General features: G+C 42.1%; 1 protein-coding gene across 1 annotated transcript; it reads right to left on the bottom strand.

Annotated features, from left to right (window-relative positions):
* Positions 1-14279: 14279 nt before the first annotated feature.
* Positions 14280-60804, bottom strand: C1H12orf75 (chromosome 1 C12orf75 homolog). The gene is made up of 6 exons (XM_065938413.1): positions 60528-60804; positions 43828-43852; positions 23521-23556; positions 22638-22717; positions 21610-21647; positions 14280-15140 (listed from the first exon to the last, which is right to left on the bottom strand). The coding sequence occupies exons 1-5, from the start codon at positions 60571-60573 to the stop codon at positions 21643-21645; spliced, it is 192 nt and encodes a 63-aa protein (XP_065794485.1). The 5' UTR covers positions 60574-60804; the 3' UTR covers positions 14280-15140; positions 21610-21642.
* Between the last annotated feature and the right edge of the window lie 11285 nt (positions 60805-72089).

Here is a 72089-nt window from a genome sequence, read left to right as displayed (position 1 = left end):
ATTAGAACTAACCTTCCGCATCTTAAACATGAGATCCCTGGGATTAACATGACCAGGTATTTTTAAATATTATAAAGCTATAATAATTAAAACAGCTTGGTACGTTCGGGCGTTGTATTAGCTTACTAGGGTTGCTATAACAAAGTACCACAAACTGGAGAAATGTATTGTCTCACAGTCCTGGTGGCTAGAAGTCCACATTCAAAGTGTTGGCAGGGCCACGCTCCCTGTAAAACCTTTTGGGGAAGGACCTCACCTCTTCCTGGTTCACAGATACTCTTTGGCATTCCTTGGCTTATAGGTACATCACCCAGGTGGTTCCTCTTTCTCATATGACTGCCTTCCCTCTGTGCATCTCTGTGTCCAAATGTCCGCTTTGTATAAGGACAGAAATTCTGCTGGATTAGTTCAGTTCAGTACATTTCAGCTGCTCAATCGTGTCCAACTCTTTGCAACCCCATGGATTGCAGTATGCCAGGCTTCCCTGTCCTTCACCAACTCCCAGAGCTTGCTCAAACTCAAGTCCATAGAGTTGGTGATGCCTTCCAACCATCTCATCCTCTGTCGTCCTCTTCTCCTCCTGCCCCCAATCCCTCCCATCATCAGGGTCTTTTCCAATGAGTCAGCTCTTTGCATCAGTTAGCCAAAGTATTGGAGTTCCAGCTTCAACATCAGTCCTTCCAATGAACACCCAGGACTCATCTCCTTTAGGATGAACTGGTTGGTTCTCCTTGCAGTCCAAGGGACTCTCAAGAGTCTTCTCCAACACCACAATTCAAAAGCATCAATTCTTCAGTGCTCAGCTTTCTTTATAGTCCAACTCTCACACCCATACATGACCACTGGAAAAATCATAGCCTTGACTAGACAGACCTTTGTTGGCAAAGTAATGTCTCTGCTTTTTAATATGCTGTCTATATTGGTCATAACTTTCTTTCCAAGGAGTAAGCGTCTTTTAATTTCATGGCTACAATCACCATCTGCAGTGATTTTGGAGCCCAGAAAAATAAAGTCAGCCACTGTTTCCACTGTTTCCCCATTTGCCATAAAGTGATGAGACCGGATGCCATGATAATAGTTTTCTGAATGTTGAGCTTTAAGCCAACTTTTTCACTCTCCTCCTTCACTTTCATCAAGAGGCTCTTTAGCTCTTCTTCACTTTCTGCCTTACGGGTGGTATCATCTGCATATCTGAGGTTATTAATATTTCTCCTGGCAATCTTCATTCCAGCTTGTGCTTCCTCCAGCCCAGCGTTTCTCATGTTGTATCTAGTTGTATAAACAACTAAGTTTTATTAATGCTTTGCACCTTGTACCTCATCACTTCCCAGCTCATGTTTCTAGTCCCTGGAGAGAACTCCCTGTCCTTGGCTTCTACAAAATGCCCCATTATCCCTCCAAATAAATTCATTTTTACACCTGGCTTAAGTTGGTTTCTATAGGTTGTAACCATTTCAGAGGCTGACGGCCTCCTAACTGAGCCTTTCTTCTCACAATGAGAAATTTATATGTCCGTCAGTTAAAAAAGTAAAAATTTAAAAAAAAAACTCTCCTCTCTGTCACACTGCCTCCTTCCCAATTCCATCTGGCTTCTCGCCTCCACCTGGAAGTATGCTGTTTGAAGTCAATTGGTTCCTTCTGCCGTCTTCCGCCTTTCTGGGCCTCCCAGGGGAAGTGATCAGTGCGAGCAGGAGCTGTCCTCTGAGGCCCACGAGGCGGTCTGCAAAGCCAGCTAAGAACGCAAGAATTTGAAAACCAGACATCAAAGTATTTGGATGGGGTCCAGCGTTTCCTGCCTCTCCGCGACCTCTTCCCAAAGAGAATCAAACTCTTAAGGAGGAGGGGGGAAATCACCTCACTTAGACCTCTAATTCCCCAAATTGCTATTGGACTCCTTCCTACAGAAGGGGACTCCTGGCACCCAAAGCCGGGGCTCTGGGACAACCTAGAGGGATCGGGTGGGGAGGGAAGTGGGGTAGGGATTCAGGATGGAGGGGATACATGTACACCTATGGCCAATTCATGTTGATGTGTGGCAAAAACCATCACAATATTATAATTATCCTCCAATTAAAATAAATAAATTATTAGGAAAAAAAAAAAAAGAAAGGTGCTCCTGAGAAGCTGACTTACTAAAATATTTTTCTGAAAATTGGTGAGATGGAGGGCATCCTTAAAGCTAGACAAAGCGTACTAATGCCTGAGGCTTTCTCTCCTTGAGGTTTCCTCTTTCATTGTTCAGTTTTGCTTTTCAAATAGAAGCAATAGCTCCCATATCCTGAGCATTTGCATGTGTAAGACTCACATAATTATATTCTTGAACTCTCTCCAAGGCCCCATAAGGTAGGTTCTCTCATTTCCACCCCCCCCCAAGGGATTGCAATAGTCACAGATTCTTTTTTTTTAATTAATTGATTGATTTTTAATTGGAGGATGATTGCTTTAAAATGCTGTATCAACTTTTGCCATATATCAACATAGGTTCTCTTATTATCCCCATTTTACATATGAGAAAACTGAGGCTCAAGGAGGTAAAATCAATTGCCCAAGTCCACACATTTAGGAAGTAACTGCGCGCAGATTTGAACCCAGGATTAGTCTGGCTCAACTCTGTGCTCTCAACCACTACTCCAAGAATCCTAAGCCAGAATGTCTGAAAGTGGACCAGGGATAAGACATAGAGAGTGGCAGGCAGAATGCGGAGCCAGAGGGCCCCCATCAGAAGACACCGCTTGGCAGTAACGGCCAGTCCTAGCCCTGTGGGAAAGTGGCCAGTGTGATCAGATTTTCCATTTTCCGAAAGACTCTTGAAATCTGGATTTTATATGAAATCTCCCAACTTTTATGGGAACTGATTCAAATATCTTTAGAAAAACATGATGCAGTCTGAAAATTGGCATCTACACTGCAGGAACCCTTATCCCCTACTCTTCATGCTTCCTGTTGGGGGAAGTTTAGCAAGACTACCCCCAACACCCGCCTCATTCTTCCCCTCTGATTGGTGAGTTTCCAGGAGGGAACTGGGCTTGCTCACCTAGTCTCCATCCTCCAAGGAGCCAGCCTGATCTGTGGAAAATCTTCAAAGAAAGGCTGGGGGAAAGTCCGTCTATTCAAGGATTTGTTGTTGTTTAGTCACTAAGTCACATCCGACTCTTTTGTGACCCCATGGGGCACTCAGAAAGTGAGCAGAAAGTCCTGTTCTCCAAACTGCTTTTGTGGTGTTTTCCTTTCCTGTGTCTGCCATAATGAAGTACCATAGACTGGTACTTACAACAATAGAAATGTACTCTCTCAGAGTCCTGGAGGCCAGAAGTCCAAAATCAAGGGGTCAGCAGGGCCATACTTCCTCTGAAGTTTTCAGGGAAGGCTCTTTTCTTGCCCGTTCCAGCTTCTGGTGCCTCCTGGCAATCCTTGGGCTTCCGTGACTCACAACTGCATCACTTCCATCTCTGCCTCTGTCTTCACATGACATGCTCCCTCTTTGTGCATCTGTTTTACCTTCTTATAAGGCATGAGACATACTGGATTCAGGGTTCATTTAACCTGGCATGGCCTTATCTAGACTAATTACATCTGCAAAAACCCTATTTCCAAATCAGGTCACATTCTGAGGTGGAGTGAGCATGGATTTTGGAAGAGGATGTTACGCAACAGAATTTTTATTATTATTTATTTATTTGGCTACACCAGGTCTTAGTTGCAGCATGTGAGATCATTGATCTTTGTTGCAGCATGCAGGATCTTTGGTTGAGGCAAGCAAATTCAGTTGCAGCACATGGGATCCCATTCCCTTACCAGGGATCGAACCCGGGGCCCCTACATTGACAGCACAACGTCTTAGCCACTGGACCATCAGGGAAATCCCCAGAATTTTTTTAAGAGTGATATTTTCATCTCCATCTGTCTGATTCCTCTGTTTATCTCTACACTGGTTCCTGTTGGGAGAGTTTATCTCCTAGAAGTTCAACAGTTAATGCTGCCTGTTTGCAACCTCTAAATCATACTGGAATGAGATCATTTCTCTTCTGCATACTTTTTTCTTCTTCCCTGGCATTTCCTCTTCTCTCTCCTTTTGCTTTTTAACTACTCTTTGGTAAGTTAAGCCCCTGACAAATGTTGCCATGCTATCGTGGAAAGGCTTTGAGATTCTACAAGCCTGGACTCAAGTCCCACCTTAGGGCCTGACTCCTCACAGATGTGCAGTTACTGTGTGAATGGAATGCGCCACTAGAGAGGCTCAGACCGAGGCAAGTGCGCGGCTCTGCTGTATCTCGGCTTCCTCATCAGAAACACAGAAGTGATCTTAAACATCACAGAGAAACCCTGTGTTCCAGGAAAGAGACATTTCACCATGAAATAAATGGTTCTGCCAGAGAAGAATCAAGGAAACAGCAACATTCTTTGGTGAAGATTTCTGAGAGTAAAGAGAGCTCATAGTACTCACCATAATAAGTCAGCGGCCCTAGAGACCTTCCAGGCTGAGTCTAACACCAGGAGCCACTCCTCGAGCCCACGGCGGAGTCTCTCTCTCTCCTTTTCCATTGCACAGCTGGCAGGGCAGGAGTATGGCAGAACTTTCCTGATGTGATGGGGAGGCGGGAATCCAAAGGTTTGAGGACATAGGAATGCTGGTGTGAATTTCTCAAGTGTGAGCTGCTCCCCACTGCAGAGGAGAGCCCCTTCCCCAAGGCACTGAGCAAATCGAGAAACACATAGTGACGGGAGTGTCCAGGGGGATCATTCTCTGTAATGTTGTGACAGTGGGAGATGCTGCCCTTGAGATGGGTTCTTTGTTTCCTTGGGGTGGGGGGAGTGAGACCCCAGAGAAGCAGAGGTCAGGAACTCAACCACCCAATCAAGAAGGAGGGAATATGCGTCTACAGTGAGAGCCTTTTTGGTGGGGGGTGGGGGGGGGGGGCTCCAAAATCACTGCAGATGGTGACTGCAGCCACGAAATTAAAAGATCTTGCTCCTTAGAACAAAAGTTATGACCAACATAGACAGCATATTAAAAATCAGAGACATTATTCTGCCAACAAAGGTCCGTCTAGTCAAGGCTATGGTTTTTCCAGTGGTCGTGTATGGATGTGAGAGTTGGACTATAAAGAAAACTGAGCGCCAAAGAATTGATGCTTTTGAACTGTGGTGTTGGAGAAGACTATTGAGAGTCCTTTGGACAGTGAAGAGATCCAACCAGTCCATCCTAAAGGAAATCAGTCCTGAATATTCACTGGAAGGACTGATGCTGAAGCTGAAACTCCAATACTTTGGCCACCTGTTGCGAAGAACTGACTCATTGGAAAAGACCCTGATGCTGGGAAAGATTAAACACAGGAGGAGAAGGGGGCGACAGAGGATGAGATGGTTGGATGGCATCACCGACTCGATGGACATGAGTTTGAGCAAGCTCTGGGAGTTGGTGAAGGACAGGGAAGCCTGGCGTGCTGCAGTTCTCGGGGTCACAGGGAGTCAGACACGACTGAGCAACTGCAGTGACTGACAGCTGATCCACGCTGATCCACGGCAGAAACTACCACAACCCTGTAAAGCTCAGTCGTGTCTGACTCTGCAACCCCACGGACTGTAGCCGGCCAGGCTCCTCTGGAAAATATTTTAAAAAATTAACTTGCTATTAGAAGTTAATTCCACAAGAGGGCAGTAAATGCATGCATTACAGAGGCATGCCCCTAGACAATGGAGTTTGTTTTTTTTCCCCAAGATGTTAAACACCCAAAGTTATTACAGATTTTATGCATATTGTTAAGAAGTCAACTCAAACTAGTTTCCTATTACCTTAAAGTACAAAAGATTTCTGTGAGAGTTAAATATAATACAGTCAAGTGTCTGGTAAAACTCAAGATCTGGTAAACTGATGACAGGACTTCCTCCATCAATATGCAATAAAGCAGTTTTACTCACTCCTGTGAGCCTAACACTGCACTAATGCTCAGGGTCAGGGTGTTTCAGGCTTGAAGGTCACTGAACAATGAGAGAGACAAGGACCCACTCCATCCCTGCACCACACCCCACTCACCCTTATTCTGTGTGTATACATATATACCCTTACACACATATACAAAAGTATCTGGGATAATTCTATATGTAAATTTACGTTTGCTTTCTGAAACATATTGTGTACATTTCCCCATTAAATTACATATTCATCAAAAGCACAATTTTTCTGACTATATAATATACCCAAATAGCTGACTCATAAAACATTCCTTTATTTTTGTCGAACGCAGCAAAGGAAACAATCGAGTGAAGAGGAACACAAAAAGTGTTCAACATGACTAATCATCAGGAAAATGCAAATCAAAAAGCCACAGTGAAGTATCACCTCACACCCATTAGAATGGCCATCAGCAAAAAGACAAGCAGTTAAGTGCTGAGAGGATGAGGGGAAAGGAGACACTTGTATTCTGTTGAGGGGAATGTAAATTGGCGCAGCTACTGTGGAAAACAGTATGGAGGTTCCTCAAAAAGTTAGACATAGAACTGCCACGTGCTAGTTGCCCAGCTGTGTCTGACTCTCTACGACCCCGTGGACTGTAGCCCACCAGGCTCCTCTGTCCATCAAGACTCTCCAGGCAAGAATACTGGAGCGGATACCCATGCCTCCTCCAGGGCATCTTCCTGACCCAGGAATCGAACCCAGGTCTCCTGCGCTGTGAGCGGATACTTTACTGTCTGAGCGGCCAGAACTGCCATAGGTGCCAGCATTTCCCCTCCTCAGTATGTAGCTGAAGGAAATGAAATCACTGTCTCGAGAAAGGTGTGGGGAAGAGGAAACCCTTTTACTCTGCTGGTGGGAATGGAAATTGGTGCAGCTACTATGGAAAACAGCAAAGAAGTTCTGCAAAGAAAAATAGAACTGCCATGGGATTCAGCAATCCTCCTTCTGGGTATATCGCTGAAGGAAGTAAAATCACTGTCTCAAAAAGATATCTGCCCCCCACCATGTTCCCTGCAGTGTTATTGACACTGGTCAAGACATGCAAGCAATCTTGGTTTCTGCTGATGTCTGTACAAATAAAGAAAATGTGGTGTGTGTATATATATATATACACAATGGAAGGTTAATCAACCATAAAGGAATAAGGAAGTCCTGCCATGTGAAAAATCATGGATGAACCTGGAGGACATTATTCCAAGTAAAATAAGACAGCCAAAGAGAAATATTGTCTGATCACACCTGTGAGTAAAAATTTTTAATAAAGAAATGAATTCATAGAAACAGAGAGTAGAATAGGGGGTACCAGGGTTTGGGAGAGTGAGAGAAATGAGGAGATGCTGGTCAGAGGGTAAAAAGTTGCAGTTATGTGGGATGAACAAGTCTAAAGAGCCAAGGCTCAGCATGATGGCTATAGTTAATAATACTGTATTGGATAACCAAAATATGCTAAGAAAGTAGATCTCAACTGAACTCATCACAGACACATATGGGGAAAAAATGTGTTGGTTTGACTGTAATAATCATTTCACTATGTATATCAAGTCATGTTGAACACAATAAACATATACAGTTTTTATTTTAAAATACATTTTAAAGCATTAAAATTCTATAATGGTCCTGGTCTTTCTCCAAAATACCCCTCCCCAGCGACCTTCCAACCTCTCCAACAACCCTCCCATTTGCATATCCTTTTCCAACCACACTGAATTCTTCACTCTTCTTTAAATATTCTAGACATACTTTTGCATGAGGAATTTTAGCTTGCCACTTCTTAAAATGTTCTGCTGGAACCCACATGGGTAGCTACTTCTCCTTCAGTTCTTTGCCTTCAAATGTCTTTTTAGTGAGTAATTCCCTGATCTTCCTATTCAAGATTAAAATTGCAAACCCACCTTCCCAACTAGCTCTCTATTCCCTCTTTTCTGGCTTAGTTTTCCCCATAGAACTTATTACTGTAACCACATATATAATATTTATTCACTTAGTGCATCTCCCCACTGTAAAACATAAACCTGGCATCAAGGACTTTTGTCTGATTGGTTCACTGCTGCATCTCCAATGCCTAGAACAATGCCAGGCCTCCAGCTAGTGACTGTTCTTATCAAAAGGGCAGTGGGATTTCCCTGGGGGTACAGTGGTTAAGAATCTGCCTTCCAATGCAGGGGTTTGATCCCTGGTCAGGAAACTAAGACCCCACATGCTGTGGGGCAACAAAGCCCAAGCTCCACAGCTAGAGAAAGCCCACACACTACAAGTCCCAGCATGGCCAGAAAAAAATTAATAAAAATCACAGAAATTCTAAAAAATAAAAATGTCCTAATGAATTAGATGAGATAGAGGTATCCTGGTAGCTCAGACAGTAAAGAGTCTGCCTGCAAATGTGGAAGACCCAGAGTCTATCTCTGGGTGGGGAAGATGCCCTGGAGAAGGAAATGGCAACTCACTCCAGTGTTCTTGCCTGGAAAATCCCATGGATGGAGGAGCCTGGCAGGCTACAGTCCATGGGGTCACAAGGAGTCAGACACGACTGAGTGGCTAACACTTTCACACTTTGAGTAGGGACTTCCCTGGCAGTCCAGTGGCTATGAATCCATCTTCCAGTTCAGGGGACACGGGTTCAATCCATGGATGGGAAACTAAGATCCCACATGCCTTGGAGCAACTAAGCCTGCTTGCTACAACTACAGAGTCCATGCGCTGAACAAAAGATCCTGCTGGTCACAGTGAAGACCCCCAGTGCCACAACTAAGACCCAAAACAGCCAAATACATTAATTTTTAAAAATACACATCCACAGGATGAGTAAAAAGATAAAGTTTGTTACATTTTTTTAAAATAAATGCCAGACCTAGAGTAGACTCTCAGGAAATAATTGTTGGATGAATGAATCAGTGAATTAATGAATCCTTCTAATAACAATCTTAGAAGAAAACTAGAATAAGTTTTGCCCTATTTTACTGAAATTTTTCAAGACAAAGAAACAGCCAAACGATTTACCAAAGGCCTTAAATCTGTCCCAAAGATACTACTGCTCTAGAGAAAACACACCCTGTCTGAGAGTCACAAATTCTCTTGCTTTCATAACTATACAAAGTCATTTTTTTCATATAGGTCCCTTAGACTCAATTCTAAGAAGAATGGAAAAGAATATAAAGATGCCTGCCTTCTAGGGAGTCTGCAGCACTTTAACATTAAATATTTATGGAATAAGCAAAATAGGTAAAAGAAGTGCTAAATTATTATGTAACATGTATTACAGACTCTGTTGTTGTTGTTAGTTGTTAAGTTGTATTTGACACTTTGCAATCCTCATAGACTGCAGCATGCCAGGTTTCCTTGTCCTTCACTATCTCCCAGAGTTTGCTCAAACTCATGTCCATTGATTCGGTGATGCTATCTAACCATCTCATCCTCTAGTGTTACAGACTCTACTGGTAGCGAAAGAAGTTTGTCCTCACTTAATGAATCTCTTTAGTGGAAAGAGAAGGGGAGAGGGATGTGAAGTAACAGGATGGCCTCAATATTATCAAAAACCCAATTCTTAAGCAGCTGGTTACACTTGGTGCTGGGGGAGGGGTGGCCCTGCCCCCTGGAATGTTTCTGACCTTCCTAGTAGAAGGTCTTGGTTGGAACATACACTTTTGTTTCTTTTCCTTAGCTCTCTGCATCAGTTTTTGTGCATTAAACAGCCAACCACCCCTCCTAGTCCTGAAGGAATGTCTTGTGTAGGAGATGGATGTTATTGTTTGTTTAACAAAGCTTTCCACAAATTGCACTGTGTCTAAGAACTCCAAGTCGTTTGTATTATCCATTAAATGGGAAAAGCCCATCATCACAAACTGGAACTGCAAGTATTTGTCATGCCTCTTACAAACAGACTCACAAACCAGGGGTTGGAAGAGAACAAAAGACGAAGACTTCTGATGGCCCTTAGGTGACAGTGACTGGGGGGACCCAGCAGGTAAACCCCACAATTGCTTCCCCCGACAGTGGCTTCCCACAATCTTCAGGAGAAGCTCCACCTCACCCCATGAAGCTCCCAGTCACCCTGCCCACCTCTTCCCCCCAATTCCCACCACCCCCACCAGCCAGGATGAACTCCCAGCAGTTCCCAGGACACGCTGGGGGTCTTCAGAGTCTGGGCCTGCGGTTCTCTACCCTTACTGGTCTTCTGCCCGTATTTGGCTGCCTGGCGCTCCCCCTTCTGGCTCAGCCGGGAACTGCACTCTGGGAAGTCTACGCTAAGCCAGAAGTCCGACAGCGTGCGCCTGCACTGTCTTCCCAAAGCCTTCAGGCTCCCCTGGGCCTTGCTCTGCGCTTATTACAGGTCACCCAGCGCCCGCTCCCCCGCTATTCCAAAGAGCCCCGAATGCAGGGCTTGGGTCTTCCAGCAGTCTCCTCAGTGACTAGTGTCCCTGCGGGGCACAGCAAGAACTCAATCGGTGATGATCGATAAAGCAACTAAGAATCAGAATGGGGCATCCGAAACCAATCTAAAGCGCATCATTTTGTTCTGCTTGGAGTTATCATGTTCAGTAAGTAAAAGCAAGCTAAGAAAATGTAAACTATCTTTCTGACAATGAGTTCCTTACATAACTTTTCACTCCTGAAATTCTTCACAACTTTCGGCATAGATGTGATACGACGACATAAAGCTCCCATTTGCAAAACAGAACCTCTTCTCTTCCTCTCCAAGCTCTCCCCAACTGGAAAGCCCAGTGAGCTAACCTCCCAGTTGTACTAACTCGTGCTATGCTAAGCCGCTTCCGTCGTGTCCGACGCTTTGTGACCCTATGGACCGTAGCCCGCCAGGCTCCTCTGTCCATGGGGATTCTCCAGGCAAGTACTAACTTAAGACTCTTCTATCATTGTGTTCCTTTCCCTAGAGCCTCCTCCAGATCACTTCTGAGAATTCAGTTCAAGGCTGCCACTCTGCCATACAACCCCAGAAGTTAGCTGTACTTGCCAAAACCAGATATCTACATTCCAGAGATTGAAACAGTTCTTCCAAAACTAACATCAAGCAGTCTCCTAAAACCAAGTCTAGAAATAAATGTCTCCTAGCATAGAAGGTTTCTTAAAAAATCTTTTCCAATCAAAATAATTTTATTAGTCAGAAATTCTCTGAAACTCATCTCTCCAGTATATGTTACATTTCAGTAAGTCTTACAAAGAACCAGAATACATTGTTTGAAAAGTTTTTAACTCAAATTTTGGGCACAGTCCTGAATATTCATTGGAAGGACTGATGCTGAAGCTGAAACCCCAATACTTTGGCCACCTGATGTGAAGAACTGACTCATTTGAAAAGATCCTGATGCTGGGAATGATTGAAGGCGGGAGGAGAAGGGGAAGACAGAGGATGAGATGGTTGGAAGGCATCACCAACTCAATGGATATGAGTTTGAGTAGGCTCCGGGAGTTGGTGATGGACAGGGAGGCCTGGCATACTGCCATCCACGGGGTTGCAAAGAGTCAGACACGACTGAGCAACTGAACTGAACTGAACTGAAAGGTTTCTCCAATCTCTCACTTTAGAAAGCTCTTAAAAAGCTCTTAACATTAGTAATTACTCTTTAAGACTTTCACTCAATAACCTTGCAATACTTACTAAAAATGGTAATCATTAGACTTAAGACACAGGTAAGTGGGTGGTGTTATTAACGTGTAAGAATCACAAGGTTCTAAATTTAAATAATGTCTAGTTGAAGGAAAATGACAAGACTTGTCATAATATGGAAAATACTGTTCATTTATAATAAAATTTGATGGAGTTTTAGGAATGTGTTTAAACTAACTTTTGAATTGGATTTTTGTTCTTGCTTGCTAATAAAAGTCAACCTAAGAAGAACAAAGGATGGGGTTTTTCAAGAACTAACATGAAACAATAACCAATGAGCAAAACTTGAACAACTTGAACAATAAAATAGGTATCATTATAGCGCTAGACTACAACCTAAAGAAGAAAGTAGTATCCATGAGTCCTATGGATATAAATAAATGATTGAATAAAACGTAAATGGGGGTGCTCAGTCACGTCCAACTCTTCGTGACCCCATGGACTGTAGCCTGCCAGGCTCTTCTGTCCATGGGATTTCCCAGCAGGGATACTGGAGTGGATTGCCATTTCCTCCCCCAGGGGATCTTCCTGATCCAGTGATCAAACCCAAGTCTCCTGCCTCTCCTGCATTGCAGATGGATTCTTTAACCACTGAGCCACCTGGGAAGGCAAATGTGGGAGAAGAGACAAGTATTCTTCAGAGAAGGATTCCAAGGAACACATGTGAAGGAACAAGGGAAGTAGAACATGAGCACTGGAATACCACAGTAAATGCTGTCAGCAAGGTCCAGGGATGAATGCTAAAATTAGTGGGCAAACCTTTAAAAACGGGACACGTTCAGAGTCTCAAAGTGTCTCCCCTAAAGTACTTAATAATTACTGTGGTTTTTCCCTTTTCTTTCCCTTTTGCTTTATATTTTAATTGAAGTATACTTGACCTCTTTTGTAAACTCTGGTGCACAACATAATGACTTGATATGTCTATACATTTCAAAATGATCACCATGTAACTCTGGTTACCATCTATCACCATACAAAGATGCTACGTTATTATGGACTACATTCCCCACACTGTACATTTTATCCCCATGAGTCATTTATTTTGTAACTGGAAGTTTACATCTCTTAATCTCCTTCACCTATTCATTCGGTCCCCCCTCCTCCCCTCGCAAACAGCTGTTTGCATGACTGTTTCTGTTAGTCATTCGTTTGGTTTTTTAGATTCCACATATAAGTGAAATTATCAGTATTTGTCTTCCTCTGTCTGACTTATTTCACTTAACATAAATAAGTTCATCCATGTTGTCACAAATGGCAAGATCTCATTTTCTTATGACAAGTAATACATAATGCTTCTTAAAAATTCCTTGACACTCTTTACTCCAGGAGGTTGAGCTTAATTCCCTTCTCCTTTGAGTGTGGTCAAACTTCCCTGGTGGCTCAGACTGTAAAGCGTCTGCCTACAATGTGGGAGACCCGGGTTTGATCCCTGGGTCGGGAAGATCCTCTGGAGAAGGAAATGGCAAGCCACTCCAGCGTTCTTGCCTGGAAAATCCCATGGACAGAGGAGGCTGGTAGTCTACAGTCCATGAGGTTGCAGAGAGTCAGACACGACTGAGCGACTAAACTTTCACTTTCTTCTATTGAGTGTGGTCTAAACATCTGACTCACGTATAAGGAAGAGAGGATGGAAACAGAACACAAGACACCTCACAGAGGAGGAACCTGACAGATGCTGCTATCCAGGTGATCACAGTTAATATCACCAATAACAAATTATGTTGGAATCATAAGATATTATGATATGATGTGATGAAGGGGGCTCTTCATCTCTGTGGTATTCCCCTCAAATTTATAACCCCCATCCATAAGAAAACATCAGAGAAATCCAGACTGAGGAAAATACTATAAAATATGTAGGTTTCAAAAGTCTCAAGTCATGAAAAATAAGGAAATTATGAGAAAATGCCAGGAAGAGGAGACTCAGGATGACAAATACAACAGATTGCAGTAGAATTTTGGGACATCCCTAGTGGCTAAGGGTGGCTAAGACTCCATGCTTCCAATGCAGGGGGCCTGGGTTCCATTCCTGGTCAGGGAACTAGATCCCACATGCCACAACCTAGACCTGGTGTGACCAAACAAATAATTGAAAAAAAAAAAGAATGCAGTGGAATTTCAGGTTGGATCCTGAACAGAAAAAGGATGCTGACAGAACAGCTAATGGAATCCAGTGAGAGCCTGTAGTTTAGTTTATAGCATTATACCGATGTTTAATTTCTCAGTTTTGACAAATATATTTATGTAAGATGCTAACATTAAGGAAAGCTGGAGAGCATCATTTAAGAACTCTCTGTACCATCCTTACACTCCTCTTTAAATATGAATTTATTTCAAAATTAAAAGTTTTCAAAAGTTTTCAAAAGTTAATCTATTTGTTATCTCTATGGGATAAACATGACATTTCACCTAAATGCCATTAAGGATGTATGGATATGGGACAGGAGTACATGTATCATAATATTTCTCAGTGATTCTAATCTTCAGTTTGTTTGTTTTTTTCAAATCCATTTGAAGTCCCTATGATAGTTGTATGGAATACATAAGGTAATGATTTTCTTCTTGAGAAAGACTTTGTTCTTTTCATAGCAATCCATTTATACATTATTATTTTTATACTGATGTATTGCATCTAAATATCACACCATGTGACTTTCACAACATGTGAAAGTGTTCTTCCGAAAAATAATGAAGAAATCCAGGTAAAGAGGGATAAAAATGTTTTAATTGTTCAAATACAATTGAGTGATTTACACTGCAGTACAAGGTCATTATCAAATTAAGAACTTTCCAAATATCCCACTAACCATCAGTGACAAGTCCTTGAAAATAGTACAGAATTAACATGATAAAATGCTATGATCACACACAGGTAGAATGGGAGACTTGATGGCTATGAAGTACTTGTAGTTACATAAGCCTTTGACTAAAGCAAAGAGGAAGTTAATCAAAATGTACATACAGCATGCAATGCAAACCTCAGCAGCTGAAGTATTGCCATGTAATGCGTTGTTCCCAATAAAGAAACTCCTTAGACATTTAAATAAACCTGAAAACCAACAGTAAAAAGGGGAAAGAGATGGCAGGAAGTATCAATTTAATCAATTTTACAGCTAAAAATCAACATGAAGTAGAAATAGTGAAAAATAACACACAAATATATTACTTTGGGTAACTCGTTGATAGTGCCTTATTATTTTAAGTTATAAATAGATGACGGATTTTGATTTATAAAAACTATCAAAAAAGCATCAGTGAAAAGACATGATCTTCATGAGCTGTGGGGATGTTCAGGTGAGACCCCAGCGGGGACACAGGACCGGCTGGGCAAGAAGCCTTCATAAGTTTGCCTTCTGCGGCGGATCACAGAAAGCTCCATATCCAAGCACGTTGTTTAACCAATTCCTTTCTAGTACCACAACATTCAGTATGTACCCATGGTTTTAACTATCAACTAAGAATTTCGGGGGAGGCGTGGAGACTGTTTAGAATTTCCTTGGAAATGTCTGTGCACGTTACAAAATCCCATGAAGGAAAAATTTCATCCAGATCTTGATGAACAGGCTATAAGGGTGAGAATAAAGGGGAAAGGGTTATTAGGAAGCACGAAAGGCAACACCTGGATAAACTACATCAGCGTTAAGCCTGCAAATTTTTTACTGATTTTCTTTTCAGTAAAACACACATTCAGCATCCGTTTAACATCGATCTGAGAATGAAAATGCTGCCAGCGCTGGGTGAAGCACTGATGACATTTACATAAAGAGACAAAGGTGGATGGAGAAAGAGACTCTCAGCTTATAATTAAACTATGGGTTGGTCAAAAAGTTCGTTTGAGTTTTTCCACAACATCTTATGAATTGAACTTTTTTGGCCAACCCAATACACCAATGGGATGATGCCCAAATCTAGCTACCCATCAACAGCACAAAGATACAGATTGTTCAGCCACAACCCCACTCCTTCCCTGCTCAGTCAGACCTTCCTGGGAGGGGGCGAGCCACCCACATGATCTCCCTGGGGATCTGATGTAGCAAGCCCATCCACGGGCATCTGAGAAGCATTACTGCACTGGCAGCACTCCACACATCTCAACAGGCAAAACTTCCACCCTTGGGTCATCTGCAGAAGAAACTACACATCTGGAGACATAGCCAATTTTAAGAGATTCTGAAAGCGAAAGTGTCAGCCGCTCAATTGTGTCCAAATCTCTTTTCAACCCCATGGACTGTAGCCCACCAGGCTCCTCTGCTCTTGAAATTCTCTAGGGAAGAATACTGGAGTGGGTTGGGTTGCCAGTTCCTTCTCCAGGGGATCTTCCCAATCGAGGGATTAAACCTGGGTCTCCTGCATTGCAGGCAAATTCTTTACCATTTGAGCCAATAGCTTCAAAAAGTAACCAATTCAACCGTGAACTTGGGTCACTAAGATTTTACACATCTGTTGTTCAGTCGCTCAGCTGTGTCCGTCTTTGGTGGTCACATGGTCTGCAGCACGCCAGGCTTCCCTGTTCTTCACCATCTCCCAGAGCTTGCTCAAACTCACGTCCATTGAGTCAGTGATGCCATTCATTCATCTCATCCTCTGTCGTCCTCTTCTCCTCCTGCCTTCAATCTTTCCCAGCATCAGAGTCTTTTCAAATGAGTCAGCTCTTAACATCAGGTGGCCAAAGTACTGGAGTTTCAGCTTCAGCATCAGTCCTTCTAGTGAATAGTCAGGACTGATTTCATTTAGGATGGCCTGGTATGACTTCCTTGCAGTCCAAGGGACTCTAAAGAGTCTTCTCCAAAACCACAGTTCAAAAGCATCAATTCTTCGGCGCTGAACTTTTTTTAATAGTCCAAATCTCACATCCATAAGTGACTACTGGAAAAACCATAGCTTTGATTATATGAACCTTTGTCAGCAAAATAATGTCTCTGCTTTTTAATATGCTGTCTAGTTTGGTCATAGCTTTTCTTCCAAAAGCACCTTTTAATTTTGTGGCTGCAGTCACCATCTGCAGTGATTTTGGAGCCCAAAAAATAATGTGTGTCGCTGTTTCCATTGTTTACCTATTTATTTGCCATGAAGTGATGGGACTGGATGCCATGATCGTTGTTTTTTGAACACTGTTTTAAGCCAGCTTTTTCACTCTCTTTCACTTTCATCAAGAGGCTCTTTAGTTCCTCTTCACTTTCTGCCATAAGGGTGGTGTCATCTGCACATCTGAGGTTATTGATATTTCTCTCGGCAATCTTGATTCCAGTGTGTGCTTCATCCAGCTCAGCGTTTCTCATGATGTACTCTGCACAGTAATGCTCAAAATTTTCCAAGCCAGGCTTCAACAGTATGTGAACCGTGAACTTCCAGATGTTCAAGCTGGTTTTAGAAAAGGCAGAGGAACCAGAGATCAAATTGCCAATATCCGCTGGATCATCAAAAAAGCAAGAGAGTTCCAGAAAAACATCTATTTCTGCTTTATTGACTATGCCAAAGTCTTTGACTGTGTGGATCACAACAAACTATGGAAAATTCTTAAAGAGATGGAAATACCAGACCACCTGACCTGTCTCCTGAGAAATTTGTATGCAGGTCAGAAAGCAACAGTTAGAACTGGACATGGAACAACAAACTGGTTTCAAATAGGGAAAGGAGTACATCAAGGCTGTATATAGTCACCCTGCTTATTTAACTTATATGCAGAGTACATCATGAGAAATGCTGACCTAGATGAAGCACAGGCTGTAATCAAGATTGCCGGGAGAAATATCAATAACCTCAGATATGCAGATGACACCACCCTTATGGCAGAAAGCAAAGAACTAAAGAGCCTCTTAATGAAAGTGAAAGAGGAGAGTGAAAAAGTTGGTTTAAAGCTCAACATTCAGAAAACTAAGATCATGGCATCCGGTCCCATCACTTCTTGGCAAATAGATGGGGATACAGTGGAAACAGTGACAGGCTTAATTTTGGGGGGGCTCCAAAATCACTGCAGATGATGACTACAGCCATGAAATTAAAAGATACTTACTCCTTGGAAGAAAAGTTATGACCAACCTAGGCAGCATATTAAAAAGCAGAGACATTTCTTTGCCAACAAAGGTCCGTCTAGTCAAGGCTATGGTTTTTCCAGTAGTCATGTTTGGATGTGAGAGTTGGACTATAAAGAAAGCTGAGTGCTGAAGAATTGATGCTTTTGAACTGTGGTGTTGGAGAAGACTCTCGAAAGTCCCTTGGACTGCAAGGAGATCCAACCAGTCCATCCTAAAGGAAATCAGTCCAGAATATTCATTGTAGAAACTGATGCTGAAGCTGAAACTCCAATACTTTGGTCACCTGATGTGAAGAACTGACTCATTTGCAAAGACTGATGCTGGGAAAGAGTGAAGGCAGGAGGAGAAGAGGACGACAGAGGATGAGATGGCTGGATGGCATCACCAACTCAATGGACAAGAGTTTGAGGAAACTCTGGGAGTTGGTGATGGACAGGGAGGCCTGGCATGCTGCGGTTTATGAGGTCGCAAAGAGTCAGACATGACTAAGCAACTGAACTGAACTCTGTATAGACATTAAATAAGCAGGATGATAGTATACAGCCTGACGTACTCCTTTCCCAATTTGGAACCAGTTCTTTGTTCCATGTCTGGTTCTAACTGTTGCTTCTTGATCTGTACACAGGTTTCTCAGAGGCAGGTAAGGTGGTCTATTGACTACTTTTAAGAATTTTCCACATTTGTTGTGATCCACACAGTCAAAGGCTAAAGTGTAGTCAAGGAAGCAGAAGTAGATGTCTTTCTGGAATTCTCTTGCTTTTTCTGTGATCCAGTGGATGTTGGCAATTTAATCTCTGGTTTAGGTCAAAAAACACAAGAATCTCCAATCTCTTCCATAAAATGTCTCTTGTCATCAGCATTCCTGCCCAATAATTTAAGCTCAGACACCACATGTTCCGACACCTCCCAGATAAGAACCACTTAGGATGCTTAACTACTGAGTAAATGGACAGCCTTTCAATGTAGAAAACTTCTCAGATAATTCAAAAGAGGCTAATTGATTGTTCAGCAGTAGAGTTAAAGAATGGGGAAAGATGAGAAGAGAGAGGGATGGTAATAAAATAGTGTCTGTTTTCATACTGACAGCCATGAGCAGTAGGGAAATATTCGAGCTCACCATCTAACATTATGTGGGTTGATTCACCAGCAGTGTGGTTCCACTGTTATCAGGAAATTTCAGATCCATATACAAAGGTTCCACAACCATCTTGTCTAACTCTCTCATGTGAAAACTGAAATTGGGTGAAGCTGGGAGAAAGTGAGGGATTCATCTAAGCTCCTGCGTTAAAACAGACCTGCCGAGTCTCCTGATCTCTGTCTACACAGCACTGCTTCCCACTCTGTTCAGATGCTTTCTGAAATATACCCTGTTTTCGGAGGGTAAACACTAATGTATGCTTATTTTCAACTAGATTATCTTTTCTATTTGATTCAGATAATAAAAAAAAAACAGTCACATCAGAAAAAAATAGCAGGGAACTTCTTAGAAATTCACATGAGATTTAGAACTCTTAAAAATACTACAAATAGAATGACCCACCTCCCAGAATATTGGAAATAAAAGCAAAAATAAACAAATGGGACCTAATGAAAATTAAAAGCTTTTGCACAACAAAGGAAACTATAAGTAAGGTGAAAAGACAGCCCTCAGATTGGGAGAAAATAATAGCAAATGAGGAAACAGACAAAGGATTAATCTCAAAAATATACAAGCAACTCCTGAAGCTCAATTCCAGAAAAATAAATGACCCAATCAAAAAATGGGCCAAAGAACTAAACAGACATTTCTCCAAAGAAGACATACAGATGGCTAACAAACACATGAAAAGATGCTCAACATCACTCATTATCAGAGAAATGCAAATCAAAACCACAATGAGGTACCATTACACGCCAGTCAGGATGGCTGCTATCCAAAAGTCTACAAGCAATAAATGCTGGAGAGGGTGTGGAGAAAAGGGAGCCCTCTTACACTGTTGGTGGGAATGCAAACTAGTACAGCCACTATGGAGAACAGTGTGGAGATTTCTTAAAAAACTGGAAATAGAACTACCATATGACCCAGCAATCCCACTTCTGGGCATACACACTGAGGAATCCAGATCTGAAAGAGACACGTGCACCCCAATGTTCATCGCAGCACTGTTTATAATAGCCAGGACATGGAAGCAGCCTAGATGCCCATCAGCAGATGAATGGATAAGGAAGCTGTGGTACATATACACCATGGAATATTACTCAGCTGTTAAAAAGAATTCATTTGAATCAGTTCTAATGAGATGGATGAAACTGGAGCCCATTATACAGAGTGAGGTGAGCCAGAAAGATAAAGAACATTACAGTATACTAACACATATATACAGAATTTAGAAAGATGGTAACGATGGCCCTATATGCAGGGCAGAAGAAGAGACGCAGAAGTACAGAACAGACTTTTGAACTCTGTGGGAGAAGGGGAGGGTGGGATGTTTCGAAAGAACAGCATGTATATTATCTGTGGTGAAACAGACCACCAGCCCAGGTGGGAGGCATGAGTCAAGTGCTCGGGCCTATTGGGCTGGGAAGATCCAGAGGAATCGGGTGGAGAGGGAGGTGGGATGGGAGACCGGGATGGGGAATTCGTGTAACTCTATGGCTGATTCATATCAATGTATAACAAAACCCACTGAAAATTTAAATAAATAAATAAATAAATAAAGGATTAAAAAAAAAAAATACTAGAAATAGAAAATCTCCAACAACTTAAAGAGAAACTCAACACCCGAACATGGATATGAGCACTAGGGAATAATGCTCCATAATGTTGTAGCCTTGATGAGAAAGTCTTTGAAGAAGTGGGTGCCTAATACTGTTGTATTTCTTATCCCAAAGAAACCAGTTAAAGCTTCCATGTCCCTTTCCTCCAACTGGACGGTTTATTCGTCTCCATTTGTGAGTTTATTTTGCAGCCCATATCATCCCAGACACCAGTACCCATACTGGTTCTGAGCAAGAAGTCGGTTCAACATCAAATCAGTCTTGCTTCTGGCCTACCAATGGCTGGATTCTGGTTACAAAAAAGGATGATGGTACAATGATAATGATGATGATGATGATGACAATGACAACTACAGAAGGTATCATTGACTTCATATTTAATCCTAACAAGACCCCATCAAGATAAATATCAGGGGAAGTAACTTGCCAGGCTAGTAACAGAAAGAGCCTGAACTCAAAACCAAGGTTGTCTGACTCCCAAAAGAGAACAGGCTATCTCAGGAGACAGAGCATTCCTGATCATTGGATGTTTGGCAAGACAGAAAGACAGGCAAGATCTAAGAATTGCATGCATTGTGGACCAGGTGAACTGAAACTCTTTGGCTCTTGGGTTGCTCAGTATCTTTTAGAGTGTCTGGTACCCAGAGGGTAGCTAATGAAAGCAATTTTTCTTGTATCTTTGTTCCTGTTCATTGTATCAATATAATTCTAACTCCACACTCTTCATCAGGTCAACAGTGCTTCATCTTTTAAACTTGGTCTATAATTTTACTATTCCTTCCTGCAAAACTGCATCTTTGCACATTTATGACTACCTATCTCTATTGGAGTTTTGGTACTGATAAATCTTCTCTCTATCAACTACCCATGGCTATTGCCAAACATTTAATATGGATCCAAATCTAACTCCCAGCCTCTCTAGTCTTTCCTTGTCTATCATTTTCAAGGTCATAGCCCCTCAAAGAATTTGGCAATGAAGAGTGAAACCTCGGTAAGTCTAAGCAAACATATAGCTTGTTCTTACTTAATGAATTAGGTTGCAGTTGAAAAAAACTAAGTTAACTGCAGAGAAAATCAATCTAATCATTAAAGACTTCTTTACAACAAAACATATTGGATTCCACAGATTTAACTGAAAGATGAGATCCCTCCTAATCTTACAGAGCATTATTAATATCTAATATCTATAGTTCATTGATCAAGGTTAAATATACAGAATTATTTAGAAAAATGTACAGTACCTCTTGATTATTGAGTCATGATATTATTTTCTTCTAATCTTAAAAAGAAAATTAAGAAAAGTTAAATATTCAGTTATAAAAACATATTCCAGTTTCCCATAGAACTACAAATAGCTAGTATATATACATATTTGCTAGTCTAAATCATCAAGTAAATAAAAAGCAATGAGGAACAAATAACCATGGTATGCTAAAAATAATATAATATTTTTATTATATTTATGTACAAATTAAATTACATGTTACATCTATATAATTATATGTGTACATAGCAACAGTTCTTTAAAAAACCACATATCAGACAACTGGATAGTGATCAGTAAATCAGCGTTCTTTACAAACCACATTAAAACTTCACTTAAGCAAGAAGCTATCTACAAGGCTGCAATCATACCTATTAACAAAAGGACTTCATTAGCCCCACAATTACTTCCTACTAAAACTCAGAAAAAGGAGCCTCCACTTCATTTCGTTACAGAAAAGGCAGTTAATTTTCTTCTAATCACCAGGCTACTTACCAGTTACATTTATAATATATATATATAACAGGAATTTACCTTTATGTTCTACAAAAATTCCATAAATTTACTGAAACATTTGCTTTCACACTGATCATTACTGAAATTGATATGAAATTTAAGATATCCATGGATCAACCACAGACAGAAGCTAACTGTTGTCCTGGAATTATTCTCATCACGTGGGTGGCAGTTTCAGCAAATGATTACAATGAGCACACACGGGTTTTTGCTGTTACTGTTGTTGTTTGTTTCTGTTTCAGGCCATGCCTGGTGGCGTGTGGGATCTTAGTTCCGTAACTAGGGATTGAACCCATGCCCTCTGCAGTGGAAGCTTGAAGTCTCCACCCTGAACTGCTAAGGAAGTTCCAAACATGGTTCTTATACATGGTTCACTGAAACTCAGTAATATTTAGGGTGAGCCAGGCAAGTGGAAATATCAATTTCACATTTGTTTTCACAAAGCAAAAAAGCATGGAGAAACAGTAAATATCACGGAGTTTTACTTACTTTTCTGCACAGTCTTTGTCTGATTGGACACCATATTGACAGCTTCAGATGGCAGACCAACATACACTCCTCCATAGTTTCTTGATGAAAAAGAAGCAGAGACAGAAAAATCAGACCAAACTACATGGTTACTATACATTTGCAGAAAGTGAGGATATCAGGGGAACTATCAAACAACTACAGAATTATTAAACTAATTCACGACTTTTCAAAAGTAGAATCCAGAATACTATTGTCCTTGGAAGATCATTGTTTTTCTATGTTTAAAGAAAAGCTACACATAAAAAAAAAAGTTGTAGAGTAGTTTTTAGATATTTTACTTGGAATGATAAAGAAAGAGTTGGGATTTTTTAGAATTCAGTGGAGCAATAAACATCAGTAGCGTGACATGTTACAGTTAATTGGTCAATATTTATCAAGAATTTGACTAATGTGGTAGTAGATGCTATGAACACACAAAAACACGTAACGTGCAGGTAGATATAAAGTGAGGAGAAAGAGAGAGGTAAGGAGTAATGAGTGACGTGCAGCTAATCACAGGGTGGAAGGATGGAGAAGGCAGAGGAAATGAAGAGATGTCATCCAATTTGAGAGAACAGCTCCTCCAAAGCCCACAAGTGGAAACTAGCACAGGCTGTGTGCACAGGGTCAACCACGCTTGTTTGGAAGAAGCAAAGATAAAGAAGAACTCTGGGCAAGGTCTTTATCACACCGCATGCTCCCACCTGTGTTCTCTGCACCAGAAGTTTTCCTGGAGGAATCTGTATTATCGGCAACCCAGGGGTCAATTAAATTTGTGAGTTAAATTAATTTGTGATAAATTAAATCCATGAGGTGTGACCAAAATTATTCAAATTAAAGGCAGCTTCAACACCAAACATACCTCCTCTTGTCATCTTCTGTTATCGACTCTTCTGTTCTAAGAGATCAAAAACATTTGATATGAGCCATTTGGTTACACAGAGACTTCATTTTTGGTTCTGAGCAAGTTCTTCCATTGAGTATCTCAGTAACACAGTATACTGTCTCTACCTCTACAGAGAAAGGAAGTGGAGATTTGGAATTCATCTGCTGAACACTGGCCATACACATAGAAAATACTCCCATAAAGGGCAAAAACCACCCTGTGATCTAATTTGTCCAAATTGAGCCCATAATCTGAATTCAGCAGCTAATGATCAACCTCATTTACCTCTTGATAAAGTTGGATCACTTTTTAATTCAAAGGTGTCAAAGTCATACTGTAGTAGACCCAGGGCTATGTTTATTGAAGTGGTATAACACTTTTAGGTGCTATTTACAACTATTAATTAAAATGGATTTATAACCTATCAGTATAGATACTAGGAAATGATGGTGACAAACTTGTTCAAGATTATCAGAACCATTAACTCTGGTTCTGAATGGCCAGCGTTATCGTGAAATTGTTTTTGAAGCTGGCAGATGTGGACATACAGAATGCCTCATTTTTTGCTACAGATATTCTTTTCCTATCCAGTGACATATCTCTGTATTTTAAGTCTTTCCCCTTTTGTGTGATTCAGCTCAAGGATATATTCAATGTTTTAAAATATATTTCACTTCCCTAAATGTAAGAAAATAGTGAATTATTTTTAATCCATTACCTCATAAATTATTCAATGCCCTAAAACCCAACTTGCATTCTCTGTATAAAATTAATCAATATATTATGCATCTAATTTTCAGGAAATGATAATGTAGCTGCCATATTTATTGGGTAATAAATTAAGCTTCAGATATATTACTAAATGTTTAAAAATACCCTTTATAAAGACTTATCAGATGGCCATTTTCTAAACCTTCAATTAAGTTATAATGCCTGTCTTTATCTACATGCTCCCTTCATCCCACAAATGATTATTCTATGATACAAAGCCTGGAGACTAAAGACTGCACAGGTAAAAACAGCATTATCAATGGGTCCTTCCCATGTGTCAGATTCCACGTGCCAGACATTCCACATGCACCAGTGCGATTTCTCCCAACAGTTCTGAGGAAATAGCTTCAGAGAGCCAGGTAATGAACAAATATGCAAGTCCAACAAGTGAGACCAACATTGAAACCCCACCCAGCTGACACCAAAACCACATTCCACATTCCAATTCACCGCTCTGCCTCTCAATAGGAAGACGTTAAAGTGAAAAACACTTCCTGTGACAAACCTACGCGGTGGCTTCCCCTGGAGCGGGCGCTGCCTCCACACCACTCTTGGCAAAAGCTTTGAGCCTCAGCCCCGTCTCACAACCTGCCTGTGTAACTGCACCAGGCATTTGCTCCTGCGAGTCTACCATTTCCTTTAATCCTTGTCACAATCCTGAAAAACGGGGATTTGTTGCTGCTGCTGTTGTTCAGTCGATCAGTCATTTCAGCTCTTTGCGACCCCATGGGCAGTAGCCCACTTGTCAGATCCTCTGTCCACAGGATCTCCCAGGCAAGGATCCAAGAGTGGGCTGCCATTTCCTTCTCCAGGGAATCTTCCCGACCCTGGGACTGAACTCACCTTTCCTGCATTGGCAGGCAGATTCTTTACTATTGAGCCACCCAGGAAGCCCAAAATGAGCATTAGTCACATTTAAAAATGAAACACTCAGACTCTGAAAGGTGGGGTACTGCACCCCAGGTTACTCGACCAAGTTTAGAGCCAGAATTCAAACCAAAGGCTGCTGAACAATAGAAACTAATTTAATACTGCAAAGCAACCATGTTGTTCTGCTGTTGTTGTTGTTCTTAAGTCACCCAGTCATGTCTGACTCTTTGCAACCCCATGGACTGCAGCACGCCAGACCTCCCTGTCCCTCACCGTCTCTCAAAGTTTGCCCAAGTTCATGTCATTGCTTCAGAGATGCCATCTAGTCATCTCATCCTCTGACGCCCTCTTCTCCTTCTGTCCTCAATCTTTCCCAGCATCAGAGACTTTTCCAAAGAGTCAGCTATTTGCATCAGATGACCAAAATACTGGAATTTCAGCTCTAGCATCAATCCTTCCAATAAGTATTCAGGGTTGATTTCCCTTAAGATTCACTGGGTTGATACTCCAATAAAAATTTGTATGTGTGTGTGATTCCAGCTCCTGCTTCATAAACTGTGAGCCCATGCTAATTTGTATCAGAGAAACACCTCTATCTCCCAAGCTGGATCTCTCTGATTCTATCATCCCATTTATAAGAGGGAACCAAGGCGGCAGAGGGGTCTTAGTCAATGTTTCATTTGCATTAGACCTAAGCCTCTATGCTGTCAGGGGCAAGCAATCTTTTACAACTTGTTAAATGGCTACATAGTTATGTATTGAAGTATTCTCAGTAGAAAACCTCTCCAGATCAGCAGTTATATTAGACTGTATTCATCTGAACAACCAGGTCCAAATCAAAGTTAAATAAAAAAATAGTGGCTGGTCTAAACCAAATCTCCTTGTGGACAGAGAGGGCTAAGCCACTCTGGCTGCCTGAGAGCCAAGTGCTGCCCTGTCCTGTTCAAGAGGACGGCAGCCTTTCAGCTACGGTGATGTGGTCCTGCCCTGACTGCACTGGCTGTTGCCTTCAGAAAAAGAAATGGTTCATCAAGCAGCAATAAACATTCCTGGGAAGAGGAAGATCTAGAGACGTTAAGCATCTAAAAAAAATACCCCTTTGGTGTGAAGACCAGCTTCTTTCGAAAGAGCATTTCTTGTTGATGAAAAGTGGACATTATCTCAGGGCAGTTCAAAACAACTGGGGTGATAAATTTATCTGACGGCTAAGCAACTTAGCAAGAAACCTCAGCCTTCAGAATTCTAATACCTGGGAAGACTCACAAGTCTGGGATAACGCCTTGGCTGTCCGAACACCTGGGCTGCCCCGCCCGTGCACCATCGTAAAGAATCGCTGTACTTGTTTCCCCTCACAGAGTGTATTTTGAAAGATCCTGTTGTCAACCGGCCTTAGTAATACTTACTGACAATTTTCCTAGACATACAAGTGCCAAAGACATACAAAGCCCCTGAAGCATGGGATGATTCCCACAGGGAATGTGTAGAATGTGAATCAAAGGCAAATAAACCTTATGTTTTGCTAACCTACAGCCTGTGCAGCCTCACTGCAGGCACATGCAATGCAGATTTCTGTTCAGTTTCTAAAGTGATGAAAATAGCCTGTGGTCGGACCAGGGCACCCCCTTACCACGGAGCCCTTGAAGGAGGGCTGATCTTCATGGAGGGCTTGATCATTTTTCTTTCCTGGTCAGTATAGCTTTAGGGCAAGGGCAGTGACTATTGTGCAGCTGTGATTGCTGACAGATCACAAGATTTGTTCCCCAAAGCAGGGAAGGATGTGGGGAGGGAGAGCAGGACAGAAAGCCATGTAAACCCTGGCTTGACGAGAAAGCAGCCACTGGTGGAGCCTAGAAAGCCATAGGACGTGGCCATCATGGCTCTATTTTCTGCCAGCACTAAAGACAGAGAATGAGATGACTTCACCCTGGTGTCTTTGCTTAGAAAAGAGAGACTGAAGATTGAATTAGTCCATGCTGGGAACGACAAAGTAAAAAGGAAGCCGATTCACAGGAGATGAGCCGGAAGAGGTCAAACTGCTCTGCCTCTTTTGACAGTACTGCTCAGGAGTTCACTGGTCCAAATATCTCCACACATTTGGCCCATAATCCTGCTACCTTAGACAAGGAGCAAGTCAACATACATCGACCAGCAGAAATCTCCTACGGAGTAATGGAAATAAAAACAAAAATAAACAAGTGGGACCTAATTAAACTTAAAAGCTTTTGCACAGCAAAGGAAACTACAAACAAGGTGAAAAGACAACCCTCAGAATGGGAGAAAATAGTAGCAAAGGAAACAACTGACAAAGAATTAATTTCCAAAATATACAAACAGCTCGTACAAATCAATACCACAGAAACAAACAACCCAATCAAAAAGTGGGAGAAAGACCTAAATGGACATTTCTCCAAAGAAGACATACAGATGGCTAACAAACACATGAAAAGATGCTCAACATCGCTCATTATTAGAGAAATGCAAATCAAAATTACAATGAGACACCACCTCACACCGGTCAGAATGGCCATCATCAAAAAGTCTACAGACAATAAATGCTGGAGAGGGTGTGAAGAAAAGGGAACCCTCTTGCATTGTTGGTGGCAATGTAAATTGATACAATCGCTATGGAAGACTGTTTGGAGATTCCTTTAAAAAACTAGGAATAAATCCACCATATGACCCAGCAATCCCACTACTACCCTAATGAAACCAAAATTGAAAAAGACACATGTACCCCAGTGTTCATTGCAGTGCTATTTACAATAGCTAGAACATGGAAGCAAACTAAATGTCCATTAAGCTGAATGGATAAAGAAGCTGTGGTACATATGACCCAGCAATCCCACTTCTGGGCATACACACCCAGGAAACCAGATCTGAAAGAGACACGTGCACCCCAATGTTCATCGCAGCACTGTTTATAATAGCCAGGACATGGAAGCAACCTAGATGCCCATCAGCAGACGAATGGATAAGGAAGCTGTGGTACATATACATCATGGAATATTACTCGGCCATTAAAAAGAATTCATTTGAATCAGTTCTAATGAGATGGATGAAACTGGAGCCCATTATACAGAGTGAAGTAAGCCAGAAAGATAAAGATCATTACAGTATATTAACACATATATATGGAATTTAGAAAGATGGTAACGATAACCCTATATGCAAAACAGAAAAAGAGACACAGAAGTACAGAACAGACTTTTGAACTCTGTGGGAGAAGGTGAGGGTGGGATGTTTTGAAAGAACAGCATGTATATTATCTATGGTGAAACAGATCACCAGCCCGGGTGAGATGTATGAGACGAGTGCTTGGGCCTGGTGCACTAGGAAGACCCAGAGGAGTCGGGTGGAGAGGGAGGTGGGAGGGGGGATCGGGATGGGGAATACGTGTAACTCTATGGCTGATTCATGTCAATGTATGACAAAACCCACTGAAATGCTGTGAAGTAATTAGCCTCCAACTAATAAAAAAAAATTTAAAAAAAAAAAAAAAAGAAGAAGCTGTGGTACATATATTCAATGGAATATTACTCAGTCATAAAAAGGAACACATTTGAGTCAGTTCTGATGAGGTGGACGAACCTAGAGCCTATTATACAGAGTGAAATAAGTCAGAAAGAGAAATATATATATCATATACTAATGCATATATACAGAATCTAGAAATATGGCACTGATGAATTTATCTGCAGGGCAGCAATGGAGAAACAGACATAGAGAACAGACTTATGGACGTAGGGGGAAAGAAGGAGGGAGAAGGTGAGATGTATAGAGAGAGCAACATGAAAATTTACAATACCATATGTGAAACAGACAGTCAATGGGAATTTGCTATATGACTCAGGGAACTCAAGCAGGAGCTATGTAACAATCTGGAAGGGTGGGATGGGGAGGGAGATGGGAGGGAGGGGACATGGGTGTATTGTGAATCAGCTGATTCTTGTTGATGTCTGACAGAAACAACAAAATTCTGTAAAGCAAAATTATCCTTCAATTAAAAAATAAACTAATTAAAAAAAGAAAAAGAAACTGGAAGTTTCAGGGTAGTGGTCCACTTCTAAATAACAATTCTGAGACACAGTTCAGGAGTCAACGCCCAGGTGCCTACAAGCAGAGACTGAAGACGGGAAATGTGAATGAAGGCCTTCAGGGACAAGAATCCCCCTGAATTTACCACAAAGGGGAAGAAACCTTGAGAATAAGGCTTCTACCAAGAGAACCAAAACACAGGGGTATAGGAGGGAAGGGACCACGTACCATAAACCAAACTGCCTAAAAACAAAAAGGGGAAGGCAACTTTCACCAATTTCCCTCCCTTTTTCTCCTGCCCCAGCCCCAATTTCACCACGATGGAGGCTGACGTCAATAAGGGGGAAGGAAAACCTGCACAAATTATTAACACCAAGCAGTTGACAGCTGGAACAACTGTGTGGCCTATCCAGACAAAATCTGCTTTTGCAGGGAAGCTGTGCGGGACCCTCCCCTCCCCGCACACTGCAGTGCAGCGGCAAGGACTCGGAGCAACAGCCTCCTTTGCCACCTGGCTCCCCGTTCGGTTCCACCAGAGAGACACAAAATGCAGGAAAGGGGAAAGGACTGCCCTTTCCGGCTCCGCGTGCTGCTCCTGCCTGCAGCAGCCCAGGAGCTGGCTGATGGGACCAGCCTCGTTAACACTCTTTTTCTGGTCATCACAGCTCAAGTGGGCAGGCCATGGATACTATGGCCTCCAGCTGTGGTTCCTGCTGGATTACAAAATTCAGATGTGACACCGGCCTGGCAGCGCCCTCTCCCCAGAAGTTAGCATCCCAGGCCCAGAGAACCCCCTCCTCTTCCAGCTCTTAGATTCTGGCAACCCCAACCTTTTTCCTTTGTCACCCCTTCCCTAGGAGTGGCAGCCACTTCCTGACATGATGCTCCCTATTATCTCAGTCTTCCTTTCTCACATCCTCAATCTTCCATGACCTGCTTAATCAATTCCTAAGGGTAAATTCTCAGCTAATGTGGTTTCCTTTACCCTAAGTTGACACTAACTGATACATTACTTGGTAGCAAGACTGAGGTTTATCTTGCACTCCCGGGACTGAATGTGTCTCACCGAAGTATTTAAAGGATGTGTTTTTTCCTGTTTATCAGGTCTAATCGCTATAATGTCATCAATGTACTGGACCAGTATGATGTGCTAAGGTGTCAATAACATCAAGATATTGCAGAATACAGAATGAGCAGCAAGACTACAATGGTATACTGTTGACCTTACCAGGTAAAAGCAAACTGCTTCTGTAATCCTTGCAAACTGATTCAGAGATAAAGCATTTGACAAATGTTGCATAACAGAAGCTAGGGACTATGTTGATTGTTTTCAGTAAAGACACCATACGTTCAACAGCAGCTGAAGTTGGAATCATCATTTCATTAAACTTACAAGAATCCAAAGTCACTCTCTAAAATAAATCTGCCTTCTGCACAGGCCAAACAGACAAGGTAAAAGGAGATATGAGAAGTGTCTTCATGTTTTCATTTTTCCACATCTTTGGTAGGGGCACTAATTTCTGCAACTCCAGGAATTCAGTGTTCCTGTTTGTATATTATTCTGGTACAGAAGGGAAATTCCATGGGCTTCTACTTGATCCTTCCTACCATGACAACCAATGTGGGAATTCTTTCAGTTTCCAAATACATCTACTCTGATTATGAACTCACAAACAAAGGAAATGAGCAGAGCCTGGGATCTGCAGACTATTGGACTCACCACAGTTTTCAGGTTAGCCAAAATTCCATTGCTTCCCTGACCACTGTAAGCCCACACATGGACTGATGGCCCAGAGTGGCATTTTGCATCCTCAGGCATTAATATCAACCAGAGCCAGTGCCTAGAAATCTCGAGAAGGTTCAGGTACTTCCTTCTGTCCTGGGCACAGGTGCTCTAATGAATGAACACAACTCGGAGAAGACATGAAAGAATCTCTACCATGAATGTATGTAGCCATGTTTAAAATTCCCTCAAGGAAATGTGGCCTTGATCACTTTGAATCTGACTTGAGTCTGGAAACTGGGTTAAGAAGCCATGCCTTTCCATTGTGATGATCTCAGTTCAAGTTTCTGGCTCACACACCAGAAGTCTTCCTCTTACAAAATACATAAAGGGAGAAAAGGAACCTTGAGGCTATGCTTCTCATTTATCCCCAGGGAGAGTGTGATCAACTAGCTATTCTCAAAATTCCTTCCAAGATGAAACAATGTGCCTCTTCATCCTACTGCCCATGATGGTGAGTATGCCTATCTTGTCTTGGGTGATTGAGTTCTTCATTTTTTTTTCATTGGAGTATAGTTGCTTTGGGGCTTCCCAGGTGGCTCAGGGGTAAAGAATCTGCCTGCCAATGCCAGAGTCACAAGAGACATGGATTTGATCCCTAGGTTGGAAAGATCCCCTGGAAGAGGAAATGGTAACCCAATCCAGTATTCTTGCCTGGGAAATCCCATGGACAGAGAAGCCAAGGGGGCTACAAAGAGTCGGACACGACTGAGCGACTTCGTATGCATGCACACATAGTTTCTTTACAATGTTGTCCTAGTTTCTGCTGTATCCTGATGTGAATCAGCTGTAAGTACACATATATCCCCTCCCTCTTGACTGGGTGGTTGAGTTCCTGACCTCTGCCTCTCTGGGATCCCGTCCCCTCAAGGAAACAAAGAACCCATCTCCAGGGCAGCATCTCCCACTGTCACAGCCACGTTACAGAAAATGACCCCCCTGAACACTCCCTTCACTATGTGTTCCTCAATTTGCTCAGTGCCTTGGGGAAGGGGGTCTCCTCTGCAGTGGGGAGCAGCTCACACTTGAAAAATCCACACCAGCATTCCTATCTCTGCAAACCTTTGTATTCCCTCCTCCCCATCACACCAGGAAAGTTCTGACATACTCCTCCCCTGGTTAGAGTGTAAACTCCTTCAGTTAAAGTTCATCAACCAAGTTGACTAAAGAGTCCCAGCCATGCAACTGAATTATTAAGTCTAGAATCTGTTAAATAATAAATTCAGTCTCCTTATACACTCCTTCCTCCTTGGTCTCACACCCTTAGAAGCCATTTCCACACATGTTCCTGAGGATTGTAGTAAAAGAAACTTACAAAATCCTGCAATTACTTAGCAGTATAAGCTCTTTCCTCCCAGGCCAGATTTTGTGCTTGTCTGTGGGAGCACCCTGAGATCTGATCTACTTTGGGGCCCAATAACAAGGGTTGGTTGCAGCAGGTCCTGAGGAAGACAACCACCCCCTAACAAGGCAACCACCCAGGCGAGGGGACCCAACTCCATGCCTCCTACCTAGCTGGTCTACCCCATTCTCAAAGGCCCTGGTAGGAAAACAGAAAGTTTCTGGCTGGCAAAGATTGGGAGAGCAAGTCAGTTCTTCATTAGCTCCACCTTAATTCTAATGTACACCAATCTACTGCTCGAGAGAGAGGAAATGGGAAATAAAAGAGGCTACAACAGCTGTCTCTAATCTAACCAGGGACTAAATGCCCACAGGCTACTCCCGGAAATGTGGAACTGAGTCTAAAACAGCTAACAGAAAGCCCTGCCAACTAACACAGTTCTAATGCCTTAATATCACGACAAGTGCAGCAAGTTGAGAAAGTCACACACACACCCCCGATTTCTGACCGCCACAACTAAGTGAAGAAGAGGGGTGAGTATGGAGAAGCAGGTAGGCTGGCATTTTTATTCAGTGGTGTAGGCAACCACATATTTGAATAATTTTAAGGGTCTGGAAAGGCCATGATTTAAATATAGTTTGATTTTACCTGGTGGCAAAAGTTACAAATTCAAATTCTCTATTATTTGTCAGGTGTGCCTCAGTGTCAATGACAGGAAAGGCATATGAGAAAGGGGGCCAGGCCCCAAGGAAACGACTGGAACTAAGACCTGGGTTGCACTGTCCATTTTAGAGTCATGCCCAGGATGCATATTCGAAGAAGACATACTTCTCAGGTCCAAAGAGTAAAGGAACAAAATGGTACTAAAGGACTTAGATTAATTGTAGCAAGTAGTTTCCTCCATTTTCAAATCCCATGAACCAATACGCTACAGAATAAACTTATGTGATAAACCTGCTTTTTCCAGAAGCATGACTAAAAGCCTACTGTTATATTGCTTTCTCTGGTTTCAAGACAGGGTCTTATTTCTGAGCATATACAGTATTTGAAGTGGGCTGCCCTAGTAGCTCAGATGGTAAAGAATCTGCCAGTAATGCAGGATACCTGGGTTCAATCCCTGGGTTGGGAAGATCCCCTGGAGAAGGGAATGGCTACTCACTCCAGTAATCTTGCCTGGAGAATCCCATGGACAGAGCCTTGACAGACTACAGTCCGTGGAGTGGCAAAGAGTTGGACATGACTGAGCCACTAATACACACACCCAGCATTTGAAAATTTGTGGAAAGTGACATCATATTTGAGAAAAAAATGTAGCAGCACAATATTACTTAAACAAAAGGTCACATCCCATCTTAAGGGGAAAAAAACTTTTAAACCATAGGAAACACTTCCTAAGAACCATGGAACACATATTAATCATTTTGGACTAGGTTTATAAAAATACACTGGGCATTTAATTATCACTGGGTCTCTTTTTGTTAGCAAAGACTTAGTTTCTTTTATCAAAGGACAGGTGTACAAGGAGAAAGAAAAGGTTAAAGTCACCCACTGAGTTTCACCATAAGCTCCTGCAGTTAGGTCACCCACGCCCAAGCTCTGACTCACATTCTCAGCCACTGCATCAATAAAAACGTTTGGAGAGTCAAGCATGACTGAGGGCAGACCACTAGTCTATCATCTCCCCTACTCTGGGGATTGCTGAAAAGCTAAATTCACAGTTGATAGTTTAAAAATGACACACCCTTGCAGAGTGGTACAGTGTTTAGTGATTTCTGCCTCACCAAAGTTGCCCCGATTTGAGGCCATGTGAGAAAAAGAAAAAAAAAAAAAAAAGCAACCGTTAGTTTCAAAACTACTTTCTTACATCTAAGTTTCCACCAAATACTTCTAGCCCACTTCCAGTGAAACCAGCATGGTTCTTTCCTAACCATTCTCAGATTGACTGTCTATACTGATCAAGATTTGCTAGTCACTACACACTCATCTGCTTCCTACTAGCTTTGCACACCTTCTCGAAATGAACCAGAGACACTGACTTTCTCTCTAACTATAAATAAGCTCAGACTGCTTTTAAGTCAAGGTTCCAGAAGTTGAGCTGCCTTCCAGCCAGCTCCATGTCTGTGGTTGCTCTTCGGGGTTGGCTGGTTTTCCTCTGCCTGTTCTTTCTTCATTAATGTATTTTGTGCATTGTTGTTTAGTCACTAAGTCAAGTCTGACTATTTACGACCCCGTGGACTGTAGCCCACCAGGCTCCTCTGTCCATGGGATTTCTCAGGCAAGAATACTGGAGTGGGTTGCCATTCCCTCCTTCAGGGAAATCTTCCCCACGCCCCAACCCAGGGATGTTCGAACCTGCATCTTCTGCATTGACAGGCAGATTCTTTACCACTGAGCCTCCAGGGAAGCCCATTTTGTGCATATATCTATATAAAACTAAATAGCCACACCAAACACCTAAACCCTTTCATCAGTTGATACCACCATGTGAAGTCACTCAGTCATGTATGACTCTTTTCAACCCCATGAACTGTAGCCTGCCAGGCTCCTCCATCCATGGGATTTTCCAGGCAGGAATACTGGAGTGAGTTGCCATTTCCTTCTCCAGGGGATTGAACCCAAGTCACCCACACTGCAAGCAGATTCTTTACTGTCTGAGGCACCAGAGAAGCCCCTTCTTATTCCACTATGATGTCCATTTATCAACGATCATGTAGAGACCTTATTCTGAATTACTACGGCAAATACAAACCACTACTTTTTTTTCTTTCTCAGTAGCACTTGGTAATAAAAATATTTTCGTCACTATATTTGCTTAGTTTCTGGGTTGCATAAAATAGCTGTCCTGAGGGACCAACAGAAGGGTTTCAGAGGTAAAATAATGAACCCACGGCATGGATACATTAGGCGCATTCACCAGAACAAACACAGATGATAAATATCAGGCAGCCGCCAGCCACTCCAATTAATATCTCCTCAAGCATGGTGGCTACAGTTACCTTAAAATTCAGAAAGTTCTCATTTGCCAAGCTTTCCAGAACAACATAGTTTCATGGCAAAGAAATTATTTATTTTTCATTTATTCATCAAGAAAAGTGTTCTAAATATAGCGTTATTCTTATTAACGATGGTCTAAGAAGTAGAAAACAGTCTGCAATCTTTTCTTTTTCCCTAGTTGCAGTGTAACAAAAGAGGCCAAGCTTGTGATTTGTAAACAGTACAATTTCAATATGAAAACCTCCGGGGATCATTTGTGTAGTTCCAATGATCTAGTTTTAGTTACCATTCATGATTGACTTTTGGAATAAGCTTATTAATTGACAGTGTTTCCTTCTACCCACTCTACAGTCCTCCAAATAAAGTGCAATCATTTAATTTTCTCTGTAAGAGGTTTTTACGATGACTCCTACTTTTCAGGGAAATTCAAATCAATTCCACCAAGCATTCAATTACATATGATTTTGGACAGAATTAATGTTTTATCACTGACTGTTTGGGCCTATGTGTAATCTCATTCATGTCTTCACAATCTCAAAACTCCTTAGGACAGTAGTTAGCTTTCAGTCTCTCTCCTGGGTTGGACCCCTTAGCCAATGTTGGTCCCTTTCTTTCTTCCAGAATGCATAATATTACCAGAGAACTTCAGTAACATTCGCTCTTCGAGTGGGGTTTAATGGGTCAAAAATTAACTTGCAATTTCCCTACCCCTCTCCTGCTCTCCTTCTAAGCAGCACACAGCGTTGCATTATTTCAATATTGGCTGTAGAAGTATCCTTTGCTACAAGGCAGGCAGGAATGTTCTCTCCTCCTTAAGGAACCTTATTTTCCCCTGATGTATCACTTTTCTCAAAACCTAGGGAATAAGCAGCTAGTTTTCCCTTGTCCCAGTGTCTCCAAACGGGAGATGGAGCCAGAATACTTCCAACTTTCCCCAAAGCACTCGTTCAGCTGAGATCAATTTTATTTTCACTCCAAAATTCTCCTCTTGGCATCACAACCTTGCCATAACAGACCCCGGATGCACTGAAGATTTTGGCCTGGACTCAAAGGTTTTCTTTCTCACCATCATTATCTTGGACAATTTTAAATCCCATGAAAACCATTCAGTCGACCTCTTGCTTCACATTTTGCTAACTTCCTCTACCCCAGAAATTTTTACTGCTCTTCTAATAACTTACTCCCATGGGTGCTCCATGGAGCTTAGTTCCTGCAACTATTTCACCTCTCATATTTTAGAGCAGACAACTCCACTCCCTGGGGGGAAAACAATCTTCCTTTGATCTCCCATTCCCCCCCGCCCAATCCCAAAGAAGCCTCCAGTCCACCCACCCTCTCGGCTCTACCCTTTCTCAGCCCCTCAGTGCTTCCCCTCCCCCTCTGTCTAGCAAGTGCCTTGTAGTCAAACATTTCTGCAATACTTGCTGGTCACCAATCCCTCTCTATCCCTGAATGAACACTCCCAATTGCTTCTCTGCCTGTTCCTTCCTATTCCACAGAGTCCTACCGAGGAAAATCTACTCATGTGTTGATGGACAACCAATGGGAATGTGAGATTTCTAACCACAGCGAGGCCCTTGATGCACTTTTCCCATCAGTGATTCATGATAGAGGCACTGCCAAATCTTTTCAACAACCCTTAAACCACCTAGTAATTCTAGCTACAATTTATGAGGGAGGGGACAACACATAATACCAAGTATTATGCTAGGATACCAAGTATACTGTCAATAACCATCGTAACCCTTAAGAGGTTACTTAGCTTCTCTGTGTCCCATCTCCCCATTTGTAAAATGAAAAAGCACTGCTGTCTTCATCACATTATCAGGGGTAGTGAGTGAGATGATGTACTTCAAGTACTAGAATTCACTCTATGGTATGCAGTTCTCAATAAAGATAAGCTATTAAAATGATTTTAATATTTAATTTTGAGAATGATGATGATAATGATGCAGGTGGCTACTCTGAACAGTTAATATTATCCCAATGTTATGATGGCACTAGTAGTAACAAATTCACCTGCCAATGCGGGATACACAGTTTCAATCCCTGGGTTGGGAAGATCCCCTGGAGAAGGAAATGACAACCTGCTCCAGTATTCTTGCCTGGAAAATTCCATGGACAAAGGAGCCAGTCGATGGGGTCACCAAGCGTCAGACATACCTGAGCACGCATGCACAGTAAAGGGTGGACAGAAGTTTAAACTCAGGTCTCTCTGCTTCCAAAATGCAGGTTTTTTTCAATGCTAAATATGCTCCTACCCCCAGAAAATGGGTAATATTTTTGAGTAGTAAGTAAGCTACCTCACCCTCAGAGAACAGCCTTGCATGCCACTTCACAGAGGAGAAACAAGGTTATCAGATCTTTAATTAGGAGAGGGCTCAGCTGACACAGATATATTAGACATGGGAAATTTATAAAGGATTCCAAGGAAACTCAAGACCAGAGATATGTAATTTAAGCTTTTTAAAAAAGCAGAGGTTTGATGCATTTTATGGTAACTTATTCCAAGATATTTTTCTCTATACCTGCTACCTTCCATAACAATAAAACTGCTTTGTCAGAAAAATCTTAATGAAATATCACCTTACAAGTTTTAAGTGAAAGAAGTATTTGAAAAACCTTGTTTAAATTGACAGGCTATGATCTTTTATTTTCAAAGGCAAACATTAAATTTGATTCAACTTGTTTAATACTGTTTCTTATCCAAAATATATTTGTAAAACATATATACACACACACACACACTGAAAATTAAGGGGTGGGATGAATTGAGAGACTGGGATCGACATATATACACTACCATGTATAAAATAGATAACTTGCTTGCTTGCTTGCTAAGTCGCTTCAGTTGTGTCCGACCCTGTGCAACCCCATAGACGGCAGCCCACCAGGCTCCCCTGTCCCTGGGATTCTCAAGGCAAGAACACTGGAGTGGGTTGTCATTTCCTTCTCCAATGTGTGAAAGTGAAAAGTGAAAGTGAAGTCGCTCAGTCGTGTCCGACTCTTAGCGACCCCATGGACTGCAGCCTACCAGGCTCCCCCGTCCAGGGGTTTTTCCAGGCAAGAGTACTGGAGTGGGTCGCCACTGCCTTCTCTGAAAATAGATAACTACCAAGAACCTATTATATAGCACAGAGAACTCGACTTGATGGACTGTGGTAACCTAAATGGGAAGGAAATCCTAAAAAGAGGGGATATATGTATGCATATGGCTGATTCACTTTGCTATACAGCAGAAAGTGACAGAGCAGTATAAAGCAACTATACTCTAATAAAAATTAGATCAAAAGATTATTTTGAAATAATATGAAAGTTGACCTACATGGAGCACCTGCTTTTTCTCTGCCTGCCCCGTGATAATTCTCTCCCATTCTGGTAACAGCATCCCAATTTTTCTTTGGTGTTGGAAGCACGGCTCTCCCACTATTTAAGGTTAGGAGAGGCTAACGACACTGATTGGCTCCAGCAGCCGGCACGTGACCCAGGTCTGGCCAATGAGAAACCCACGTCCCCCGGGCCCACGGACTGGTTCAGAGAGAGGCACCTGACCCCATGTCCTCGCCAGGGAGAGCCTAGCGCTATGACTTGATCAAACTTCAGGGAAAGACAAGCTCTTTTTTTCATGGGAATTAAGCCAATGAGATAAAAACTGGCCATCTCCATCACCACTGAGGAAAAGCTGCCTCAGAATGGAGCCAAACACAGGAAAGCAAAGATGAAAGAGTTTCTTCCTGTCATTCGATCACCTGGATCAAGCTGTGACTAAGGCTGAACCCCTGGAGCTTTTCCGTTACACGTGCCAATAAATTCCTTTATGTTTGTTTGTTTAGGCCAGTTTAAGCTGGGCTTCTGCCATTTCCAACCAAAAATATCCCAACACAACCTATCTGTGCCAAATAGCTAAGATAATTCGCTGAAATAAAATAAAAGCATGGTTGATTTTGCAGGTTTGCGAAAACAGTCGAATGTCATCAAGTTGAATTCACTTCTATTTTGTTCTGCATGTGAGTGTTCTGTGGTTTAATTTTGACAAGAGGGAGTGAGAAAAACAAAGTCTCACTCCCTGATATACATGTAGGTCTGTCTTATGATGATTAAATTTCTATATATCTTCACTCATGCTTTCTTCCTTATCTCAAGTTGGTAAGGTGAACCTTCTATGTTTTTAATCCTGCATGTTCTAGAATCTACACCCATCAATTATTCTCTCCCTCACACAGATAACCCCTCCCCAAACCACCCTCAGCTTTTCTCACTCTACTGGTTCCTATACGTTCACCTATTGGTGCACCCTCTGTCTCTTCTGTAAAAATAAATAGAGAAATAAAATCAGACTTCAGTATATAAAATCACCCATACACATAATCAGGCAGAAATAATCACAAAGAAATGGAAGAAAATAATGTAAAATATTAATGCTGATTGTCTCTTGTCTCTCATGGTAGAATAATAGCTGATTTTTTTTTTCTTTTTTATTTTTTAAAATGCTTTTCTGTGGTTTACAAATCCCCTTAGTATTTATTTTATAACAGAAATATATTTCTTAAAATATGTTTCCTCTTTAAGCTACCACATTTTTCCATCCCTTACTGCCTAATATTGTAAAACAAAAGACCAGGCATCACTTCCTCACTCCTAGTTCACTGCCACTCTGACTCTACTGGTACTCACTCCACTCAACTGAAACCACATCCCCCAGTGACCAGCACAGCCATCACGTTGCATCCAATGGCTTCTCTTCTCTCTTTAGCTCATGTGACCTCTTTGGGTCATCAGCCATTCCTTCCCTTGGCTCGAGTTTGAAACCGCAGAGCTATCATTTCACCTCAGGTTTTCCTTTCCTTTTCTTCCCTATTCAGTCGTTCAACAGGTCTTATCAATGACATTTCCAGGTGCGCCCTGAATGCACCGTCACCTGTGCTCCAGTCTGCTGCCTGACCCTCTCGTGGCCTCAGCCCCTCACTGCTGTGCCCCCACCCTTCCCCATCTCACACAGCCCACCGCCCTGGGAGTCATCACCCTAACGCCCAAACACAGTCATGGAAGTCCCCACCTTAAAATTCTGAATGGCTCTTGAATGCATATAAAAATCAAGTGCCATGACCAGCCGGCCACCAAAGGCCTTCCCCGAGCTGGTTCCGGCCCACCAGCCTCATCTTCCTCTTGTCTGAGCCTGCACCACAGGCTCCGGGAACACTGGCTGACTTTCCAGAAGAGCATGAGGCTCTCTGGCATCCACGGGCCTCTGTTTGTGTTCTCTCCCCTCCCCTGCCACTCTTCCCCTCCTCACACGGACTCCTGTTCACCCTTCAGGACCCAGACTAGCATTACATTTTGATTATTTTAATAATTAGCACTTATTACACTGTAGTTTGGTCCCCAGTAGGTACTGATCTGCTCTAAGGCAAAAATATCGTTTTATTTATTATATCCTGGTTTCTTGCCTATAGAAAGCAGGCAAATAATAGTAAAAGGGAGATACTGTAAAAATCCCAAACTGTCCCTAGAACATTGATTATATATTAAAGGAGCAATTATAATGATTCTGACTTATAAAAACAATCACAACCCCCCTCAAAAGACTTTTATGTGGTCTCTATAATATACTGGGTGCCCTATTTGAAGTTCTGTACTCTCAGCATCCATGACAAGGGTCTGGCCACTTCTTTTAATTTGGGATCAGTCTCTTTAGATGACAAACAAAAATAAAAAATTTAAATTTTCATAATAAAAGTTTAAATTGTCTTAATTTCTTGGTTTCCTCCGTCATTCATGACACCCTCTAATGTTACAGTCAAGATTTATAAATCTACAGCTTCTGCTTTAAAAAAAAAATGCTTTGAATATACCTTTTGTGCAAGGAAAAAAATACTATACTTTCTTTAACTTTTTCCAATTAAATCTACCAATTTATTTTTAAAGGGTCACTTATTGAATAAAATTATATCTTTTTAGTTAAAGAACGTATGAGGTACACAAAGTCACAGGACATTTAAATCTAGTGAATTCAAGATTTTCAAAAGTAGTTAAGGGACTTTCCTGGTGGCTCAGTGGTAAAGAATCTGTCTGCCAATGCAGGAGACACGTGTTTGATCCCTGATCTGGGAAGATCCCACATGCCACAGGATAGCTAAGCCCGTGGACCACAACTGTTCAGCCTGTGCGCTAGAGCCTGGGAGCTGCAACTACTGAGCCCCTGTGTTGCAAGTTCTAAAGCCCACATCTCCTAGAGCCTGTACTCTGCAACAAGAGAAGCCACCACAAAGAGAAGCCCGCGCACTGCGACCAGAGAGTAGGCCCCGCTTGGCACATCTAGGGAAGAGCCGGAGCATCAGCGAAGACCTGGCACAGTCAAAGAGAAAAAATAAATAAACAATTTAAAAGTAATTAGAGTTAAATGGCATCTCATGTCCTGGAGACGTTAATGTTGACAAGAACATCCACAAAGCCATCACTAAATCTTCTTAGAAATTTCCATACCTTTAAAAGAAAGAAGAAGTCACAACATCAATCTCTCCTTAAAGAAAAATGATGAGATTCATTCGTTACACACTAGCTATGTCCCCAACATGATACTATGAACGAGAGGGAACTTCTCTCAATTCCCAATGGAAAAAAATCCAAACTGCTATAAGAGTTCAGAAGAGGGAGATACCACAACTAACAGAGAGATCAGGGATGTTCTTCTCATAAAGGATAAGACATAGGCCAAGAAGAATAGACAGGATGTTTACAGACAGAATTCACCATTCCAGGCAGAGGGAAGAGCAAAAAAAATCAAGGAGCCAAGACGGAAATCAGGAAGTCGGTCTGAGACCCTGAGTGTGGTCTCAGAGCGCCCAGCTCCCCGCTGGGTCCTTGACCTTGTCACTCCCTGACTGCAGGGCTTCCTTCTCCTAAAGGCTGGAACCTAAAGGGCCTTTTCCTCTTTGCAAAGGATTCTGGACTCAATCCAAGGGCAATGGAGACTAATCTAAAATTGGGAGCAGAGATCCTAAAAGGGCAGGGGATTAACCTGGCACCAATGTACAGAAAAGGAAGGGAGAGCCTGAAGGAGAGATGGAGGCACTTCCATAGCAGGAACACGTAAGGATGCTGAACGCACTGTTGCTAGATGCTTTGGTAATAAATCCAACCACTGCAACCAGGAGACTGAAGTATTCTACACTGCTTCCTTTGTACCTCAAGTTCCATATAAAAAGCTTATTTAATCCCCCCAAAACTTTACAGCCCTAATCTAATCTTCTCTGGATTCCTTTTTGCTAATATATATATATATAAATGCCTGACTTTGCTTGTGACAAAAGCTTTCAAGTCCCACTGATACTTTTGCCCCACAACTGTGCAAGCCTTAAAAAAAAAACCTGTGAACTCCTTCATGGGTGCCAAGAGGGAGGAGACAGTCAGGCACTCCTCTGCCCACCGCCCCCACCCACCCCCAGCACCACTCATAGCAAGAAATAAAGCCACTTACCCCCTCCTTCATGCAAACTGAATGGACCAGTTTAGGAGACCGCCTTGCGCTCTCTAGAAAGCCCCGTTATGTGAGTAACACATCTTCCCCTGCCCTCTTGGTCTGTGTGTGTGGCACCAGCAGTCGTGACCTCCAAACCGACTGCAGGGGCTTGGACAGAGGCTGGTCCCACAACCCATGGAGTGACCACAAACACTCTTTTTTCTACTTTTGTCCTTGGGGGCTCTTCATCCCCCCCTTCTCCCTTCCCTACTCCACCCTCACTACCCAGCTCCCTAAATGACACTTTTTTTTCCAGAACATTTGCATTTATCTCTTTTTTAATTGAAGTATAGTTGATTTACAATGTTGTGTTAGTTTCTGATGTATAATACAGCAAAGTGATTCAGTTATGTGTATATACTCAGTCATATATAAATATTTTTTTTCATATTCTTCTCTATTATGGTTTATTACAGAATATTGAAAATAGTTCCCAGTGCCACAAACACTCTTAAATAGTGAACTACAGAAGATGCATGATGGAAACCCTCAAACTCAATCCTGATGACCCTGAATGGACATATACATTCACTCAAATGTCTGTTTATTCAACTTCAAAGCGATTTAGTGTGTCTTTGGTAAATGCTTGGCTCCCACCCTTCCCAAAGGCTAAACTCTAAGATGTTGCATAGTCATAGAAGCTAGGTGCTTTATTCTGCCGTAATCACAGGCTTGTGATTAGAAGAAATCTCTACACAAGCTAGGATGGAAACACAATTAAACATTTCCCTTGCATAAAGTTCTGGGTTAAAGTGCTAGGGCAACTGAAAGGCTAAAATAAAAAGCCACAAATAATCCCTTTATTCAAATAGCACTTTAGTTACAAATCAAATGAGAGCCTTGATTTGTGTTCAGTACAGAAAGTACTTCCATGTCTTTTCAGCCAAACCTACATATCTAAAGGTCATAATCATAAAAACAGTGTCTTCCTCAGAAACAGCTCAGAAAATCATAATATTAAGTACTTACACGTCTTTAGCTGCTCCTCCAGGGCCTGGGAAAAAATAGAAAAAGATATTTTCTCATTATCTTGGTAACACTGGTACAAAAATCTTAAGCCCAATATTCAACTAAAATAACTTTTTAAAGAGATGAGTTGAGAATATGATTTTTTGAAAGATCATCTCACAAAAGAAGAAAAAAGAGAACAGGAAAATCACAAAAAGCCAAATCTTAGGTTTAGAATTTATTCTCTCCATTTTTAACAATTCCTATAAATTATGAAGTGCTGATTCTGAAAGGAATTTTATAAGACAGCTCAATCTAATTGGCTAATTTTACAGATACAGTAACAAATTTGAGAAATATTTTCTTTTCTAAGCCACACGACTTCTAAGCTGGTACCCACATGGAACTGTTATGTTACACTATGCACTAATCAAAAAGTAAAGCAAAGTCACATGACAAAAATGGAGATGACATCCTAAATGAATTGGGAAGTCTCAAAGATGCCAACCCAGCTCCAAAAGGAGTAACATTCATTGCCAACTCTTATCCTATTTTGAACCCTTTCATTTCTGTTTCCCACCCACATGCCAAAAACAACCCATCTCCTTTGGACCCCAGTCCTCTCACTTATCACAGATTCTCTGCCCACAACACAGTTCCATCTGCACTTCTGCCCCCTAATATCCTTACCTAAACAAATAGAACTTAGCTCCAACTTTGAAAGCTACAAGGAATTAAGTATCATTTAACCTCTTATAACTTCACTTCCCTCCTGTCAAATGAGGAAAGTAAGAATATCTTTCTCAAAAGTTACCGTGAAGTTCTTTAAAATCTATATATCTCTGTCAAAATACCAATGACATTTTTCAAGAAAATAAAACAAATAATACTAAAATGTCTATGGAACCACAACAGACCCCAAATTGCCAAAGCATCTTGAGAAAGAACAAATCTGGAGGCATCATGCTCCTGATTTCAAACTACGTGATAAAGCTATAGTAATCAAAACAGTATGTTTCAGTGAAAAACAGACACACAGATCAATGCAGCAGAATAGAGAACCCAGAAATAAACCCAGGCATACATGCTCACTTAATTTACAACAAATGAGACAAGAATATGAAATGTGGAAAGAATAGTCTTTTCAATAAACTGTCTTGGGAAAACGGGACAGTCATATGCAAAAAAAATGAAACTAAACAACTATCTTACATCATACACAAAAATTAACTCAAAATGAATTAAAGTCTTAAATGTAAGATCTGATACCATAAAACTCCAAGAGGAAAATATAGGCAGTAAGTTACCTGACACTGATCTTAGAAATTAATGTTTGGATCTGATTCAAAAAGCAAAGGCAACAAAAGCAAAAATAAACAAGTGGGACTGCATCAAATTTTCAAAATTCCTGCACAGAAAAGGAAACTATCAATAAAATGAAAAGGCAACCTACTAAATGGAAGAAAATACTTCTAAATTACATATCTGATATAAGAGGTTAATATTATAAATATATAAAGAACACATAAAACTCAATAGCAAGAGAGAGAGAGGTTGAGAGAGAGAAAGAGAGAAACCAGCTTGATTTTAAAATGGGCAAATAATCTGAATAGACATTTTTCCAAAGAAGACATACAGATAGCCAATTGGTACATGAAAAGATGTTCAACATTACTAATCATCAGAGAAATGTAAATCAAAACCACAAGATATCACCTCATACCTGTTAGAATGTTTATTATCAAAAAGACAACAAATAACAGGTGTTGGCAAGTGATGTGGAAAAAGGAGGACACCAGTGTGCGTTCTTGGTGGGAATGTAAACTGGTGCAGCCACTACAGAAAACAGTACAGAAGTTCCTCAAAAAAAATTAAAAATAGAACTACCATATGATCCAGCAATTCCACTCCTGGGCATTTATCCAAAGAAAACAAAAGCACTAATTCCAAAAGATATATACACCCCTATGTTCATCACAGCTTTTTTCACAATAGCCAAGATTGGAAACAACCTAACTCCAGCGATGGATGAATGGATAAAGAAGATGTGAGATACAGATACAGGAAGACAGAATAATAGAATAGAATTCTACTCAGCGGGCTTCCCAGATGGTGTTAGTGGTAAAGAACCCACCGTTCAATGCAGGAGACATTAAGAGACCCAGGTTCAATCCCTGGATTGGGAAGATCCCCTGGAGGAGGGCATGGCAACCCACTCTAGTATTCTTACCTGGAGAATCCCATGGATGGGTTACAGTCTGTGGGGTCGCAAAGAGCTGGACGTGACTGAAGTGACTTAGCATGCACTCACGCACATAAAGAAAAAAGAAAGAAATCTTGCCATTTGCAACAACATGGATGGACCTTGAGAGAATTATGCTAAGCAGAGAAAGATAAATACCAAGTGATTTCTCTTATATGTGGAAACTCAAAAACAAAACAAGTGGAAAAAAAAAATCATAGATACAGAGAAAGGAATGGTGGTTGCCACAGGGTAGGCAAGTCGGGGAATGGGCGAAACAAGTGAAGCAACTCAAGACATACAAACTTCCAGTTCTAAAATAAATAAGCCATGGGGATGTCACGTACAGCACACCGACTACAGTTGATAACACTATACAGCATACTTGAAAGTTGCCAAGGCAATAAATCCTAAAAGTTAACTACGTATGGTGACAGATGGTAACTAGACTTATTGTGGTGATTTCACTACATGTATAAACATGGAATCATGTCATTGTATGCCTGAAACCAATATAATGTTATATGTCAACTGCATCTCAGTAAAAAAAAAAAAAGAAAATTAATACATTTTAAAAATTGAGACTTCCTTGGTCCAGTAGTTCAGACTCCACGGTCCCACTGCAGAGGACACAGGTTGATCCCTGGCTGGTGAACTAAGATTCCACAGGCCAAAGGGCATTGCCAAAAAATTTTTTTTAATTATAAAAAGATGTAAACAGAACCAAGTCTGGCACATAAAAATAGCTCACTGTTTTTGGTGGTGGTGGTTTAGTCACTAAGTCGTGTCCAACTCTTGTGACCCTGTGGACTGTAGCCTGCCACGCGCCTCTGTCCATGAGATTCTCCAGGTGAGAATACTGGAGTGGGTTGTCATTTCCTTCTCCAGAGGATCTTCCCAACCCAGGGATCGAACCTGGATCTCCTGCACTGCATCACTGTTATTAGCAGTCACATTTTCCTTAGTATCTCAATTTTCCTATCTATGAAGTGGGAGTTAACTCCTGCACAAGTCACAGAGGTGTGAAGATAAAGGAAAACGTGCTACAAAATAAAAACAAATCTGCAGGAAGAGTTATTGCCAAAATTGTAAGAACTTCACCCGAGAGATATTAATCTAGGACCTATAATACTGCAAATTCAAAGAAAAGAATAAAGGTGATCAAGACTATGTCTCAGGCTTCCCTGATGGCTCAGTGGTAAAGAATCTGCTTGCCAGTGCAGTAGACATGAGTTCAATCCCTGACCTGGGAAGATCCCACATGCCTGATCCCACCCCCGAGCCTGTGGACCACAGCCACCGAGGCTGTGCGCCAGAGCCGGGAGCTGCAACTACTGAAAACCAGGGGCGCTAGAGCCCTCGCTCCCCAAGAGCAGCCACTGCAACGAGAAGCCTGTGCACCACAGCTGGAGAGAAGCCCCTGGTCACCACAACCAGAGAAAAGGCCTGAGCGGCAACGAAGACCCAGCACAGCCAAAAAACAAATTATTTAAAAATGAATTTAAAAAAGGCTATGTCTCAAATAAATTCTTTAGAGGTTTTGACCAAACCTGAACTTTGTAACAAACTTAAAGAGACTTTACTCAGGGGAGAGTAATATTTCTGTTTCACAACTCTCACTAAGATTACATAAATAAAAACGGCTTTGGAATCTGAGATCATAAAACCAAAAAAAAATCCTAAAATTTTAAAAAATCTTAAACATAATAATAGTGGAGAGTCCGACAGGAAAAAATAAACAAAAGATGAGTGCCACCAAAAACCCATAAAAATGGACATTTTATTTCAGAATCAAAACAAGCATGAGAATCTGGGAGAAAGTCTAAAAAGAAAATAAATATCCTCGTTTTCTTAGTTTCATTTTCATGGAAAAAGATGGGGAATGATTGGGGGTTGCAGCACTCAGGGGAGGAGAGAGCAGAAGGCATCAGAACGGATTCCGGGACGTCACACAGAAAGAAGACAGCGGTCTGATTCGAGCGCCACGAGCGCTGAGCTGTTGGAGATGAAGGGAGGGCAGAGCGGACAGAAGCCACCCCGCTGCCTCTGAGGGCGGCAGCAGGGTGGTAGGGAAACAGCAGCATGGAATTGGAAGGCAGAAGAGCCAGGAAAAATTCCTGCTCCAGTACTTTATTTGACAGTCCCTAGATCCCTCTGCTTCAGCTTCTAATCCTGGGCCGACAAAGGCACCGGAAAAGACAAACCGCAATAAGCGTGTGTGTGAAATTCATTTCAAAACAGTCACGCATCGTCTCCTCAGTACCTGTTTTCATCAGTCACCAGAAACCCTGCATCCGCTTCACCTTGACTCCGGGCACCCCCACGGCCTCTTTCCTGCTGGGTTCACCATCTAACTTCCCAGCAGGCCCAAGGCAGATGCCAGGTGTTACCTTCCAGAAGGAAATCAGCAGGCCATTTCTTCTGTTCGCAAATGTACCTCTCTTAAAGGGCACCATCTATTTAACTGCAGTAGGGATGGAGGCCAAGAAGTCAGAAACACTGACTTGATGTATATAGTCAGTGTATATACATGAAGCCTATAGATATGATTATACATCAAGCTTATAGATGTGATTATGATGTACATTCATCTTTCTAAAAAGGAAGATAGCATACACCTTCACAGGAGCAAGGGATTAATGATAAGCTTATAATCAGGAAAGATAGAACATGACTCCCTGACATACAACTTCTCAGAGAAAAAGAAAAACAAAATCTGTAATTGTTGAAACTCCCAGCAAAAATATCAGAATTTCTAGGTATATAAAATATGAAATAGCTTTGTTCTGCAAAAGTATAAAATCATAAAATTACTAGAAAGAGAAGAAAAATTCTGATTACCCTCAGGATAACATTTTAATCATACTTCATCTATATATTGATTACAGTTAACCAGATGGAGAGTTCTTCTCTAGATAATTTATGCAAAAGATACTTTGACTAGAACAATTCAAATAGTGGCAAAATCCCATTTGCTTTAAGCTGTGTTTATGATTCATGAGATTCATCATTTATTAAACAAATATTTATAGTGGTGTAGCTACTTCTTTCAAGGCCCCTTGGGTAGAACATTTTTCCCTGTTACTACCACTTCATTTCCTGCCAAAATGCCTCTCTACTGTTTAAACACAGCTATGGTACATTAATACAAGGGAAGGCAGGTAACCGTGTTTCTTGTGGGATAGAAGCAACACAAAATATATAGACCTAAATTAGAATTTTCGTGAGTCAAAAGATTTAATGACTGTTTTCCAAAATTGTATTATTGATCATTATAATTTTAAATATCTTCCCAAAAGATGGAAGTGGGAGGGGAAGGTCTGCTCTCAGAAAAGTATCATATTCGGTTCCAGTGACAAAAAATGTAAGTGGGTATGGTATGTAAAGAACACTTCCTTCTGAATCCAACTGTTTAACACTTAGAAGGCTGCTGTTCACAATATTGCCTCATTTCACCGTGATTGTGTATACATATATATTTTTTGGTGGGAAGCGCCTGCACTGTAGGGCATGCAGGATTCCCCAGCCACGGATCACCCCCACGCCCCCTGCAGTGCAAGCGTGGACTCAACCACTGGACTGCCACCGAAGTCTATACCTTTTACTCTCGTCAAAAGATTTTAAAATTGTATTCATGAATCCCAAAGTCAAGAGTCTCAGTCACTTAAAAATGCACAGCAAATGCAATTTATTCAAACATTTTTTTAAAAATTAATCTGATACTGAGGAATCATAGAAAAATATTTGGTCTTCATTCCCTCTTCCTGGCACAGAGCTTTTAAAACCCTTGGAACTTTCTGAGATAAGAGTGATAGGAGCCTGTTTCTTCCAATGAGGTGACTCTTGGCAGGACCCCAGGTAGCTTCAGGATGGGAGCTGGTCACCAGAAAAGCCAAAGCTTGATTAGAAGCTTGGAACTTTCGACCCCACTCCCTGTCCTCTTGGAAAAAGAGAGGGGATGGAGATCAAGTTAATCGCCAGTGACCAATGATTTGATCAATCAGGCCTAAGTAATGAAACGTCCACGCTGCTGCTGCTAAGTCACTTCAGTCGTGTCCGACTCTGTGCGACCCCATAGACAGCAGACCACCAGGCTCCTCTGTCCCTGGGATTCTCCAGGCAAGAAATAAAACCACTAGAAGGATAGGGTTCAGAAAGTTTCTGAGTTGAACATCCATGTGCCAGGAGGGGGCGCGCCCTAACTCTTTGGGGACAGAGACCCCCATGCCTGAGTCTCTTAACATGACCTCTGTACCTCTCCATCTGGCTGTTCATTTGTGTCCTTTATATAAAGTCATACTAACAAACGGTCAGATCTGAGGAGGGAGGATGTGAGAACCCCCAAATTTGCTGTCAAGTCAGACAGCAGTGCAAGTAAGCTGGGGACCCAATACTTGCTACTGGTGTCTGAAGTGAGGCCATCTCAGGCGACTCAGCCCTCAAACCTACGGTGATAGACACTAACTCCACACATGAGCATCAGAATTGAACTGGACGGTGTCAGAGAACTGGAGAGGCAGATGGCATCCAGGAAGGAAAAACCTCTCAGATAATCTTCACATTTTATAGAAACTGGGCACCCCCATAAATAACTGAGGCTCTGAACAGCCTTGAAATTCTGTATGAATCACACCAAGATTGAACGGTGCTGAATCTGCTTCAGCAGATGATTATTCACACTACAGGTACTGTTTGTAAATTCTTCCTGTTCTGATTTTATCCCATTCCAGGAACAAGTACAAAAAAATCTTCTGTGTTAGTTCCGCAGGAATGCTGTAACAAACCACCACAAGCTAAATGCCTTAAGACAACAGAGACGCGTGCTCTCGGAGTTCTGGAGGCCAGAAGTACAAAATCAAGGTGTCAGGAGGTCCCAACGCCCCGCAGAGGCTGCGGGAAGAACACGGGCCAGGCCTCTTAGCATCAGGGGACAGTGGGTCCTCCTTGGCACTCTGCAGTTGGTGGCCAGACAGTGCCTTCTCTGTTCTACCCCGTCCTCACATCACCTCCTCTCCGTATCTGTCTTCTCCTTGTCTGCCTCTTCCAAAGACGCTTCATCATCCAGGATTTAGAGCCTATCCAGATAATCTAAGACGGTGTCCTCATCTCAAAATCCTTAATTATACCGGCAAAGACTCTTTTTCCAAACAAGACAATATTCCAAATTAGGATAAGAACATATCTTCTTTAGAGGTCACCATTCAACCCAATACACTTCTCATCCCTGTGCTCCTCCACCTCTCCAAAAGCAGAAATTCCCTTTTGAAAAGAAATACATAGCAAAATTAATATCAAAGAAAAATTAAATTTAATATGACATGCCACATATTCTGCAAACACAGACAAAATTTTACTCCTAGTGCATGATAAAGCCAGCTACAATATACATCAGTTCAGTGATAATAAGCAGATATATGTAACATCTTGGTTCCTATAGACAGATGTTTCTTGGCAATCTAATAAATCTTATAAGTTTAAAAGATTGCCCTGTACTGTCCAGTACATTTTCAATATGGTTCAGAGTCATATATTTATTTTTATGAGTTTCCATACACATGCCAAATTTTAACAAAAAGAAAATATTTATCTCTCTTCAAAGAAAGGTCACAGACATATGTATATTTGAAAAAACCTTCTATTAATGCCTTTTTCATCCCTGTTCTCTACGCACTTCATAGCACTGATGTAATATACCGGAACTGTTCACAAACAAATGAATCGCTAAATTACATAGTAAATCATATCTCTTTGTTCAGACTGAGTAGTGATAACTTAAACACATACACCAAAAAATAAAATTATGCACATGAAGAATTTATAAAAGGCACTAAAGATGCACAAATCATTCTTCTTTTAATCAGAAATATAAATGATTATGGCTCTTATGGGAACTAATAAAAATATGCAGGAACGTTTTACTCTTTATTTGTTTTATGAAAGAAAAACGTCTCTCTGAGAATTGTATAAACATAACTGTAGAAAAAAAAACAAAGCTCCCTTTAATTTTGACAGCTTGCTATGTCTCCTCTGACCCATAATAGTTCTAAAACTATGTCATCAGCTCAATTTGGCCAAAAGAAGTAGAACAACAGCTCTTTAGTTCATCTACAGCAATGTCTATTTTTCAACAAGCCAATAAGAGACACAGAATCGTGAGTTATTTCTTCAATAGTGGAGAAAAAATTTCAGATCAGTGTATCCTAAAAATGTAAATGTTTAAAAGTATAGTTGACTGATGATGCTATGTTAATTTCAGGTACAACATAAGATTCAACAGTTTTATAGATTATGCACCAAAGTAATTAAAACATTATTGACTATTTTCCCTGTGCTGACTTACATTCATAAGACTTACTTATTGTATAATTGGTAGCTTATACCTCTTAATAATGGAGCTTTCCCTGTGGCTCAGCGATAAAGAATCTGTCTGCAATGCAAAAGTCGTAGGAGACACAGATTCGATCTCTGGGTCAGGAAGATCCCCCGGAGGAGAACATGGCAACCCACTCCAGTATTCTTGGAGAATTTCCTGGAGAATTTCATGGACAAAGGAGCCTGGCGGGCTATAGTCTATGGGGTCGCAAAGAGTTGGACATGACTGAGGCGACTTGGCACACACACACCTCTTAATACCTTCACCTATTTCACCCACAAGCCCCCCTCACTACCTGGCAACCACTGTACCTGTGAGTCTGTTTTTGTTTCGTTATAGTGATTTGTTTGTGTCATTTTTTAGATTCCACGTATAAGTGAAAACATACAGTATTTGTCTTTTTCTGTCTGACATATTTCACTTAGCTTAATATCCTCTAGGTCCAACCCATGATGTCGCAAATAAAATTGTTAATGAACGTGGATGTTCTTAAGAGGAAATCTCTTTGCTTACAGGTTGCCCTTGCTGAATATTTCGCTTTCAGTAGACAAAAATTAATAAACACAGCTATATAAGTACAGACATAAGGCAACGCATTGACATTTAGCTGCTATAATTTAAGCTATGTCTCTACTGAGCTGTAAGTGGCTCATGGCAGAACTGAATAACTCTCTTGGGTCACCTTCATGAACCGGCCACGTGGTTGCAACATCGATCCTGCGGGGCTGGAACAAGTGAATTTCCTAATCCTTTCGTGCCAGGGATAACTGTCTGCACAGAGGTGTTTCCACACATCTTGTCCTTCACATCACATCAAATGCAGTCCATCCAGGAAGATAATGGGTCACCTGCATCCTCCTACCTTTCCTTTAGAGGGAGTAGCAGGTCCTTCCAGTCTCCTGGTTCTGTGCTAAGCTGCTTCAGTTGTGTCCGACTCTGCAACCCCATAGACTGGAGCCTACTAGGCTCCTATGTCCACGGGATTCTCCAGGCAAGAATACTGGAGTGGGCTGCCATGTCCTCTTACAGGGGATCTTCCCAACCCAGGAATCGAACCCAGGTCTCCCGCATTGTGGGCAGGTTCTTTCCCACTAGCGCCACCTGTCTCCTAGGCTTTAACAGTTTGGGTTCATTTTCATTTCTCCCTCCCACTACCTCCCTCGGGCTTCCCTGGTGGCTCAGATGGTAAAGCATCTGCCCGCAATGTGGGAGACCTGGGTTAGATCCCTGGGTTGGGAAGATCCCCTGGGGAAGGAAATGGCAACCACGCCAGTACCCTTGCCTGGAAAATTCCATGGGCGGAGGAGCATGATAGGCTACAGCCCAAGGGGTCACAGAGTCGGACACGACTGAGCAGCTTCACTTCCACTTCCTACCTCCCTCACATGTAGCCGGTCCTCAGCCTAACTGGCTTGCGGGGGTCCTTGATGTCAATGCCTCCACCATTCACCAACAACCCTCTCACTTAAGGACTCCTGACAACAGCCTGAAATCACATCACTCTACTGCTGGCCCCGTCCTCCTATGCCAGGTATGACAGTCTTTCCCCGTATTAATAACAGCACACTTAGACAATAAGACACTGCTCTAAGCACGTTATATATATTAACTCATTTAATCTTGAGTAGGTTCTACAACTACTCGTCCATTCTACAGCTGAGGAAACCAAGATACAGACAGTTTCAGCAAGTTGTCCAGGCTATGCAGCTGATAAATGATGCAAGCAGGATTTGAACTGGGGTCTTTTGGCTCCAGAGCCTCCTCTCAGTCCTGAGGCCTTCTCACCTCTCTGTCCTCCCCAGCTCCCATCCTGACAGCTCTTACTTCCAACACTCTGCAACCAATGTGAACTACTGCCCTGAAATGCACCGAGCCCGTTTCTATCCCTGCGTTTTCTTACTGCTCTAAAAGTGCCCTCCCTTCCATTCTCTGCTTATCCAAATCCTACCTATTCTTCAACGTCAAATCAAGTCCCGCCTCTTCCAAGCAGGCTTCCCGGGTTGCTTAAGGTTTTATTTCATTGCTCTAGTGCTATATCAGTCACAGAGTGCCTATACAAGTTAGGACTTAATTTTATATCTTTTTTGTTTCCCCAGTATATTTATCCATTCAACAAAAAAATTTTTAAGACCCAAAAAATTTCACTGGAAGACTGAATATTGGTCTTGAGGCCGAGTGTCCAGCTGTGAACAAGATGTACAAGACTCTCATGAAGCTTACCTTTGGGGAAGGGAAACAAAAATGACAATAAATAAACAAAATATCAGCTTTCCAGGAAAGAGTATTTCAAATAGCCAGATAACAAGAATGAGTGGAGCATGTTTAAAGAATAGAAAGACAGATTGGTGGGGGGTGGGGGGGGCCCTAAGTGAGCTGGGGGGATGTAGCACATAAGATATTAATGACTTCTTTGATGATATCAGCAAAATTTTATATTATTACCACTACACAGCCTGGACTAATGCTGAGCACAGTGGCTGAATTTCAGAACTACCAAACCATTCCAGTGGTCATGTATGGATGTGAGAGTTGGTCTATAAAGAAAGCTGAGCGCTGAAGAATTGATGCTTTTGAACTGTGGTGTTGGAGAAGACTCTTGAGAGTCCCTAGGACTGCAAGGAGATCAAACCAGTCATTCCTAAAGGAAATCAGTCCTGAATATTCATTGGAAGGACTGATGCTGAAGCTGAAGCTACAATACTTTGGCCACCTGGTGAGAAGAACTGATTCAGCGGAAAAGACCCTGATGCTGGGAAAGATTGAAGGCAGGAGGAGAAAAGGACGACAGAGGATCAGATGGTTGGATGGTATCACCAACTCAATGGACATAAGTTTGAAACTCCGGGGGTTGGTGATGGACAGGGAAGCCTGGCGTGCTGCAATTCATGGGGTCCCAAAGAGTCGGACATGACCGAGTGACTGAACTAAACTGACTGAAACCATCTACAGATGTAGATGAAGGCTGGACTACATAGTTACAGCAATGGAAGAGAATGTGATTATGTATCTAATAGAGGATAAGGTGATAACTAACCTAAGTAACTGGACCCAAAAGAATTATGATAACTCCCTGGGTACATGATTAAATAGAATAAAATTCTTCTTCCCACCTCCTTAGACTATTAGTATATAAATAACAGAAGAACCACTATAGAAAGAGTCTAGTAATAAACTAAGTTATGGTCAGATAGCTGCCACTTACACATCTCTGGTAGAAAAAGCAACTCAACAATTCAATCAAGGAGCAGAATACTTCTGAAATGACTCTGCTGATGCAAATATTTTTCACAGCCTGCAAAATAGTCTACACTGAAATAGGCTCTTGTACACATTTGGAACCATCCAAACTTTGAAGAGATTTTTCTGGTTCACATAAAATAGGATTTCCTGGTTTACATTACAGACTCAGGCAACAATCTACATGCATGACTATACACAGGAAATGACTGACCTGCTATGGTTCATCAGCTCAGATGCAGGGGTGTTCGTGTCTCCGCCTAATTAAGGAATATATTCAAGGAGAAACTAGGGAATAGAGAATCTGGCTGCTGAGTGAGAGAGTGGTGGAGACAGAGAGCAAAGAAAAACACAGAGAAAGCAACAGTTCCCTGCCCTGTAGCAAATGAAACCCTTTCAAAATTGACTCTTTATCTATCAAAGTAAGATAGATACTATATGATAGCACTGTGGAATCTAAAATATGACACAAATGAACGTATCTACAGAACAGAAACAGACTCACAGACATAGAGAACAGACCTGTGGTTGCCGGGGGGAGGGGATGAGGGAGAGATGGACTGCGGGTCTGGGGTTAGCAGACGCAAACTATTACACACAGGATGGAAAAAGAACAAGATTTGACTACATAGCACAGGGAACTATATTCAATATCCTAAGATAAACCATAGTGGAAAAGAATATTTTAAAAACTATATATAACAATCTCTTTGCTACATAGCAGAAATTAACACAACGCTGGAAATCAACAATATTTCAAATTTTAAAAGATGGGTTCTTAAACTCAGACATTCCTCTAAAGTTTAGAGCCTAGACTCTACACTAGGCAGGGAAAGTGTACCGAATTGTCACTGAATGGAAAATACAAGTCCTGTATAGTTCTAGGTTGGGAAAAATCAAATTCCTATATTGAGACAGTGATGGTCCTAAAACATCAGAATGGGGACCGTGCTCGTATAATCAAAGTGGTTCTCGTGACCCCTTCTACCCTGATAGCATGGATACTTTGACTCCTCCCTGAAGACTTCTCTGAATAAACTATCATTTATTCCACTTCTCTTGGGCATTTGGATGCTCAGTGTATATTTGACTACACTTTGCTTTGCAGGTGTTCTCAAACGGTGAATCTTCCTACCTCAACAACCAGGTTCTCAAGAGGGGGAAAGCTTGATTTCATTCTACAGTCATCCCTCGCTGGCTGCCCCTACCCTTGCCCTAAAATTGCCTAACAAAGTACAAAACTTTGCACACAGAGGTGGACCGTGTACTAGCTTACACTCAGAAATCTACCGTAAAGGAAATCTACCCTAAATTATCTAGGGCCTGTATGAGCTGATTCCTTCTGGCTGTTTGATCACTGCACTGCATTTTAGTTTCTCCATGTATTGGACATACAGAATCAAATTTACTGAAGCACACTACTAAATATCCATTTGTCATATAAACCAATTTCACCAGACAAAAGCCAAGAAAAGCTGTTGTCCAGATAGCCCAGGGAAAAGAAACAATTATCTGGTTTTACCTGAATTACTTAGAGAGTAAGACAGGGCTTACAATGGTGATTTCAGGTTGGGGGTCCTTATTATAAAGTGCTAATGTATCCTCTGAAAGCAGATTTGCTGTGTTCTTATAGAAAAATGTTCAGGGAACACCATTTCACCTTCAGTGTGGTATTACTCCACTTCTATATAGTAATTACAGTAGGATGCTATCCTGTTGCTCAAAAAAATAAAGTGAAATGCCCACAGTGACAGCCAGCACAGTGCCAATGTCAAGCTTGAGCTTCACTCTCCACATTCAAGTTCAGCACCTGCCCACCATCTTTCTCTTTTTTTTTTTTTTTTTGCTAAAAAGCTTTAAAATGACTATTGTAAGACTCCTGGGACATTTCAGAAGTTTTGCACTGTAATTACTAGAGGGTGGAGACAACACCAATTTAATGCATTTCATTTTACTTGGGTTCAGTGACATGCATTTGCAGCTTAGGCAACAGCGTATTTAATGCTGATGCCAAAGTTCACAATTGAAAGAAACCTTTGCACTGCGGTTTAGTTCTCTTACCCTTCCATCTCTCCTCTTGATGCATTTCCTTTCTGAACCTAAGGTGCCACCACCAGCTGACAGAAAATTTCAAAATAACAATGGCCAACGCCCGAGGCTAGGCACCCGGACTTACCTGCAGAGAAATGTTTGGGGGATGACTTCTTAGAGACAAGGGCAGAGTCATCAAAGAGGTGATGCAATAACTTCCAACTCATAATGTTTTCTTCTCCTTCGTGTTTTACAGTCTGCCCTCGCTATTTTCCTCTTCTCTGAACATACAGTAATTTTTAGCAAAGAGCGAGCTCGAGGAGAGAACAGCACGCTCTTACAGGAGCCGTCCTTCGTGAACAAAAGTGAGGCTACTCATCAAGAAGACGTGTGCTCGGAGTGGTTTTTTTCAATATATCTGTATCTCCCTTTACATAAAAAGGAATGTGCTCATTGGGGGAATAAAGGTCAACCAAATATTTGTAAGGAGAATCATGTTTTCTCTATTTCTTACATCACTATTGCAGAGCTCACTTAGCATCATCCTGGTTTAGCAATGGAAAACCTCCCTCTATCTCCAAACCTGACAAGCAGTTCATTAATAAACAAAAACATAAATGAAGTAAGCTGGTAGTGGTGGTTTAGTCACTAAGTCGTGTCCAACTCTTGGGACCCCATGGACTGTAGCCTGCCAGGCTTCTCTGTCCATGGGATTTTCCAGGCAAGAATACTGGAGTGGGTTGTCATTTCCTTCTCCAGAGGATCTTCCCACCCAGGAATCGAACCCAGATCTCCTGCATTGCAAGCAGAATCTTTACCTACTGAGCTACCAGGGAAACCCTCCTCATTAGAATAGTGGTGAGTATCCCTGCCTCTCACTCAGGAGACTAGGGTTCGATTCCCTGACAGGGAGGCAACACGCTCTGAAGTAAGCTAGCTCTACTTTAAACCAAATGGGTTACAAATCCTTCCTGCAACTTCTTTTGTTTCTTTTTATGATAACATAGAAAACCTACCGAACCAAAGGTAATGGTTTTTAACCTTTTTAAAAGTAAGGTGCACATGCAGTGGAAGGCATAGGGCCACAGGGCATGTTAGGTTGAGAGATATACATTTGACCCTTGACTAACATGGAGGTTAGGGGCGCCAACCTTCCACAGAGTGGAAAATCTGAGTATAATTCATGGTCAGCCCTCCACATCCACAGTCCCACACCCTTGGATTCAACTGACTGAAGAGCATGTCCTACTACAGCATTTACTATTGAAAAAAATCCATGTATAAGTGGACCCACACAGTGCAACCTCAGGTGTTAAAGAGTAAACTGTAATTCCTGGTGCAGGATGTGGTCTTGACATGGTTCCAGGTTTCCACACAGAGCTCTCTGGCCACTCTCAAGTGAGACTCCTGTCCATATGCTAAGGCATTAACTAAGCTAACTACCTTTGACGCTGTTACAAGAATTAAAGGGTTTGTTCCCCAGGAGTTCTCTGCCTGTCACAAGATTGGGAATTTAATTCGAGATGGTAAAGATGACCTCTAAGAGATAAACTTTTCAATGAATCATTACCTGGCTTCATTCACAGCTTTGGGACTAGAATCGCACATATTTTAGTGCCTTCTCCTAAAATATTTCGTATGTGTGGTCACTGACAGCCAGAGAGGAACAACAAACTTCGCCAATTAAATGAGCAGATTCCCATATCTGATCCCATAGGTGAACAACAAAATAAACTTTAAAATAAATAAACTGGAAAGGCTTGAATTTTAAACTACATCTTCCAGGAGGTCTGGATCAAGGGAAGTGACAGGCCCAAGGTCACAAAGTCATTGACCAGGCATCCGCTCCCGCCTTGGAAACACTGCAGCATCAGAGCGCTGCTCCCATTTGCTGGTTGGGATGGGATGTGGCATCTGATTGATCTCAATTGGAGGAGATATGAGTTCTTCATCCAAAAGACACCAAAATAGGTCAGCAGATACTGTATTACTCAAAACAGACCCAGACTCTTAAATCTGTAGACACTAGCTGAGTCAAAGAGAACCGTTGAGTTTTGGAATAAGTCACTTGATACAACGCCTGGCTGACTGGGGGGAATCTAGACGACTTCCCCGGCCAATCAACACAATGAAGAAGTGTAAAAAGAAGTTTCAATATTTTTTTTTAATGAAAAATATATGAACAGATCACTGCTAATATTAAAGCTCTGCCACACATATTCTAAAGCATCCTCGATACTGCAGCTTCTCAGAGGAATCGTAACAGCCCAGCCAGTCTTAAACATCAAGACAGACTCAGATGAATTTTTAGTGCCCTGTTGGCAGTTCTCAACCCACTAGCACCTTCCCTTCCCCTAAAGAAAGTCCTGAATCTTTCTGCTGCACTTTTCCAGGTGCAGACTCTGGGTTGCAAGGGGCTGGGGCCCGAGGCCTGCGGAAGCGAGTGCGAGAAAGGAGGGAGCAGACGCTGGCCACGACTAGGAAACCTCCCTCCTAGGAGAGTGCCGGGACTACCCGCTGCAGGGGAGCCCCGCCACCAGGGCTCCCCGCGCTCCCTGCGCAGGATCGCCCTGCAGGTTCTCCTCATCCAGGCGTGACCGCCCCCGCACAGGGAGGGGAAATGCCCTGTTTTCAGGCTGTCCTAAACCGGACGGTCGCTCCTGCCCCGAAATCGGGGACGAGGAGAGGGGGCTGCACGCCCTCCCTGCCCCGGGTCCCCGCACCCGTCCTTCTCGCCGCCTCTCTCCTGGCCCCTCCCGCAGAGGCGTTCAGCCCTGCAGCGCTCCCCACCGCCCCCGAGTCGCGGTCCCCGCGCCCCCAGCCGCCCGCGGCGCTCACCTTGGCCCGCGCCCGCGCTGGTGGCGGTGGAGTTCCCGCAGCCCATCGCGCCGCCGGCCGGGGAAGCCACGCTCGGGAGCTGGCAGCCGCAGATCCTGGGGGCGGAGACGAAGGCGGAGGGCGGCGCGCCCCGAGCCGGAGGCCGGCGGGGGACTTACGGGTCCGAGGGGCTCGCGGGGACCACCCCCTCTAGGTACCCAGGAGGGCAAACCTGGGCGTTGTAGGCCTGGGCCAGCTGGGGCGGAAACTGCCGGGCAACCCTCGCCCCCGCCCCGCCCGGCTCTGGGACCCCGCCGGACCCACCCGTCACCTCGGCAACCGCGGCGCCGGCCAATCCTCAGCCTCCTGAGGGCTCCCCGGCCGGACATTGGTCGTCGTTAAGAGGGGGCGGGAGTTTAAAGTGGGTTTGGGGGTGAGGGCGGGGCTGAGGGGTGTGGCCGGCGCGGGCTGGAGGGTGAGGCAGGGCCTTGGAGGATGCCCACCTGGCGGCCCTTCACATCCTCTTCGCCTTTTCTTCTCTTTCCCCACTTCCCCTCCCGACTTCAGAAGGTGTGTTGGGGGGGCGGGGAGGGGGCGGGAGACGGGAGGGGGTCGGTGGAGGAAGTGGCGGGGAACACCTGTTTTGAGCAAATGGGCGCTCCCCTCCCCCAAATATATTATATTTCTATAAACGGAAATCCTTCTGCTTTAACAGAAAGCCAGTACAACTCTGCTCCCCTATTCACACTGGCCAGTAACAGGAACATAAAGTCTTCCCTATGATGGTCTTATTAACCTACTAGACTTTAAGTATCTGCTGCAATTTTGAAACACCTGGGTCCAGAACCTTGATGCAAGAGATAAACGGACCTCAAGCTGAGCAGCTGACATCTGTCCCCTGTGGGCAGATGCTCCAAGATGAAGATAATGACAGGAGCCCAGTCCTGCTTGGATAGAAGATAAAGAGACTACATACATATTTCTCATTTTTTAGATCAAGAAGATCCCCCAAACTGCACATACACAGAAAGGTTCCTCAGAAGTCAGAGAAGGGAGGAAGTGCTGGACTATAATATACTCCGTCAACTTCCCAGAACCCTTGCACTGGACTCCATCTTGGCCAAAAGATGCTTGCATACAAGACAGGCAGGGCCCTAAATTATACCAAATATGCATTCAGAGCCAGGCAAAGCAAGGTGATTGACCAGAGGAAACTCACAAGAACTGCCCCAAATAAGTGACCAAAGCTACCGCAAAGGCTTCCATGGTAGCTTAGACAGTAAAGAATCCGCCTGCAATGCAGGAGACCTGGGTTCAATCCCTGGGTCAGGACGATCCCCTGGAAAAAGGAATGGCAACCCACTCCAGTAGTCTTGCCTGGAGAATCCCATGGACAGAGGAGCCTGGCGGGCTACAGTTCGTGGGGTCTCAAAGGGCTGGACACGACTGAGCCCTAAGCGTGCCCACAAAGGCACACAACTCTCTCTCAGCCCACCTGTGTATATCTACCCACAATATACTTTTTTCCTCCTAAAAAAACACTTGTTTTGCTACTTCCAACTTTTTGTTGAAATTCAGAAGAACCAGGACCCAGCCACTGGCCCTCTAGGTCTCGTGACTAAGATTCTGCACTCTCACTGCCTCCACCTGGCTTCAATCTCTGGTCAAAGAACTGAGATCCTATTTCAAGCTATCGCAAGCCCAGGCCACCCCAGATCAACTTGAACACTGATTTAATGACAGAACTGTGAATTTATGTGGCATCTTTCAGCCTAGTAGTTGGGAAAGTATTACAGGAGTCAGGCTTGTAATCACTAAGTCATGTTCAACTCAACCCCATGGACTGCAGCACACCAGTCTCCTCTGTCCTCCACTATCTCCTAGAGTCAGCTCAAATTCATGTTCTAACCATCTCATCCTCTGTCGCCCTCTTCTCCTTTTGCTCCAATACTTTGGCCACCTGACTCATTGGAAAAAACTCTGATGCTGGCAAGGATTGAAGGCAAAAGAAACCAGACTATCTGAGTTAAAATCCTTGCTCTGCCACTTAGTAGCTGTGTGACTTCAGCAAAGTTACTTAACCCACAACTTATCGGTTGTTTTACCAGCAAAACACCAATAATTATTCAGACACATGTGAAGCACCTAACATAGTACCTGACCCTAAATAAATGACAGGTCTTCTTTTTCTTAAATCTATTATAAGTGAGTGCTAATTCCCTGAAAGTAAGGACAACTGATTTATCAAAATGTCTTCCTGGCTCATAGGACAGACTCAATAAATGTTGTGTGAGATGAATTCAAGCCAGGAATTAAATCTCCATTTTAAATCCATTTAATATTTATAAAGAATCTAACCTGTGCCAAGTCCCTTGTTAAAATTAAGGTCAAGGGTTACAAACATATGGGAGAAAGTTTAACCAGGCAGATAGATTATAAGCAACATAATTACAAAATATCAGGGATGCTAACAGAGGAATACAGGAATCCCAGAGGGTGCTGGGACACTGGTAAAAGACCTTCCTAAAAACCATACAGCTGTGTTTTGAGGAAACCTTGAACTTGAACCAGGGCCCTAGTGGATGGTTGTACATGATCTTTGGAACAATAGTGAAGACTATCGTTCAGGTTACAAAAGATACACCATGCCCCCTTTAAAATTAGGTATACTTGGGCATGCTGAGATGATAATAAACTCTTGAGCAAATGGTGCATTTTTGAGTTGTTTGGCATTTAGAAGCACTGCTCTTCTAACTTGGCCTGCACCATCTTGATTCAGTGGTTACTTCCATACAAATACAGAACTGATGAGGAAGAAAGGTGGGGGATTATCAAACAGCCGAAAGAAACACTTTTACTGATTTCTTCACCATATGATGCTGGAGCCCTAGAACACTCATCAGAAAGAGGAAAACAGACCCTGACATCCAGTAAATGATCTGACATTCACGGCTAGGTCTTCACATCCTCTGATTAAAGACAGTTGCATAGAAACCAATATCAGTGATGCCTGCTCGATAACTATGAGGAAGTAAGACCAAAAAGACCACTCAGTAATCTTGTCTAAATATAACAAAAACAAATTCACTGGCAAACCACAAAAACACCACCCAAACCTGACTAATACAAATGACTGTTACTTTTTTAAAAATTATTATTACCAGTTATAGTTATAGCACCATTCTAGTCTTCTTGCCTTGTAGGTGACATTCATTAAGAATATCCCATCATAGACTTGTCCATACTTCCTGACAATATCCAATCCAGGAAAAAATCCTGCTTCCTTAAACCCCAACCAAAATCACCTAACTTGAACCCAGATCTTTTAAATCTTTTCCTAACACTCTGTTCCCCATGATGTGCATTCTCTGTCACTGTGATGAATGATAAACTCAACTTTTTCAACTGCCAGGATGTTCCTAGTGGTCTTTGGCTGGAGGACATTGGCCCTTGTTAATCATATGTGCTCTGCCTTATAAGGCTATAGAATATGCTGTCTGTTCTTTCAGCAAACACTATCGAGTGCCTCATTAGTGCCAGCCACTCTTCTAAATGCTTGAGATACAACAGTGAACAAGATACAGAGGAAAAAATCTAATTAAAGGAGGCAGATCAAAATCAAATAAAAAGTAATTTCAGATGCTCTGAGTGCAGTGGGGAAAAATCAAGCAGGAAACTGAAATAGATGCCTGAGGGGAGGGCTGTGTTAGGTGCATGATCAAGGAAGGGCCCTCTGTTGTTGGGCCCTTGGGCCATCTAGTAGCTCAACCATGTCTGACTTTTCCAGCCCCGTGGACTATAGCCTGCCAGGCTCCTCTGTCAATGATTTCCCAGGCAAGACTACTGGAGCGGGGTTGCCATTTCCTTCTCTAGGGAATCTTCCCAATCCAGGGATCGAACCCACATCTTCTGCATTGGCAGGTGGATTCTTTAGCACTGAGCTACCAGGGGAGCCCAAAGCCCTCTGAAGAAAGGCTATTTTAGCTGAGGTCTGATTGATGAGAAGAAACCAGATTTGTGAAGATAAAGGAAAGAACATTCCAGGCAGAGGGAATGAGATGTGCAGGAGTCCTGAGGCAAGAACAAGCTGGTATGCTTCATAAACAGCAACGACAAAAGGCCAGGACAGCTAAGCTAGAGATGAGATGGAGGTAGGCAGCTGAAGAGGTGGGCCACATCACACTAGGTAGGTGGGCTTAGGAAGAAGTTATGATTTTATTCGAAGGGCAATGGAAAATCATTTGGTGATACAATACACGAAAATTTCCTAACAAAATGTCAGGCATACAGTAAGTGCCCCATAAAAGTCAGTCCTCTCCCTAACGTAAAGTGAAGGAGTAAGTCTAGTGTCTCCTTTATCCTTTTTAGGAATTTATTTTATCTCCTGGACAATGGCTAACCACATTTGGATATTTTCAAAAAGCAATGAGTCAAAAGAAAATCATTAATGCATGCCTCATTTCCTGACTGGTCAATTTTAGCTTCTTTCTCTGTGCCAGTTTTAAATCACACCATTTAGCTGTTGTTTTCATTCTTTAAACAAGAACTGATGTGGTGAGAAGAAGAGAAAAAAGGTGTGTGACTGAAATGGATCTGACAAGAAAGAGAAAATAAGGTGAACACAGGGCTCAGTCAGTCTCAGTTTTCATGATTTGTCATCCATAAAGAGTTAGACACCTGAGTTTCCTTTATTTTTGCTTTCTTTCTATTTCCCTATTGACCAGCTGCAAGATGGCCACCTCAGCTCTGAGTAGCTCAGCCACATACAGAAATACTCGGCAGCAAAGAGGGGCTTTGTCGCACCACTCCCCCTCAGCAAAGAGGGCTTTCCCCTCTTTGCATCTCTTTTTAAAGCCAGGAGGTACCCAGAGCACTTTCACTCCCATTTCACTGGCCAGGATCAGTCACACGCCCCTTTCCTGATCCAACCCCTAAGAAGATAAATAGGGCATTAATCACTGGCTCTGGTAAGTCACAGTTGGTCCCTGAGTTATGACAGAAAGTGCAGGATAGACACCTGAACACAACTGGGGCTCTGCTGGCAAAAAAAGTGAGGGATAATTAATAGCTGCTTAATCAGTAATTGTCATAGATGTTACAAATGTGCTACAATATCTAGTTGTCTTCTGGATTAGATGCCCTACACCCTTGAAGATGGGATTAGACATGTGATTAGCTTTGGCCAATGAAATGTGAGTACAAGTCACACAAAATATGACTTAGAGACGCTATGAATTCTGGTCTCCTGGGAGTTAGGAGTGCAAGAGGTTTATTGCAGGAAACACCTGAAAGATATAGGGAAGAAGGATCAGAAGTAGGCAGGGAAAGCCTTTCAGGCTGCATTCTCAGCTCTGTCATCCATGGGGAGAATAAGAAGAGAGGTCTCTAAGGAAGACTGGGCAGGAAGAAGCTCAGACTGGTGCAGCTCTGAGAAAGTCTTAGCCAAGGCAACAGGACTTCAAGTGCAGACTGGCTGAGAGGGTAGGCCCGTGCTGGGCAGAGACAGCCACGCCCTAGGATCCCAGCTGGGCTGGAAGCTGTCCAGAGAGATCTTGACCTCAGCTTGACCACAGCAGCAGATCTCGAAGATGGCAAGAGCTGGAGACTGTCAACCAACTTCAACCCTCATAGCAAGCTCTCTCTTGAAGGGAAATCTGAGCAGCCCATCTCCAAGCCAGCCGCACATGAAGAAACTCTTGATTGCAAGTGCTAGATTCTCCAGCTGTGAGGACCCTAGAGGTACATGCAGAGGAGTTTCATCCTCCGTCAGCCTCTATCTCTAAATCACTGCATCAGGCAGGTCCCCACCCACATGCACAGTGGACCTACAGCATGAGCAAGAAAGAAACTTCTGTTCTGTTTAAGTCACTGAGATGTTAGGATTATCATCACATACCAATAGGTATGTCATACCATACCATATCATATCAAAACAGAGCGTAGCATTTTATAACATATCATAACATGGATACAGCAACCAAACCTGTGTTTGGTACAGTATATGTTTTCAAATGCCTGGGCATAAAATTGACCACAGTATTTTTCTTGTGATTTTGATCTCTTTTATATCTGTGGATGTGCTCCCTCTTACTGTCTCCCTTTTGCTGTTTATTTGCACTGTTTCTTTCTTTCTTGATTGGTCTTGCTATAGATTTGTGCATTTTATTGGAGTTTTTAGAGTCCATTGTTCATTTTTTTACCACCTCTTTTTTTTGTTTTTTTTTTCAATTTATATCTAGCCTTTATTATTTTTTTCTTTCTAATCTCTTTTGAGTTTGCTTTGCTATTTTTACAACTTGTTGAGTTAGTCATTGTTTTTCCAGCACTTCAATCAGTCTTTGGACCTAAGCAAGGACTCAGGAATATATGTAAAGATTCATCCATGCCACTGTGAGGTTGACCTAGAGAAGGAGACAGTTTGAAAAAAAAAAAAACAAAAAAAATGCAATAACAGCAAAAATCCGCAAATAAATGCCCTCAAATCACTAGTTAGGGTAAGTGTAAGGAAGAGATTCAGTTACACAACAGGCTGAGATTAAATATACAAGTGGAGGAGCTTCATAGACACTGATGGTGACGTTTAAGGTAACCCCTGAGAATAGGATTGGGCTTCCCTGACAGTTCAGTTGGTAAAGAATCTGCCTGCAATGCAGGAGACCCCGGTTCAATTCCTGGATTGGGAAGACCCCCTGGAGAATGGATAGGCTACCCACTCCAGTATTCTTGGGCTTCCCTTGTGACTCAGCTGGTTAAGAATCCATCCACAACCAGGGAAAGGTTACCCAGCCACTCCAGCATTCTGGCCTAGGAAGGAGCTAGGCTTTTAAAGCTTCTTGGCTTTGTGTTTTAATCGGCTATGACCTCCTCAGGACTCCAAAACTCAGGACTTAGAATCAAGGAGCAGGTGGGACACCACTATAAAATGTGTGAGAAAAATGTGTTGAGCAAATTTCATGGGATTTCAGAGTAAGAAACAATCCCAGGAAGTATGGTCCAATGTTCTGTCATCACGTATCTCGGGGTGGGTGTCCCCATTTTATAGCTCACACGATGTGTTTGCTTCCTTTTCTCCAGGTGATGTCTAATTACTTGGCTGTTTTTAAAGGAAGAGGCTGGGGCAGAGAACAAAAACAGGCATGTGACTTCAATCTCATTGTAAATACCGCTTTCCCTCACCAAAGTATCGCTGCCAGTGCTCCCAATTTGACGTTACTACATTTTTTAAATGGACATACAATTCACATAACATAAATAAAGCATTTTAAACTATACAGTTTAGTGGCATTTAATCTTCACAGTGCTGTGCAGCCGTCACCACTATCTAGATCCAAACACTTCTCATCATCTCAGAAGGAAATCTTGCACCCATTAAGCGGTTACTCCCCATCCGCCACCTTTATTCCTAGCCCCTGGCAACCACTCCTCTGCTTTCCATCTCTGTGGATTTACCTATTCTGAGCACTTCATATAAATGGAGATGTTATTACAGTTTACATTTAGGGTTATTCCATAGTATTTTTTACATTATTAAAGCTTGTATATTGTTTGGCGTGCCCATGAATTTACAGACTAAATAGGTCCAAGTGAGATCTAGAATAAAATGTTCTGTATGGAGTCAATAGTTTTTTACAACAATGAGAAGATCCTGGGAAAAATTTGCAGGAGCTAAGTGGCAATCCTGCTTCTTGAGGCCTGGTCGGCAGCATGATGAAAATTTAATGCACATGTAAAATAAAAAATGTCATGTCCTTTTCTCTGAAGCATTTTCTCATTTCCTAAAGGGAGCTGTGAGCATTTTCCTTGGGTGGCTAAACATTCAGAATGTAAAAGCAGCTATTAACCTGTAGCGAGTGGATGAGCTTGCCCTGATGAACTGAAGAGACGTCAAGCTAGAATTCAAGAGCAGGAAGTAATTTGCCTGAATTTTTTTTAATGAATTTTTTTACATACTATTTTTGAAGATTTGAAACATGGTTGAATAATCTCTGATGGCTTAAAAAGCATGCAGTAAGACTCTTCCAATGTTATATATTCATTGACAATGTTAAACTTGTAAATATCCTTCCACTTGAATTACAGTTACGATCACATATTTTAAATTATACAACACCATCAAACCTTAGAGAAAACATAGAGTGACAGTTTAGATGCATTTATATGAAGTTTTCATTACCGTGGACTGTCATTTATAAGTTTGATATTTGAAAATGGGATTTTAACAGTTACGTATTTGTTTCTCTACACAAGAAAATAAAAGGAAGCTTGATATTAAAATTCTCACATCCACATTTCTCCTGAAAAGTCCTTTTCTTCCAAAGGAATTTCCTCCCCTCTGTATTATTTTTTCACCGACTACCTTAAATGAAACCAAATGAGCTGCAGTGTCACCTCTTTTGTTTTCCTTACAAATGCATTTGAAAGACAAAGCAATACCAATCTAGCCTGCTAAAGAAACTTTTCCATTTGGTTTTAGCATCATCGTTTCCAAGGGTATTGGCCATCCTTGTAGATCACTCAAACCTTATGTTAGAAATTTTGGCTAATACAGCCAGATTGTCAATATTGTATCTAAATTTAGTTGCTAACTGGGTTATCAAAGGACCTGGTTGCCATGACTAACTAAACAATATATATGAATGGTTAAGATTAAATTGCTTGGAAAAGGGGGAAGGAACTGAAGGGTGAAGGGGAGATATTTAATCATTAGCTAAAGCACACGAAAATTGAACTGTGTTTGGACACAAAAGGATTTCTAAAGAAAATGACTTCCAATTTCAGGCTTCTTTAGTAAAGAAAATCTTTCAGGATTCAGAGAGATTACGAGTACATCATTTTTTGATTTTAAGTGCTTCAGCAAATAACCCCCCCCCACACACACACACACAAGATCTATTAAGCTACTAGATGTTTCCTAGCTTGAAGGTCTTAAAATCTGATTTTAGATACAGTGTCTCAGTCTAGAAACTTCCTGGACTGAAGCAATTCTGACTTCCAATTTCTTATAGACACTCAGTTCACCCACCCTGAGTTTCTCTAGCCTCCCCTACTTCTAAACTCTCTAGGAATCAGACTTCTCCCTATCATGCTTTGTTTAACTCTGCAGAAATTCAGTTTTCTGAATGTCCTAGTGATAACCCTGGTGAACACTCATATTATGTTTAATATAAAACAGAGCAGGAATCTGAAGTCTTAGGCCTTTGGAGCCAGATAGACATGGAGTTAGTTCTTTGTCCTGACATTTATAACTGAATAACCTAAACCCTCCTAACTGCTTTAGACCTATCATATGGATGTGACACATGGGACCTTAAGTCCCCAACCAGGGATCGAATCCACGCCCCCTGCAGTGTAAATGTGTAGTCTTAACTACTGAACTGCCAGGGAAGTCCTGGACATAATCTAAACAACGGAAAGCACACAGATTCTTAGAGCCAGACTGCTTGAGCCCAAATCCTAATTCACCACTGACTAGCAAGTTACCTCATCACACTCTGTCTCAGCTTCCTTATTTGTAAAAAAAAAAAAACAAAAAAAAAAAACAAAGGGCGGGGCGGTGTGGGGAATAGCACCTAGACCGGCAGGTTGCCATGAGAATTGAGTTAATGTATGTAAATCACTTCAGTGTCTGGCACATAGTAAGAGTCATGTAAGAAATTTCAGTAGTAGTAATAATAGTAGTAGTAGTAGAAGAAAAAGAAACATTATTCTCACTATTGCAAATAGTTTTGTGTGAGAATTAAGTGAGATCACAATTATCTCACAAAGAGTAAGCATTCAGTTGATAGTACTTTTGATGTATAACCAGCTTCAGCAAATACAAAGACAGTGGATGCTTATGCTCATTCATTCAACAACAAAATTTTTAGTGAGCAATTAGGAAATGCTGCAGACAGTACCAGGTGCTGACCACACAGAGATGCCAGGATAGGAGGCCAATCCTCAGAGCCCTCAGGTTAACCAGGAAAGAAATGTGTCACTGGGTGTGTGGGTGCTATGAAACACATTTTACAGGATTCCATGGTGTTCCAGATGGAGGAGATCAGAGAAGGCTCTGAAGGAGGTGACACCTGAGCTGAACCTTTAAATATGAATGGTCCGGCCAGATGGAGAAGACAAGGGGTCATCCCAGGAGAGAAAGCAGCCACCCTCGACACTGCTGCCAAGGCCGCCTTCTGTGCAAACACACTTGATCATATCATTCCCCTCCTTTACACCCCATGTTGACTCCTCACTGCCAATAAGACAGAGGCCAAGCTCTCTGGGTGACAATTAGAGCCTTTGTATCACCTGATTCTTCCACCTTTGTAGCTCCGTCTCCTTTTCCTGACCACTGTGTTCTGAGCACTCCAAACAGGCTGTCACCACCACACCTTCGCTCACACAGGTGCCCCGGCCCGGCGTACCTTCCTCCCTCTCCTCCATTCTCTGACATCTTCATATTCAATCCTCAAGGCCCATCAAATGTTACCTTCTCAGCAAGTCTTCTCCTGTTTTCCCAGGAGGAAATAATTCCTCCTGCCTCTATACCATGGGCTTCTCTGGTGGCTCAGAGGGTAAAGAATCTGCCTACAATGTAGCAGACCTGGGTTCGATCCCTGGGTTGGGAAGATCCCCTAGAGAATGGAATGGTTACCCACCTCAGTGTTCTTGTCTGGATAATTCCATGGATACAGGAGTCTGGCAGGCTATAGTACATGGGGTCACAAAGAGTCAGACATGACTGAGCAACTTTCACTTTCACTATACTACAGGCACATTCCTAACCATACTATATCATTAGGTCTTGTTTATCCAACCGCCCCAACCAACTCTAAAATACAAATTCCACAAGGTCAAGATTCTATTCAACTTTCCATTTTCAGAGCGTAACTAAACACATGGCAAACTCTCAGTAATCTTAAGCTATTATTTCTCTGATGAATGTTAGACAAATAGTCACTAAGTCATGGAGTCAGTCAAGGAGAACTTGTTAAAGAAGGAGCCACTCAACCCGATCAGAAATTGTCCATAGTAATTTCATGCAAAAAAAATCAAGCTGCTTTTCCTTACTTTCTCACTCCTTAGTCTCTGGAGCACTTGCTTTTGAAATGTACATCCAATAAAAGAAAAGTCACTGAAACTATCCTTCGGAGTCCCACATCCTATCAAATCCAGTCCTGGAATTTGAGTTCCTTGTGTTATCCAGGGAGCTCTTATCAACCATTACAGACCATGACCTAAATTCCCCTGAGCAATAAATCGGAAATAGTTCCCACCTATTGGCACAGAATGAAATTCTTATCCTCCATAGCTGGCCAAAGCCATACATGAGACCAACTCAGGCTCTGCCAATAGAAATGGGGACTTGACCCACAGTTCCCCTAAGTGAAGGGTGCTGAAAAGTGCTTCACCAACATCACTGAAAATGAACTATATCCAATAGGAGAAAGCCTATGGCAGCAAAAGAAGGATAAAGGCATTTAAAATTAGCGACCGTTTTTCTCTTTCATCTGCCTTGTTATCAGAGTTGGGCTGCTAGAGTAGTCATTGTATGTGGTCACACACATCAGAAATTAAGATGAGCATTATCCATCCCTCACCACA

This window comes from Muntiacus reevesi, chromosome 1 (assembly GCF_963930625.1).
Source record: "Muntiacus reevesi chromosome 1, mMunRee1.1, whole genome shotgun sequence".
Classification (NCBI taxonomy): Eukaryota; Metazoa; Chordata; class Mammalia; order Artiodactyla; family Cervidae; genus Muntiacus; species Muntiacus reevesi.
The sequence above is the reverse complement of the archived record's forward strand: the minus strand, read 5'-3'. Positions and strand labels throughout refer to the sequence as shown.

Bases quoted from the DNA above. Each gene is read 5' to 3' on its own strand.
- C1H12orf75 (XM_065938413.1), bottom strand. From the start codon at position 60,573: ATGGGCTGCGGGAACTCCACCGCCACCAGCGCGGGCGCGGGCCAAG. The intron at 43,853-60,527 runs GTGAGCGCCGCG...ATTTTTTCCCAG, and splicing joins CAGCGCGGGCGCGGGCCAAG to GCCCTGGAGGAGCAGCTAAA. The intron at 22,718-23,520 runs GTATGTTTGGTG...TTTTTCATCAAG, and splicing joins ACAGAAGATGACAAGAGGAG to AAACTATGGAGGAGTGTATG.